The sequence below is a fragment of the Capsicum annuum genome, chromosome 11 (genome assembly GCF_002878395.1).
Source record: "Capsicum annuum cultivar UCD-10X-F1 chromosome 11, UCD10Xv1.1, whole genome shotgun sequence".
NCBI lineage: Eukaryota > Viridiplantae > Streptophyta > Magnoliopsida > Solanales > Solanaceae > Capsicum > Capsicum annuum.
The window spans coordinates 5,443,659-5,504,410 of record NC_061121.1 but is presented as its reverse complement, the minus strand read 5'-3'; the positions used below and the strand labels follow the sequence as shown (position 1 = coordinate 5,504,410).

The 60,752-nt window shown below is 35.1% G+C and overlaps 1 protein-coding gene across 1 annotated transcript; it reads right to left on the bottom strand.

The window, feature by feature from the left end:
* Window positions 1-5,199: 5,199 nt before the first annotated feature.
* On the bottom strand, window positions 5,200-13,050 carry LOC107848237 (prolycopene isomerase, chloroplastic). The gene is made up of 10 exons (XM_016692946.2): window positions 12,780-13,050; window positions 10,431-10,654; window positions 9,713-9,823; window positions 8,789-8,842; window positions 8,347-8,634; window positions 7,834-8,025; window positions 7,565-7,723; window positions 6,606-6,842; window positions 5,860-6,001; window positions 5,200-5,539 (listed from the first exon to the last, which is right to left on the bottom strand). The coding sequence occupies exons 1-10, from the start codon at window positions 12,913-12,915 to the stop codon at window positions 5,367-5,369; spliced, it is 1,716 nt and encodes a 571-aa protein (XP_016548432.1). The 5' UTR covers window positions 12,916-13,050; the 3' UTR covers window positions 5,200-5,366.
* Window positions 13,051-60,752: the final 47,702 nt, after the last annotated feature.

Genomic DNA, 60,752 nt, shown 5'->3' with positions numbered 1-60,752 from the left:
ATCCGCACTTGTAATAAATAATTCTCGAAGCCCACACTATGAGGAACTTGATTCTTGAAGAAATCTTGAAGAATTTATGGATGATTTTTGGAAGATTAGGGTTCTTGATGAAACCCTAGCTATTTTCCCTTGAGAGAATTTGGAAGAGAAAAATGATGAAATTAGAGTTTTGGAAGAGGTTTTCCATATTTATAGAGGCTTCCAAAAGGTGGGAAAAGACCAAAATACCCTTGCAAAAACGTTCTAAAATTGCTGGAAAAATATTGATGACGACATCCGTGACAAGCCGTTAGGCCCGTGACGGGCCATCACGAATTATCATCACAAAAAGGGTGGATTTTGTGAGTTTCTGTAAGGCTGACGACGTCATCAGAAATGTCGTCAGAAATGTGACAGACCATCAGAAATGTCATCAGAAATGTGAAGGGTCGTCAGAAATGTCATCACACATTTCCAATCTTGACATGCTGGATTAAAATAAGCATGACGCTTTGCTCTGATATCGGTTTTGGACAAAATTAATATCGTTGCAAAGATAATTCAAAGAGATTTCATTGATATATAGTAGGTCCTCTAATTAGATATATACAAGGAGTTATAGTCGATTGAAATTGACCCAAATTTTGACGGTCACTAAAACTTGAACGATAGGAAAACTTTCAACTCGACCATGAGTTAGGAGACCTCTATGATTTTAATTCATGCTCAAATTGATTCCCACACGATTCAAAGTATTTCATACTTGGGGGGATATTTTTGAAACATTTAGACTCAGATTTTCGCTTTACCAAAATACGCTCTAAGGCTCAGACTGGAAGAGGATTTTGCGGGGCATTACACACACATCTGACTGTAACCATCTTATCCACTAGTGAGAAGGTTTCATGATAATCTAACCCCTCCTATTGGCTATATCCTTTGGACACTAATCTTACTTTGAACCTCTCCACTTCACCATTTGCAAGATATTTGATTTTGTATATCCATTTGGAACCAACAGTATTCTTCCCTTTAGGTAGATCAACAATGATCCATGTGTTATTAGCTTCCAAGGCCTGAATCTCTGAATTCATAGCTTCCACCCACCTTGCATTTTTTTATAGCTTGTTTATAGTGCTGAGGCTCAGTCAAAGTTGAGAATTTGGTTAAATAGCATTGATAAGTAGGACTCAGATTTTTGTAAGACAGGCTGTTGGCTAATGGATGTTTGCATCTCTGGTTTCTGGAAGTGTCAACATAATTATGCATTTGCTTATTCTTGTTGGTCTACTGGAAGAGGGTTAGGGCAGGTGGCAGTCATCTTGACATGTTTTTTCATGAGTGGTGCCAGGTGAAGCTGCACCAGGTACTGCAGCATTAGAAATGTTTTCCTCCTCAATTAGAGCTTCTTCAGTAATACTATCAGTAGCTATCTCAGGAAATATTTCATCATCTGTGGGGATCAAGAAGTCAGTGATATCTTCTTCAGATGAGGAAGCTTGTGTATTTTGTACTGGTGATGAAGCAAAGGGAAATGCATCTTCATGAAACACAATATCTCTACTGACTAATAGTCTCTTTGAGGTGAAATCCAGCAGTAAATATCCCTTTTGAGACTCTGAATATCCCACCAATACTGCAGGTTTAGCTCTTTTTGTGAATTTATCACCTCTTGGTACGATAGTGACATAGCATAAGCAACCATATACCCTGAGATGAGATAGCTTGGGATCCTTGGAAAACATCAACTGAAATGGGCTCTTACTACTCAGAACATAAGATGGTAACCTGTTCATTAGATATACTGCAGCCTTTACACATAGTCCCCAATACTTAATAGGCAAGTGAGACTGAAACTTGAGTGCTCTGGCTATGTTTAATATATGTCTGTGCTTCCTCTCCACAACTCCATTCTATTCAGGAGTGTGAGGACAACTGCTCTGATATAAAATGCCCAAGGACTGAAACAATATCTTATATTGATAGTTAATAAATTCAGTTCCATTGTCAAATCTAATGGTTTTCACTACTATTCCAAACTGAGTTCTAAACATGGAAATTAATATTTTAATGGCCACCATGGCCTCAGACTTTAACTGCAACAGGTGCATCTAAGTGTACCTACTATGGTCATCTACCATAGTCCAGAAATAACATTTGTTGTCAAAAGTAGAAGTTTGATATGGACCCCATAAATCTATATGGACAAGTTCAAAACAAATAGAGCATCTAGTAGCACTTGTAGGAAATGACAATCTTGTTTGTTTAGCCAGTGGACACATAGTACATTTATTCAACATATTTACATCACTAGGATTCTTCAGAATATCCAAACACTTGAGAACCTGAGCAGCAGGGTGTCCAAGTCTTTCTGCAACTAGAAGTTGAGACTTCTGCAATAAATCTGTAGGTTTTTGATCTGGACTGATTAGTATTTCCTGTCCAACCACCTTTAAGAACATACAGTCCACCCTCTTGTTTACCAATCCCCTTTACCTTGCCATTGAAGAGGTCCTGAAAGATACAAAAATCAAGATAAAAGGATACAAAGCATGAAAACTCCTTGGTTATCTTAGCAACAGAAAACAAATTGAGTTTGAAGTATGGAACAAGTAGAACATCTTTGATGACATCATCTGCAAAAATGTAAGTTTCTCCAGTGTGTGAGATTGTCACTTCATCACCTATTGGGAGGTGCAACTTGTCCAACTATTTAGAGTTTAATCTGGTACTTCATTTGAATAGGTGTCTATGTGCAGACACATGATGTGTAGCACCTGACTCTACAATCCATCTGTCAGGACATACTTTGGACAAGAAACAAGTAGTGATACCTGTCATATTTACTTGCTTCATATCTTTTGTATCTTTGCTCAACATGGTCATAATCTGAGTGTACTCCTCCTCAGTGAACGTGTGAGGCTTGGCCAGTGGTGCCCGAGTCACTTCAGGACTAGAACTAGTAGCATTAACCTGGCCAGCTACCATGGTTGGAGCCTGAGAAGCCTTGTTACCAGTATTGACAAAGTTGTTACCACTATTGTGTGTGGAGAAGTTGTTACTTCCAGTATTCTATGATCTAAAGTTAGAGTTGTAGCCTTGTTTCTTATTATTTTTCCAGTCATTTGGATACCCTACCAACTTATAACAAGTTTCCTTGGTATGACCCAAGAGATGACAGTAATCACACTTTCTGCCTTTATAGTTAGTGTTGCTTTGTCCAAAATCATAATTTCGATTCATTTGCATAGCAAGTGGTTCTGGTCTATCATTTACAGTCATCATACAAGTTGAATGTTGGATTTCATCCTCTATAAGCATAGCATAAACTTGGTTAAGAGTAGGAGTCACTCCCTTGAGCAATATCTGTCTTCTAGCATGATCATAGGACTCATTTAGGCCACTTAAAAACTGTAAAAGTCTAAGTTGACACATATGATCTAAGTACTCTCTAGACTTAGGGCAATCACAACTAGGATTTGGCACTAGTACATCATACTCACTCCATAAACTCTTCAATTTGGTAAAATAAGCTGAGATTGAGTCTGTACCTTGAGAGTGCATATTAATTTCACTATGCAATTGATATATACGCATATGATTCACCTTGTCATATCTCTCCTTCAAGTCTTCCCAAACTGCACAAGCATTCGTGGAATAAACAATTCTAGATAGCAGACTTTTATTCATAGTGTTCATGATCCAGGAAAGCATAATTGCATTACATGTTTCCTACTGTACATGAAGCTCTTTTTTATACGATTCCTTGTTGCAGGTTCCAGTGACAAATCCAAACTTTCTCTTCCCTAAGAGAGTAATACGCATCGATCGACTCCATAAACTATAATTTTCTGAACCAGTTAACTTGATTGGAACAAGTACAGCACTGGAACTATCAGATGCACCAATGAAAAGTGCATCACTTTGATCAATTTTAGATGCCATGATTGATAGGATGTAACTGCAATGTAGATCGAAATTGCGAAGAAGAAAAAACTGGAAAATAGAGATCGAAGATGTACTGAAAAAGCGATCTCAAATTGCGCAGAGAATTTAGTGAAATGCAATCGAAAACACCTTTAGTGTTGAGCTCGTGGCTCTGATACCATATGAAATAGAAGGATTGCAGCTTGATAGCTTGCAATCAAGGAGAAGAAGAAGATAAACGGAAGCTGAATTTTCATTATTCTCCCCTGAAGCTTTACAATTATGAGTCTATTTATAGACTTGAGTTAAGATGAGCTAAGAAGTGAATCATGTATCCAGTTCATTGACAACTCATTGTACCTAACTAATCATTATCTAACAACCTCTAACAACCTATACAGTTGACTCATCTATCGGCTAACTAACTAACTGACTAACTGACTAACTGACTAACTACCGTATCAGTTTTACACATCAATGAAACAGGTAGTCATATATGTGTCAGTGTATGTAGTAGTCAAAACAAGAACAACAACATAATGAAATTCCATTAGTAAAATATGAAGAGGATAAATTATACGCAGACCTTACTGCTACCTCAGAGAGGTAGAGGGGTTGTTTCTGAAAGTTCATCGACTCAAGTGTAGTAAATTCAGGTAGTTAAAAAAAATATAACAATTAAGAAGGATACAACGCAAGAAAGAAATAATAACCATCAATAAAATAGCACGATAATCGAAACACATTAAACAACAGATTATGATAAATATCACCTGCATGGATCAACACCACCTCAACATCTACAACAAAGCTCTAAACTATCACACTATGGCTAGTACGTGATTGAGAACAAACATTTGATCAACTCAACGTCAAAATACATTTTGATTCAAAAAAGTAATTACTTAGGTAAATAAAAAGATAATAAATAATTGAGGTTATGAAATTAAAAAGGACAATTTATATCTTTTTTTGTACTACTAATTCTTGATTGATCGATCCTTGCTACCTTATGGTTTATGTAACCACTTTTTATTAACATTGTTCTAAAAAAAAATTACTTTTAACAGAAAGGTTAAAAATACATCTAAGAAAAAAGGGCAGCCAGGTAATTGCTCCGAAAAAAGTTGTTTCCAAAGCTAGGATGCGCGATTTATTTTATATGTCTTCATTAATTTATCAGCTCATAGATGCTTCAAATATTATCTTTTCTCTCAAATTTACCTCCTAACAATTAAAAAAAGTACAAATACAACTTGTTAATCAATAATTTAAGAAAAAAATAGTAAGCAATTCAAAAACACATTTAACATTTCATTAATGTAAACAAAGGCAGTATTGTTCAGAGTATAACCAATGTTAAGCTTTATAGAGAATAAGAAAAGCACTAAGCTTTATACAGAATGAATCAAAATTTTCCACGACTTCAAACCAACTTGACAGCCGCGCTGTTTTCTCGATCATATCCCTACAGCATCAAGAAGCTGTGAATGTTCCGTAACAGAAACCAGTGAATTCGCGACAATGGCGCCACTAGCAGCAACTGCAGGCACTCCAATGCCAGGAAAAGTAGAGTCTCCACAGCACAAGAGTTGTGGAATTGGCGTTGAATGTCCAGGAAATGTGCTTTTACCTGCAGACAAGAATCAGTTTTATCATATAAATGCAACATTTTAGGCATAATACATAAACTAACACTCAATTTTGGTCTTAGCTGACAAGTGCAACTGACACAAAACATTCCAACTCGTACCATGTCTCATGGGCACTGGACGCTAATGTGACACATCAATTTTGAGGTGTCTGTATTCAACTGACACAGTGGAGACGAGTTGAGGTGTCCAAATGTGTATACTCAAAGTTGGAGTGCTTACTTGCTATGCGAGACCAAGTACTTGAAGTGTTTGATTATGTATTACACCTACATTTTAGTTCTTTTATATGTATATTTACCTGCTAATATAGCTGGTCCATAGGTCCCCCTATTTCTTCTAAGAAATCTTTGATGTGTTAATGGAGTTCCAACTAATTTCACCTCACACTTCTCGCGATAAAATCCTGGCCCGAGTGCTTTTTCTACAGCCTTCCACATTACCTGTCATGTAAGCCGAATCAGCTGAAAAGGGACCTCAGTATGAATACAAATTTACAGTTCTCGAAGGAAAGTCACAAATTGCAAAGATACATATAGAGAAGGAAAATTAAATTTAATGAGAGGAACGGGAAAAAGAGGAAAAACAAACATGCGATTAAAGATATCTAGAGCAGTGCCGGATGCAGTATTCAGTCACCAGGTTTTTCTGAACCCAGTACTTTCAATGAGGAACATTAGTTCATGTGTTAAAGTTCACTAAAATTGCAACAGAGAATAGATTTGAACCCATAATATTGGAAAGTGTAGCAGGTTCAATTCTAAGAATCTTAAAAATTGAACCCATAGTGTTTATATCCTGGATTCGCATTTGATCTAGAGCATAAATCAGCTACGCACAATGGCCTAACTTCTCATTTCAATGTGTTAGCTACGATCATACTAATGTGATGTGGTAAAGTTGATCAGGCATATTATCATCTCAAAAATTATGTAAATAACAAAAGCCGGACCACTATTTGTCATCCCACTCGTAGGACTATACTAGATATGTCGCCGTTGTTGGACCAATGTTTTGTCATTAATAAATAAGAAAAGAAAAGAGTACCTCGGATCTTTCAGCCTTGAGGTTTTTGTACTCATTGCTCCGGCGATCAAGACCTTCCCACATTTCAAATGGCTCAGTTCCAGGGGTATAAGCATGTAAAACATGCTTTCCAGGTGGAGCAAGATCTGGACTAAGCACGCTCGGCACAGATATCAGTACAACATTCTGATCAGCATCAACCCCTCGGTCCCAGTCATTAACTACTATATGATGGATTCCCAGATCATCAGGTATACCCTATAGATCCATTACAATGACAATTAAAGAATGGAACAAAAAGAATGGTACTAGCATAATTACCTCGAATATGACCTTTCTAATTGTTATTTCACGGTGGCCTAGTTTAGTTTATGTGGTCTTTTATTTTCAGTCCATGGAAGCGATATCCCCATTGTCACAGTCTACTAATCGAATTGCAGATAGAATTCTATGCACTATAAAGGTTTTCCTTGGTATGTGTTTATTAACAATCATGTTTCTGGACCATCGGGGGATGTTGTGTGACGGATGGAATCTTTCCATCCTAAACTAGAGATATCGGATTCAAATCCTAGGAATGAAATGCAGTGTGAGACTGGATTAATCGGACTAGTAGGTTCCGTATACCAAATGTTTTATCAACAATGCCTTGTTTTTGGACCACCCAGGGATGTTGTGTGACGTATGGAATCTTTCCTTCCAAAACTAGAGATATCAGATTCAAATCATAGGAATGAAATGCAGTGTGAAACTGGATTAATCGGACTAGTAGGTTCTGGACACCAGATATTTTATCAACAATGCATTGTTTCTGGACTACCTGGGGATGTTGTGTGACGGATGGAATCTTTCCATCCTAAACTAGAGATATCGGGTTCAAATCCTAGGAATGAAATGCAGCGTGAAATTGGATTAACCGGACTAGTAGGTTCCGGATACCAGATGTTTTATCAACAAGGCATTGTTGTGGTGTACCTTACCTCTGCATCAAAACCCAAATGCAGATGCATGAATGATTCACACTGTTTGGTTGTTTCAATCCGGTCCTGGTATGACTTCGGGACAACTTCTGGAGGCAATAAACTCAGCGTATCCCACATAGATGCATTGCTGACTACAGCCTTCTTGGCACTGACAAACTGCAACATCAAGGAATTTGGTTTTATGAATTTGACAAGGAAAAAGCACAATCGCAATAAAAGATGTCGTGTATCATTTCACTATGCATCAATAGTTTTTATTTACTCACTTGGCCACCTCTTAGTTTGACTCCAACAGCTCGACCATTTTCAACAACTATGTTTTCTACGTGACTCCTGAGAGAAATCCGCCCACCAAACTTTTGTAATCCTCGAATAAGGGCATCAACAATTGCTCCACTTCCATGAAGCGGATATTCTAGAGTACAACCTGGCTTATACCATTCTGAAAACATGTACACCTACGAAGCATCAACGATGATATTAATGAAGTTGTATGAATTAACGGTGAGAATAATTATACTTATTCCAATAAAGTAAGTTAAATGTGAGAAGGTTAAACATAAAATCAAGTACAACACTCATGAGACGTGACTAATTAATACCAGGTCTGCTTAATCCAACATATGCCAACCAAGTGAAAACCATTCAATTTATTCAGCAAAATTAGCTTGTTGTAGCCATTGCATTTGTTCAATAATGATGAAATATCTCTGATAGATGCCAACTACATAACTTACAAGATATATCTCTTTAAGGAAATATGCATGTTCCATAATTACCATTTCTGCTGAGAGTATGCCGTTAGTTTTGACTCCGGCAAGCAAGAAGGCTAGGAGATCAAGCCAATTTCGAATAAAAGGGTCTTTTATCCCCAAAGAATCAATGATATCTGAAAAGGGTCTGAGAAGTTTGGTAGCACCAAGGGCTCCTTGAGGTCCCATTTGAGCAAAAGATTTTAAAAGAGAAGGTGCATATCTAGCAGCAGCAGTGGAAAGAACACCCAAGTCCCCTCGGATAGATAGTGGAGGCAGAGCCATTGCAGCTGCTGACATTGGAAGTATTGCGTCCTGTAAAAACAAGGGACAGTAAAGAGCTCTTACAAAAGTTCGAGAGCCAGGGACTGTCAAGAAATCTCATTTTAAATTGTAAAGGAAGCATCTCCGGATATTAGAACGATCAATAACGTTAGAAACACATATAAGGGAAGTATGCAGCACTCACAAGAAGTTTCCTCCACTCTCTTGCTGAATCTGGTCCTGCATACTTCTCTAGATCCTGAATTGTGAGAAAGATTACCATGAAGCATGTTAAAAGGAAATATAACCATTCAGTTAAATGGTTTCATTAGGATAGAATCACATAAATAATACCGCCCCAAATCTCAAACGCAATGAAAATACTCTAGCAATCTATTTTTAGGTCCTCAATATTGTCTGTGAAGGACCACATGACTTAACGATTTTCAGCTCCAAAGGTTCAGCCTGGCTTTAAATAATAAACAATAGCACAAAGTTTAGCAGGGATGCAAGTAAGGATTCGTCTCAGAAAATTTCATACGTCAATACCTGCAGAAAGGTGGGAAGTACTTTTCTTATCCTTCAGGTACAACGTTTTCCTTAATTAAACTACGAACACCAGAAATTTAGTTTTGCTGTTCTTTATTGAACAATACAAGATGGAAAGAGAGAGATAACAAAGGCGCAGAAGAAGATGATGAAATTCGGAGAAGGCCCAACAGATGCCCTATTTTGACAAGCTTCATTCCAAGGTCAACAAACAACTACTGTGCTACGAGATCCGATGTTCCATATACCTTTATCCAAAAGTGAAATAGGGTAAGCCAGGTGAAGTTGTACCGATTTGTTAGTCATTAGTGTCTCACATACTTCCATAGTATATGATAGCAAAATATATTGGTGGTTGTCTCAACACTAAGAATATAACATGAAATTTGTTGGTGCACTGATGTGCCATCTGAAAAAAGGAAGTCTTACAGTCCTCGACTGTAAGCATTGTACACTAGCTCAACATCTTAAGAATCTCGACTGTAAGCATCGTACACTAGCTCAACATCTTAAGAATTTAAAATTTACAACATGAACGGTGTCTATGAAACTTGTTCCCAAAAGCAAAAGCAGGTCAGACCTTAAAAAACTCAGTTGGGCCAATGCGTGACAGGAATTCACCTTCAGGTACGTATACCATCCACGAGTCATAATTGATGCAGGGAATTGATTCACCTAATGCATCAAGAACCTGAGGAACATATCAATAAGTTGAGTTGCATTTTCAAACAAGAAGCCATACTTAATGTACAATAAATTACAGTAAAAATTTACTATAGTGAATTAGGCCAACCACGGAGTTTTTCTAAAGCAATTGAGCTGCAAATTCACTTGCGTTCTAACTGGACCTTGCATTAGGATCCAGGACATATTTGTTGTTAGACCATCTGTTCTACCAGATTTACAGAACATTGCTGCAATATTCGCATCATGTGTGTGTTACTATCATTATTGGCGACTCTTAGGTGTTCAACAAAACTCTAGAATGGACTTCTAGCGGGAGAGAAGACCAGCATATTGTCCTCGGTTTCTCCATGGATGTCGAATTTGTTAACATCTCATACATTTGTTTCATGAATAGTAGCTTAAGAATATTGATACGACAAAGAAAATACACATATACAAAGCCCTTAATTTGAGTTATATCCGCATTAGATGGATACTACATTTGGAAGGAAGGTCTAGGATGGACAAGGGAACAAGAAGTCTTATATACACTCGTATCTTTGTCCCAAAATACGCCAACTGCTTTCCATTCTAAATAAACAAAGTTAAATTAGAAAGATGTCGAGTATAACCTGTGCTAATGGATTTGCCTGAGGACCTCGTGATTGAAAACCGGAGAACAATGATGGACCAGAGTCAAATTTGTACCCTTTAATATCAAAAGAGTGAGCGGCACCCCCAGCTACATCATGACTTTCCAGTACTAAAACATCTTGGCCGTACCTAGCAAGAAGTCCAGCACAACATAGCCCACCTATACCGCTCCCAATGACAACGATATCTGCTTCTGACTTGCCTGCACATTATTCTGCAGTCACATAAACATTTTTCCTGTAGTGAGAGAACTTAACCACATTAAAATCCTACACAGGCAGATCCTCAGAAATACGGTGTTTTCTTCCAATGGAACATCAATCTACACTGACGTCCATATTTCATAGATTAGAAAGTGCATACATGACTAGTTATCATGTCCTCCCAATACCAATCTGTTGTACTCTAGCATGAAGAGAACAATTTCAGTAGACGTTAGAAACTAGGAACTTACAACATCGAGAACTATCGTGGTTACATTTTTCATTTTTTCAGAAAACAGTACTCCGTTTGCCCCATATAATTCGATGGAACATAGAATTCAACAATGCAACTATATTTTTCCCATCCAAATGCACTTGGCACTTTCAGCTTGTTGAGTGTTACTTCCACCAATTTTCAGAACTATCATTTTCCTTAATTTGAAGTTCACGTATTTTCTAAATCTATGCTAAATTTACTATAAGTTGAAATTTACTACATGCAAAGATGATAGTCAATATTTACTAGTGTTGCACCGGTTAACAAAGGAACAACAATTAAGAAATTGTTCAGTCAGTCATTGCTTAATCTCATAATTGGAAGGGCACATAAGTGTGTTGAAGGAGTTCATTTGAATCCCCTTATACACTACAAATACGGTAGAAACATTTTTTTGTACATGTCAATTATTGTAATCTATAGATATTCAAGTTTATTCAGTGAGATAAGCATCTAGTACCTCCTCGAACTATGGACAAAGTTGCTACGACATACTCCAGCTTTACAGGGTACTCCTATTATCCCTGAACTCAATTTTAGCTCATTTTTGTCACCCTTTTGTGCTGACATGACAATTGTATTACATAAAATGAGGGTCATGCCAAAGGTGCCACGTCAGCTAAAAAGGTTGAAAAAAGGTGCCTCGTTAGCTAAAAAGGTTGACAAAAATACGCTAAAATTTAGTTCAGGGATAATAGAACTCCCGTGAAGTTAGAATATATCGTAGAAAATTTGGTCATAGTTCAAAGGGGTACTAATGCTTTACTCTTATTCAATCACTATGGAAGTTTACTTTTTTTCTGAATCCCCTTAAAGTTTTTAGTTCCTCTACCGGAACTAGGTGTTGTGGTGTCAAATTAGCCCATGAAAATATGATCGATCTAAATCGCGCATTCATTGACGCAACCCATTATGACTAAGTCCAATTCAACTCATCCAAAAGACAGACTGATATGTAGGCCAAATTGATAACCTTACTGACATATTTTAATTTTTTTTTGTTTGATATAACATTTTCTTTTACCAACTCCTTCCTGGAGCTCCTAATGCATGGGTGACTCGAACCTACATCCTTAGTATTAGTATTGGAGGTGGAGGATGCTTAGCATCCGAGCAACCCTTCTTTTTCTTTTGGCTTATTTATGCCATCGCCATTAAATGTTTGATTCACCTATTCCACTGTCTTTACAAAAAAGTTCATTTTGCCATTATTTAGCAATGATAATTTTGCAAAATCATTTTTGACGCATGACCTCTTATTAGAAGTTCATGTCACGAAATCTAAATCAACCAATATTACTTAAATCAAAATAAAAAATCATACCCATAAAAACAAAATCCGACACAATAGTTTAATTTTTATTTTTAATTACTCCGATTTTTATTTTTAATAAGTCCAATTTTTATTTTAACGGTGCGAATCAAATTTTATTTTCATGTTTTCAATTTTTAATTTTTATTTTAAGTAATATTAGTTGATTTGAAATTGGTAATGTGGAATCTAATAAGAGACCAAGTGGCAAAAATGGCTTTACAAAAATCACCGTCACAAAATAATGACACAAATAAACCTTTCTGTAGCGATATGACATAAATGAGTCAAACATTCAACGAAAATAGCATTAATTAGCCAACTTATAACAAACGACATAAATAAGTCACTTCTAATTATTCGATGACACATTTGAGTATATTTATTTTAAAAAACACAATATTCAAAAGTACTAATACTACTTTCTTAAACTTATACCGAGTCAAAATACGTCAAACAAATTAAAAGAACACGGAGTATTAGTTAAGTGAACATTTGAGAAATCAACGCGACAAGAAAAAAAATATAGCCATACCTGAGATGGATTGCTTGGAAGGAATGGTAGAAGAAATAGAGACTTCATTACGTATCAAGAATTTTTGTTTTCTATTATGGGAGTTGATATTGAAAATTGGAGAAAATGGTTGATATTGAAGAAACCTCAAAGCCATTTGAATATTTCATGTAATTGGAAGCATAATATAAAATGTATAATGCTAATATAGTAGTAGTAATATTATTCTTCTTGTGTAGAGATTTGTTGATATTTGAATTGGCTAACTGTCCACGTTCTAAGTTTCTACACCACAGCTTAATTCCCTCCATTATCTTTCTCTTTTTAAAAGGAAATATTTTTATATTGTATCTTACATAACTTAACTAGTTGTGTGAGGTTTCTTAGAGTTTGACAAGTGGAAGGTGGGTCCCATACTTTATTTTGAGGTTAAATTAAAAATAAAATAAGTCTCTTAAACAACTTTAGTTAAGTTTTTTTTCGAGACAAGCATTCAGTATCTCTGAAGTTTTCATCTATGACCAAAGTTACTACAATGCATTCCAAATTCACAGGGGTTTTTACCTTACCCCTGAACTTAATTTTAACGTATTATTGCTATCCTTTTATGCTGACATAGTATCTTTATTACATAAAATTGGTGTCACGTTGGCTAAAAAGATTGATAAAAAGTGTCACGTCAGCTAAAAAGGATGACAAAAATACGCTAAAATTAGGTTTGGGAGGGAGGTGGAGAGGAGGAGGTAATAGGATTCACGTGAAGTTGTAGTGTGTTATAGCAAATTTGGTCGTAGTTCAGAGGTACTAAATTCTTTACTCCTTTTTTTTTTTTTATACATGGGAGTTTATTTTATGATAGATTAAAAGGGGTATAAAAAAGTGAATATATCCTTAACCTCAATAATTACAGAGTTTGAGCATAGACAGCTCATACAATTCGATCTAAGCACAAAATAAATCAAAAAGGTCTCTTAATTCTTTAACAATTAAGTTCATAAAAAGAGAAGCACGTTTAGTAGTAAACAAAATGTTCAGTCAAGATAAAAAGTAAAAGAGCCTTTCTCGATTCGAAATCTAAATTTAAGTAGAGAGTCTTTAATGTCATTCTTTTTAAGTATATATAATTTGAGTGGTCAAGTAACAAGTTAGTAGCCTCATTGAAGAAAGTGTTTCTTCTAGTACTCTCCGATAAATTTGCGAGAAGATCAGTCATGATATTGCCTTCACAATTTTTGTCACCTTTTTTGCTGACGTGATATTTTTTTAGCTGACGTGACAACTTTGTCATGAGCTCCATTTTTATGTAATAAAGGTGTCACGTCACCACAAAAAGGTGATAAAAATACGTTAAAATTGAGCTCAACCTGTAAAATTAGAGTTTATCATAGCAACTTTGGCCAGAGTTCGAGGAGGGTACTGAATGCTTATCTCCGTCTAATATAACCAATAAATCCATTTTGCTCGTCTAATGTTCTATCCCTTCATTTAAATAGAAAAGAAAAAAGGTTATCATCATTAAGCAGGGGTGGACCTAGATTATTTTTTGGGTGCTCCGACATTCAGTAAACTCGACGCGGAATAGGTATAATTACGTAGAAAATATATAAAAATAGAAATAAAAGATATAAAAGCACACACTATAATAAAAAAATTGGCTTGGTGCACTCGCATTTAGATTGATTTTAAGATTCTCCACTAGAAGGAACATCCCGATTTGAACCTCATTGAGGCAAATTTTTACTTTCTTTTAGCTTTTTAATTTTTTAAGCACCTACACTTTTTAAATCCTGCTCCGCCGCCACTGTCATTAAGGCAGTAGCAACGATTAGAAGAGCACATCTAAACATCAACATCAAGAAAGTTTTATCAACTATTAATATATGCAACACAAAAAAGTGCACTAGACATTAAAATGGCATATATATAAAAAAGATTGCAATAAACTCTAAAAAATAAAATAAAAATAGCAAAAATTACAGAGATCGTAACTCTAGATGTGAGTTCCTGCTAATTTCTTTCTCCTTTTTTTATAGTTTCCGTCGAATCTAACATGTAAAGTTTGATAATATTTGACAAAGAATAAATATATTGATTTTTACAAACTTCTAAAGGATCAAAATTGTCCAATGTATATTTAAGGAATTGTTTTGAATTTATTATCGCAACAATGTTTACGCAAAATCTACACTAAGAAAGGTTACGTTAGAGTGACAATCAATATAAACTAGTCAATTTATAATAAATTCTTGGTGAATGTGCTATTATTGCAAGATTAGCATAGATTTCATCGAGATTTAATTTGATTCTCTGTGTAAAATTCATGTGGATTTCATGCGAAAATTTAAAAATTCTTAAACTCTAAAATATTTACATATGGATATAGTATGATATTTTTTTCATGTAAAATTGGTGCCAATTAGCATGATACTTATTTCTAGGAATTATTAGGACAAGGTAATATGCTAGTACCATTTTAGCAAGTAAATCTACAAGTAAGCAAACTAAAAATGAACATTTTTCTTTTGTAAATTTACTGAAAACATAATTAAATAAATAAAAGTATGAAATTCATTTATAACAACTTAATTATTTGAATGAAATGATCATACAATTTAACATTATACTAAAAACAGAAAGAACCCCTGGGTGCTAATTTCATCGCCACCCATTTATTGGATCTGAAAGAATTCAAAGGACGAAAATTAAATAACCTAACTTAGTTCTTAATTTTGCGTACCATCTTGATGCCACCATTTGGAACTATAGGTTGTGGGATAATTGGTGGTGGTGGACCTTGAATGGGGCAAAAGTTTCCAAGTACTAAAGGGATAAATGAACTAAAAGGTAAAATTTTAGGCAAACAAGTATCTGAAATGTCTGATATAGCTCTGCAACATTGAGGACCAATTAATCGAGGTTGAATACTTAGAAAAGATGATATAACCTCTTCAACACATCCAGGAACATTGAACACTGATGCTAAGCATTTGGAGATATCCGGAAAAAGACCATTACCGATTTGACCCCCTAAACCAGGCGAAAGGCCGCCTCCTCCAAATAATTGTGAGACGCTCGGAGAAACCTCAATAGATATGCATAAGAAAATAAGTACATATGCATATACAGAAGTCATTTTTTTCTCACCAAATATGTAAGTTTATTATAAGTGGATTTGGAGGTGAGAGGATTTAGAATTTGATGAGAATTTAGAAGTAGGATATACGATATTTATATTGTAGGATATATCGTTACTTTTTTCCCCTCTGAATGTCTTTAATTAATATTAGGACTTTATTGTACATTTAAATCGTGGAAATCAATTTCTTTTTGAGTTTTAATGCATTTTAAGAGAGTACCATTACTCTTTGGGACAATAAGTAGCAACGTTTTGTTGTATTTATTCGTTCATAAATGATACTTCATTCATCTATCTTTACTTGTTTTATATACTAAAAAATAGTTTGCAATTTCTATCATACAAAAAATAGTTATTCAATTTTACGTGTTCAATTTGAAAATCAATAGATAATTTATCATTTTATATTTATTTTATCCTTGATACTAAAAGCTACTCTCATTTCTCCGTTCCTTTTTAATTGTCGGGATAAGATTTTGCACAACCTTTAATTGCCAAGATAAGGTTCTACTCCCTTCTGTCCATTTTTACTTGTCCATTATTAACTTGACATACATCTTAAGAAATAATAAATAACAAGAGTTCTTTTACCATATCAACTTTTAAATATAATAAATTCATTCGTTGGAAAATACATTGGGTAAAAGAATACTATTTAATAGTAATGGTAAAATGGACATAAAATTTTAAAATATCTATTGATTTTTCAAACTCGACAAGTGTTGTTGGACATCTATTTTTAGTACTCCCTCCGTTCGAATTGCTTTCCACATTTTGACTTGACACACTTATTACAAAAATAATGCTTAGTATAGTGACTTTACCATTACCCTTATTAATTGATGTTTAGTACTCCCTCGTATTCAAAATAAGTGAATTTGTGAGCTATTTTTCAACGTCCAAAATAAGTGAATTGTTCATTCTTCAAGAGACATGTTGAAAATTTCTTTCGATTTTATCCTTCATTTATACTTTCTGGGTTATGAGTTACAAGAGACTTAATTAACTTTATTTTAATGTTGTTGGAATTTCAAGAGTAGTTTGATAGGTCTCCTAACCTCTGTCCTAATTTCTTTTCCTTAATAAGTGTGTATTTACTATTTAGGCAAAAAATCACTTATTTTGGACTAGAGGGAGTATAGCTATTGAAAAATGATATGGAGAATAAGTAATTAATGCTACAGATAGAACATGAATCTTTTTCGTCTTTTCTTGACTCGTTAAAAATGAAAATTAAAAATAAAAATCAAATTAGAAAAATAGTAGCATATAAATTCGAACGAAGGGAGTATAGTGGACAATAAAGATGAACGCGGGGAGTAAAATAGTTAATGCTAAGGTAAAAGTTGGAAAGAATAATTAATTCTCTCTTGATTTTTTATATTGACAAGTATTCCCTCCATTCTTATTTTCTTGTCACCTTTTGTCACGACCCGAGGCCCTAACCGCAATGAAATTCCAAATTTTGAAGGCTCGGGAAGGCCCCTTAGAATTCTATCAAAAACATATTCATATATATATATATTGCGGAAAATATATAAGGAAACTCAAAGAAGTCTAAATAACAAAACTTTAACCCCACATCATAACAAAATATCCGTCTAATCAATCTATGAAGCCTTTACTAGTGAATAATTGTCTAGGCAGGTACAAGGCCCCAGATCGGACCATAAAACTAAAAGAAACCGAATAGCTAAATAAAACGCCCTCCGAAGGATGGATGGCTCACCAACTTTGATCCTTCAAGAACTTCTACTAATGTGTTGAACCACGAAACTGAGCCTCTTAACCTACATTATGAGATAATGTAGCCGTCCGAGGACGGCCAATACTTAGAATGTATAGGCGTGTAAAACGGTCAAAATAGTGATAGTGATAATGATAATAGAGATAATCATAAAACAAATGCAAGCTTTAAATATAATTCATCATAAATATACACTTAGTCATCAAAATATATTGTGCGGATTTCAACAAAAGTTTGATGGCTAAAAGTCTATTCTGATTTCTTTAGTTCTGAGCTAGATGGTATTCTCGATATGTCTACTATCCAATGAGCTATATGATTATGAGTTCACCATCAATTCATCGGTCCAACCCCCAATCTGAGTTTCCCATAAGGATTGGAGTATCTACGTCTAATATACCAAAGTGTTAAAGTTGTGACCCGAATTTCATTGATCCGACCCTAAAAGTTTTGTGGTGTGATTCATAGTTGTGATTTTCAATATGGTCTGTGGTGGTATCGTAGGGATTGGGTCGATAGGCCCGATCTCGAAGCCCACCACTGATCTCGATGAGGGTACAGGGGTTTTGCGCCCGAGGTGTTGTAACACCCCGTATTTAAGTACATATATTGGCGTATTCAAGTACGTGTATTGGTCTTATTTATATGGAATTAATTTTATTTTATTTTATTTATACCGGAATTTGCCCGTCGATGGTTCCATACGAAGGTTATTGAATAAGCTTTCCAACGATATAAAGATTTCCAAAAACGGATAGGTTTCGGATATAATCGAGCACGTTCGAAACTATAAAACGGTGGCCGGGATATTGGGAATAGTAAATGTGCAGGAAAATTTCCTGCACACAAACTACTGAGGTCAGCCATTTTTTTGGGTCAACTTTGAACGATCATAACTCCCTTAATATAATGAACTGGGAGATCTGCCACCTATGAAAAGAAATATCTTTGAGTCTTCTTTCCAATGCAATTGGTTTCATCCAAATCCGACATCTGAGTAATGAGTTATACTCGTTTCACTTCAGTCTCTCAAAACAGATTTTTAGGATCAACTTCAAACAATCATAACTCTCGTACTTTATATTAAATGAAAGCCCTTTGAATTATCTTTCCAACGATACCAATTTCACCCAAATCCGATATCGAAGCAAAGAGTTATGGTCGATTTACTTTAGCCTATCAAAATAGTCCACTATGGACAGATTCGGATTTACTTAAATTTTAAGGGCAATATGGTCATTTTCCATCACCTCATGGACGAAAATTGGTCATTATATACATATACTTAGCCTCATATCCATCATTTATCATCCAAATTATTGAAGAATAAGAAACCCTAGCCTAAGTTCAACTCCAATTATCTTGTGATTCAACCGTAGAAAATCCAAATTGATTCCGTAGTTGTGTTCACCGTCTCGAGGGCTTCGAGAAGCACCCCTTATTTGTGCCAACAAGACTTCGAAATCAAAAGGGCCATTTTATGGTAAGGATGTAAATTATGTTGGTGTTATTTATATGGATATGTATATATATATGCATATGAGCATAAGAAGTATGTTATTTGATTGTTGTTGAAAGATGATTGGAAATGATGTTGGATTATTCTTGTGCATAGTTGGATTATGTTGAATTGTGAAGGGATTTGGTGTGATGATGTGGTATTGAAATGATGATTATATATATATATACACATAAACCGATTGTTCAAGTTGGTTTTTGGAATGCTTTGCAAATATTGGTTGTATGGAATTATGGAAGAGAATTGTGGTGTTGGGTTGCTAATACTAGATGTCAAACATTTCATTGTAGATAAGTGATTTGTAAAGGCGGGAAGTTGTGTTGAATTGGTATCCGAATCTACAACGAGGTATGTAAAGCATACTCTAACGATGTTCTTTGGCATGAAAACACCAATGTTCCATCAAGTAAGATTCCGAGGTTGTCCAAAAACATGTATTGTTCTACATTACCAACGAAGTTGTTTTCATTCTATAAAGTGTCAAAATGTTTCATTGATATACCGAAAGGCTCCTATTTCATTGTTGTGATATTGATGATTCCGAAACACACTGTTGATGTACCAATGAGTCTTTATTACATCGTTATTGTATAGAAAGTCTATTACTTGGTTCCTATTGATGTATCTTTATTCCAAAGATACTATATTGGCATGAACACTAATGTAATAATCTCAAAAGCTTTTGAACTAAGTTATTGGAAAGATCTCTTATGTGTGTTACTTGATATACGTGTGGGTGGTAGCTCAGGGGCTTAAACCTAGCATGGGCCGATCCCGATATTTGATATGATTACAGTTGACATGTACTGGGGGCAGCCTAATGGTAACAGTACGGTACAGTATTGATTATTGTTAGGTGGTTGGAGGTTCGGGAGGAGGAGGTAATGGCGAATGATAATTGTAAAGAATGAAATGAACAAATGTATACAGTTCCATAAATGTGTTTGAATTCAAGAACCCAATTCAGATTAATGATAAGATAATGTACATGATCCTAAAAGTGTTTATGAAGTGTGGTTCACTTCTATTATGATTTATTCACTTGCGTCTGATTTTCTTGATCCCCCATACCACATATGATTATTTACAGCTTTACATACTCAGTACATATTTCGTACTGACGTCCCTCACGGGGGACCTGCATTTCATGCTGCAGGCACAGGTGCTTCAGCTCATTCACAGCATAGATAGGAGTCAGGTCATACAGCTATTGTTGGTGAGCTCCAGTTTGCTTCGGAGCTTTCCGAGTCGGTCCCTTATGTTTTATTATTGTACAGGAGTCATGTGTGGGTGGGGGTTTGTCCCGACCCTAGTTATGTCATGTATATCCTAGAGGCTTTGTAGACATAAGGAAGGGTAAAGTCATGGAAGTTTATATAGTGATGTTATATTTGTATATGTGGTGGCCCCGACGGCCAAGTATTATATATATATATATATATATATATTTGTGCGTGTTGTACTGATACAGGTAATTAGACCCTTCTATATGCAATGAAGTGCTGTCCAAATTTTTGGTGACATGTAAGTGAAAGTACAGGTATTTGAACGGGTTCTCCCGGTCCTTCTCGGCTTCGGGTGCCAGTCCGGCCCGATGGGATTTTGGGGCGTGACAGGTGTGGACCTTTATGTAATTAGGCCTAGGACCTATTTGTATGCATGTGTTATATAGGTGCAATTTAGTGGGCTGTTTTGAATTATTCCTGTACATACAAAATTGAGACTATCGTCTCCAATATTGTACTCTCTCTCTATTATAGTGAATTTCTCTGCCTCTGCCCGTGGTTTTTTTTAAAAGGATTTTCACGTAAATCTGTGTGTTCTTATTTTTCTTTTGCTTGTGGTTTGCTTATTTTCTGCCCGATCATAACAAACCGGTATCAAAGCTTGATCAATTATTTTCTTGGGGATGACAACCATGAAGTATGATATTCCGTTGTTGGATTACAACACCAGATTTTTATTATGGCAGATAAAGATGCGGGTTGTGCTTGCACAGATGGATTTGGACGATGCTCTATTAGGTTTTGATAAGATGCCCTCATCATGGATGGATGAGGACAAACGGCATAAGGATCGAAAGGCTCTATCTTAGATCCGCCTTCATTTATCCAATCAAATTCTACAAGATATTTTGAAGAGACCACTGTTGTTGTGTTGTGGTTGAAACTGAAATCATTATGTATGACGAAGAGCCTAACAAGCAAGTTGTATCTCAAACAATGACTTTATTCCCATTACATGTTTGAGGGTGTGTCCTTGGAGGATCACCTATCTGTCTTTAAGGAAATTATCTCTGATTTAGAGACTCTAGAGGTTACATACGATAAGGAAGATCAAGGGTTGATTTTGTTATGTTCGCTACCTACATCATACATGACCTTTAGGGATATGATTTTATATAGTCGTGATACCCTAACCATAGATAAAGTCTATGATGCGTTGTTCTCTAAGAAGAAGATGAAGCATCTTGTGAATGGGTTGGAGACTCAAGTAGATGGTCTCATTGTTCGAGGAAGGACTTGTGAGAGAAATTTTGAGGGTGATAATAGGAATAGGTTGAAATCCAGAAACAGAAACAAAACCTGTAATTACTGCAAGAAAAAGGGCCATATCAAATTCGAATATTATAAGTTACAAAATAGAGAGAAAAGAGAATCTCTAAAACAAAAGAAAAACCAACTAGAGAAGTCCGGTGAAGCTAGTTTTGTTGAAGATGGTGGTAGTGATAGAGAACTCTTGGTAGTTTCTGATGGTAACTCTAGACCCTATGAGAATTAGATTCTTGATTCAGCTTTCACGTTTTATATGTGTTCGCAATCGGGATAGGTTTACAACATATGAAACAATCTCTAAAGGTGCTGTGTTGATGGGAAATAACACACCTTGTAAGATAGTTGGTACTGGAACAATCAGGATCAAGATGTTTGATGAGGTTTTGAGGACACTTGGTGATATGCGGTATGTCTCAAACCTAAAGAGAAATCTTATTTCCTTGAGTACCCTTGATTCGAACAGATATAAGTATACTGGTGAAGGTGGAGTCCTAAAGGTTTCCAAAGGTGCCCTTGTTGTGATGAAATGATAGAGAAAAACTGCTAATTCGTACGTCTTGTAAGGCTCTACGTTATAGGTAATGTTGTTGTTTCTACCTCCTCTCTATTAGAAAGTGATGTTGTTAAACTTTGGCATACGCACCTAGGGAATATGAGTGAAAACGGGATGGCTAAACTAAGCAGGAGAGGACTTATTGATGGCCAGAGTATTACTAAACTGAAGTTCTGTGAGCACTGTATTTTTGGAAAGCAGAAGAGAGTGATATCCACTAAAGGCATCCACTCAACTAAAGGCACACTTGATTATATTCATTCTAATCTCTGGTGTCCTTCTAGAGTACCTTCTAGAGGAGGTGCTAATTACACGATGACTATAATTGATGACTATTCCAGAAAAGTTTGGGCTCTCTTCCTGAAGTAAAAGAATGATGTGTTGCCTACTTTTAAGGAGTGGAGGACTATGATAGAAAAGCAAAAAAGAAAGCAGGTAAAACGTCTTCAGACTGATAATGGTTTAGAGTTCTGTTCTAATGAATTTAATGTTCTGTGCAAGTGAGAAAAAATTGTGAGGCACTTAACAGTTCGTCATACTCCGCAGCAAAATGGTGTGGTTGAATGAATGAATAGCACTATAATGGAGACAGTGTGTTGTATGCTCTCTAATGCTGGTTTACCCAAGTCTTTTGGGGATGAAGCTGCTTCCACAACTTGTTTTTATTAACTGCTCTCCCTCATTTGCGATTGATAAAAAGACTCCACAAAAGGTATGGTCTGGTTCTCCTGCTAGTTACTATGATTTTAGGATATTTAGATGTCCTGCTTATGCTCATGTTGATAATGGAAAGTTGGAATCTAGATCTGTCAAGTGCTTATTTATAGGTTATAAGCCTGGTGTTAAAGGTAATAAGCTTTGGTGTACAGAATATAGAAATGTTATAATTAGCAGGGATGTTTTGTTTGATGAAACTGTCATGCTTCGGTCTCCCTCTGAATCTAGTGCTTCGCCCTCAAATGAGCTTCGTGACATGAATCAGCAAAAGTCAAGCACCCTCGTTGAATAGAGGATTAGAGCAGAGTCTACACCAGTTCCTACTTCTCAGTCTAGCTTGGAGATACAGAGTGATACTATTTCTTCTTCACCACCAGTGGTACCACAATATTTTATTGCTAAAGTCAGGCCTAGGAGAGATACTAGACCTCCTCAGAAGTATGCTGAAGTTGACTTGGTTGCTTATGCATTGAATGTAGCAGAAAGTATTAATTCTGGTGAAGAACCTTCTTCTTACTCAGAGTCAGTTAGTTGTGATGATTCCAACCGATGGATGATTGCAATGCAGGAGGAGATGGAACCCCTTCATAATAATGACACATGGGATCTAGTAAGATTGCCTAAATATAGGAAAGCTATCCGTTGCAAGTGGGTATTTAAAAAGGAAAAAGAAATATCAGGAGTTGAAGATGCTAACTACAAAGAAAGACTAGTTCTAAAGGTTACAGTCAGGTTCCAGGTGTTGACTTCATAGATGTGTTTTCTCTAGTTGTAAAGCATAGTTCAATTCGAGCCTTGCTTGGTATTATGGCCATGCATAATCTTGAGCTTAAGCAGTTGGATGTCAAAACTTCATTCTTACATAGAGAACTAGAGGAGGACATCTATATGCAATAACCAGATGGCTTTGTAGTTTCAGAAAATGAGGATTATGTATGCTTGATGAAAAAGTCTCTTTATGGCTTAAAACAATTTCGATAATAGTGGTATAAGAGGTTTGACTCTTTTATGACCTCTCATATGTTTTGGAGGAGTAGTTATGATAGTTGTGTCTACTTCAAGGAGGTAAATGATGGTTCATTCGTGTATATTCTCTTGTATATTGATGATATGTTGATTGTAGCAAGGAATATGCGAGAGATAATAAAAGTCAAAGTCCAGCTTAGCAAGGAGTTTGAGATGAAGGATCTAGCAGCAACAAAGAAAATTCTTGGCATGAAAATTTTGAGGGATAGAGAGAAGTATAAGTTATAAGAAAATGCTTCACAGTTTCAATATGCAAAATGCCAAACCTGTCAGTACTCCATTGGCAGCTCACTTCAAACTCTCGGCCATGTTATCTTCAAAGACAGATGATGAGCGTGACTATATATCTCGAGTCCCATACTCTAGTATCGCCGGGTCTCTTATGTATGCGATGGTGTGTTCCCAACCAGATTTATCTTTGTAGACACCTAATTTTGTCTCTCCTAAGTCCAATTTTATTCATTTTTGCCTCACTTTATTGTACACCATCATCTATGTAATTATACCCCCACAAAAATACAAAAAAAATAACAACCCTTAATATAATCCCTAACCTTATCCTAATCACCTACCCCTCCCTATTAAAATTTAACACCTCACTTACCTCACTCTATACCTCTACCCTCACCTACCCTACCCCTCACCCCACTCATGTGTCCCACACACCAATAAGAGGAAGCTGGCTATTTTTCCATTAAAAAGGAAAGGGACCCACAGGGAAAAGAGGAGCAAATCATCATCTCCAATTTTGTTCTTCTTTTATCATCACCATTAGATAGAATATCTTAGACACATCATCATCTCCATTCTCTTCTACAGATATTCACCAGTACCATACATAAAAAAATTGACCTCAATTTCACCCAAAGACACGTACAACAACGAATTCTCTATTTTGGATCATCCACAATAGGCAGAATTGTGCACATACACCAAAATCACACATACACACACTCACCTCTTTCAGATCCTCAAGAATCTCATGCGCACATACTCAGGTCATCGAAAAACACACTCTCCCATCAGGAAACACGTACACACGGATATCAGTGAGGAAGGGGTCGAGAAAAATGGAAGGAGCTTGAGATTTTCAGCCATAAACAGTGAAACTGGGAGAAGTTCGATCTTATCGAGGTTTTTTTGGAGAAACTTTCACCGGAATCGGCCTCAAGTTCACCGATTGGTTTTTCTTCTCTTTGTTTGATCGATCCCACCTCAAAATCGCCAAAAACTTCTTATTTTCCTTTGATATTTGGATGAAATCTGGTCGACGTCCACTGTTTTGGTCTTCTTTATCGTTGTCCATTCATCAAAGCTCGGTTTTAATCAGTTTCAGTTCTCTGTTGGATTTCGGGGGATTTCAGGACTCGTTGGTTTTTGTACTGTTTCTGGAAATTTGGGTACTGTTTGGGTCTTAATATTGTTGTGACCAATTTTGGATCGTTGTTCCGATATTCGGGTTGGATTCGTCGCTGTCCAGCTTCTATTCGAAGTTCCAAGTTTGGGTTTTCTTTATTATCGACGAAAGTAAAATCTATTGAGGTTCATTTCTTCAACCCATTCTCTTTTCTTCATTTTGATTGGTTGTATTACATGTTGGTTGATTATGATGACTTGATTTCGTTGATATTGTTTTGTTGTTTAAATTCGTTACTAAAAATGAGTATGGATTGTTGAAATGGTGATTGCTAATTGTGGTGATTAATAAAAAGGATTTGTGGGTGAGAATTGAAAATTGACAAAAAGGATAGATTCGGTTTAATTTTGATTTATTGTTGATATGAATCGTGATAGATTTCTGATGTGTTGAAATGGATAGGCAATATAGGTTCAGGTAGGCAAATTTTAGAACTTGTTGTTTTGGTTGAATGTTGGAATGTGAGTATGGATGTTTCTTTCTATTTTATCATATTTAATTCAAATGTAGTCATTTAGCCGGGGAATGCCCTGAGACACATTGTATTTATTTACCGGGAAATGTCCCGACGTATTATGCTGGCGGAAGATGTTCATGATGAAGGCCCGAGATATCGGGTAAAACGCGAGAGCGTAGTTAGGATTAGTGTAGGTTAGAATAGGATTTATTTTTCACATTTTTTGGACTGTATAATTGAACTAAACACTATATTTTAGATTTGCTTTATTTCGCATGTTTGATTGATTATTTTACGTGCTTTGTGTGGTTTATATATTCATAGTGTTCAAATTAGCCGATACGCTCCACCAAGCGATCATGATCGAACCACGGGATCGAGGGGTGACTAACACCTTCCCTTCGGTCAATAAAATTCCTTAACCAGAATCTCTGTTCGTGGATCAGTTTTAGAGTTAAAACCGTTTTGAAAAAGGATTTCCAAAGGTGACTTGGCACACCCGATTTATGCTAAGTGGCGACTCTGAGTTTTAAATATAAATAATTCATTTTGAAATAAATTTTCATCTCTTGTCACTTTGATAATAAAAACCCTTTCGAACTTAAAATAAAATCTTTTCTTTTGGTAAAAAAGGGGGGTGACAGCTCTGGCGACTCTGCTGGGGATCCTTTTCAGAATTTGAGCTTATTTTTTGGAGTTATATCGGCTTAGTTTTGACATTATGATTGTATAGACATTGTTTGTGTTATTACTTGTATTTATTTATCGTTGTTAAGTGTCTACGTGCTACGTGTTTATAGTTTTTCTCTTATGTGTTACCGCTTTATATCTGGCATAATTTACATAACCCGAGTCAATTCTTTCTGAAATAAGTTCTATAGTACATGCTGTGTATACAACCTATAACTGAGTCACCCTTATTTTAAGGAGGTAGAGCCGTCGGATGGTAAGGAGTGGGTAGAAAGCTAGCACAGCCACTATCGACCATACGCTCCCCCAAACAGCCTTGTTAGTGAAACCTAGCATAGGTTAGCTTTTAGGCCATGCTTGTTTGCATCATATTGAGATCTAGCGGGACCCACGTGGCCCTATGTAGGAGACTTACCTCTAAAGCATCCCTACGTGCTAAATGTTGCATCTTTGAGGGTAACGAGGTCATTTGACAGATTGATTTGGGCAAAACATGAGTTAGAAGCAAAGTGTGTAGGCAAGAAATTGTTGAAAAAAAGGAAGAAAAAAAGAGTGAAAAAAAGAGATTTGGTAGTTTTTAGGGTCCTTTATGGCTTTTGTTTTTCACAATTCAAAAACGTTAAAAAAAATTTCCTTTTATTTCTTTAGTAAGTGTTCACAATTCGAAAACTCCAAAAAAAAAAATTCCTTTCAATAGGAGCTTTGTACATTTTTATATAACGAAAATATCAAAAAGTTTTTTTCTTTCATAGTCATTGGTGTTAGTTTCTAATTAAAAACCCTAAAAAGATTTGATTCGTCAATCTTTAGTCGTGTCTCTCAATTCAGGGTTTAGTCTGTCATTTAATCCTTAATTGTCCAATCTGGACAAACTACACACCCCTGATTCTCCTCTTTCGGGAGTGAGATACATAGGCGCGCTTCTTAGGTTCGGCGATCTTTTCTAAAAGGAAAAAAAAAGGGTTTTGAAAAAAAGGTGTTGAACTCTAACGCATTTGATGTTTCTTTTGTTCAGTTAGTTTAAGGTGGTTGGTTTGTGGCATTTTGGCTGGTCCTCCATATTGCACCAAGTCACAGAGAAAGTTATGGCCAACAAAGATACCGAGTTTGTTGTCGCTAATCCGATAGGAAGTTTGAGAAATGAGAATTTAAGAGCCAATACAGAGATTCGAAAATTAAGGCAGCAAATGGTAGAAATGCATCGAGCTTGGGCTAACGGGTTGACACCTCCCCCAGTTCCCACTGATAATCTGGAATATCTTTCTAGCTTGCCTTCCGTGTCACATGCACAATTTCCCATTTTTGTTGATATGCCACAACATGCATCAGGATCGACTCTGGGGAAACAATATCGAACCACTTCTAATGTTCATTTCCTCACTCTCTAATCCAAGACTACCACATACTCGGATCCACCTGTTGTTCATTCTTTTGCACCCACACCCACACCCAAAGCTCCTACTTTTGAGGTTTATCCACAAGTTGTGCCTTTCCACTCTGCGAGAAAGCCTGTATTAAATATTTTTGCTGATCAATATCTTGCTATTGAGCCCACATTTAAGTCGACTAATCCTTATGGCTATACTCACCCGCCTGAATTTCCTCTTAACACTGAGAAGCCTGTTATAATAGAAGAACAAGAGGAAATGACCAAAAAATTGAGAAGTTTGGAACTGGCTATGAAAGACCTCCAGGGACTTGGGGAGGGGGAGGGGGGGTACAAAAGTGTCTCATATAAAGTTCTGTGCATGTTTCCTGGGGTTCATCTTTCTTTTGGTTTTAAAATGCCAAAGTTTGAGAAGTATGATGGGCATGGCTATCTTGTAGCACATTTGAGATGTTATTACAACCAACTAAGGGGTGCTGGGGGGAAGAAAGAATTACTCATGGCATATTTCGGTGAGAGTCTTTCAGTCTTAGCTTTAGAATGGCGACAAGTGGATTAGTTGATCTAGCTAATGAATTTGTGCAACAATTCCAATACAATGTGGAGTTGATTCCTGATGAGAAATCCCTAACTAACATGAAGAAAAAGAGTACTGAGACTTTCAGAGAGTATGTGATTAGATGGCATGAACAAGTTGCTAGGGTGAAACCGTCAATGAAAGAAAGTAAGATAGTGGAGGTATTTATTCAAGTGTAGGATGAAATATATTATCAACACTTGTTACCTGAATTAGGCAAGCCATTTATTGAGGTCCTCAAAATGAGGGAGATGATAGAGGATGAAATTAAGACCGGTCTCATTGTGAATTTTGCAACATTGAAAGCGACTACTCAAGCAATTCAAAAAGGTTCGGGAATTATCAGAGGGAAAAAGTATGAGGAAGAAGCATCTTCCATTGTAGTTGGATAACAGGTACAGGCAAGAGGACCACACCATCGTTACCCACAGGCTTAAACTCAAGGTTATACCCAAGCTCCACAGAATCTTTCCCAAAATCCATTATACTGTAATCCTCCATCTACATATCCAATATACAATGCAAAACCCTATGGTTAATTCCCTTCATACCTACAATGTTGTGCACCAACTCTTCAGAGTCATCCTCAAACTCCACAAACATACCAAAGCCCTTCTAGGTCTGATTTTCAATCTAAGCCGAACAATGAAATGGGGCAGAAGTCAAGAGATATCTTCACACCAATTGGAGAGTCGTACGCCAGTTTGTTCCAGAGATTGGTACAGTAGGGCATGATCACTCCTCTCCTTGGGTATACTCCTGACCCGCATTCAAGAAGTTTTGATGCTAATGTATGATGTGCATATAATTCTAATGTTCAGGATTACAGTATTGAAGATTGTCGTTCTTTGAAAAGAGAAATAGAAAAGATGATTCAAGATATATCAATTATGGTTCAGACCATTGACAATGAGGAAAGCTCTAGTCATGCTAATAAGCAAACCAGTGACTAAGATGTCAGGCAGAGCAATTAAGAAGTCACTCCTCTCCCTACTAGGAAAAGGTCTGGTAGTTTGTTTTATTTTCTTTTTTGTTTTCCAAAGTATTTCAGGGTTGTAGTTCGGGGTCTATCTTTTTTTTTCCTTTGGTCGTTTGTGTTCAAACTCTTCTATCTTTATTTTCAACTAAATGAAGTGTCCCTTTTCCATTAAGTTTTAAATATGTGTTGTTTGTTTGTTTTCTTTATACAGTACATTTTATGTTGACTCTAGTGATATGACATGCTTGTGAAATTTTTAGTCAGATCTTAAAATCTAATTTAACCATGAAACATGGAATCAGATGGCTAAGGTTGGAAGTGCTGAGACATTTGGTGACAAGTTGAAGCCTTTTCTGAAAATTAAGGCAACTATTTTAGAAATCACAAGAATAACTCAGCCATCAATTGAAATACATGTCTCAATCAGGTCAAACAGTGGCTGCGTGATCCTATATCAAGAGGAACAAAAAGAAATCAGCTCCACAAAAGCATGAATCATTCGATATCAGGGATGCATAATAAAGGTGGAGTTGTATGCTGGAGAAGTATAGAAGAGGAAGTGATACACATGTTCAGTTTAAGTTAGTATTGTTAAAGTGTCACACATGATCTTTATCTCCCATTCTTCAATTGCATGTTATGTACTTGCTTTCTCAAGGATTGATATAATGAAGGCATTTCACTTTGCTATCCAAACATTGTGTCATCCTTTGTTTACCCTATTTGAGCCTTACTGTTATTTTCTTTCATACCCCTCTTTTGGAATCAATATAGAGTCAACAAAGTTCAAGAAAAAGTGTCGAGTGAAAAATAGAGTCAGAAAAATTTCAGAAAAAAGAGGAGAAGAAAAAAAAGAAGAAAATATGATTAAAAAAAAGTAAAGAGAAGAGTGTTAAGAAAAATAGTCATAAAAAAATTCCAAAAATAGAAGAAGAAAAAGAGTCAACAAAAGAAAAAAAGAAATCAGAATCAAGCAAAACAAGTTACCAGAACTACGCATGACCTGATTCTCCTCTCTCGGGGGTGAGATACGTAGACTGCCCTACTCTGGGCTCAATCCAACCAATAAATAATTTAGAATTGCCCAGTCAAAAGAAACTGGGGCGTGAGTCAATCCTCATTGTTTGATTCGATTTCAAAAGTTGTAAGTCCTACCCCACTTCAAGTGTCGTTTAGTCCCCATGCCATCCTTTCTTTCTAGCCCTATCCAAAAGCCAAGTTACAACCAAACAAAGACCTTCGGATCAATCTTTGAGAATGTTAAGACTAAGCATGTAATGAATGAATGACACATTTTGGGAACTACTTGTCTACCTCAGCAATAAGAATCGGGAGAGAAATAAAAATAAGAGATTTTTATTGGTGAAAACCCTCAGGGCACCATAAGGTGATGGTAAGTTGAGAGAGATAAAAATAAAAGAGTCTTATCGGTGAAAAACCTCACGAGCACTGTAAGACGACTGTGAGTTGAGAAAAATAAAAATAAGAGTCTCATTGGTGAAAAACCCTCACAGGCACTATAAGACAATGGTGAACTGAGAAAAAGAGAATGAGAGAGGCTTATTGGTAAAAACCCTTCAAGGTGTCACTAGCTGAATGAGATCTTAAATGCAATTGACCTAACGAAATAACTCAGTTTCATGGCCATTAACTCAACAACAATTGGTAGAAAGTTTGGATGGAAAGATCAAACAGCTTGATCCAAAATGCATGGCATAATCAGTAGAGTTGACAGTCATTTCTAGATAAATTTTTCATTTCTTTGTTTCAAATGGGGACATTCATTGTCTTTTCTTTGTTCTTTCATTTTTATTTTGTTTTCTTGAGTCAGTTGTCCAAATAAAAGTCATCATCATTTTTCTCTTGTCTTTGAGTCAAGTCCATATCAAAACAAGTGAGAAAAGATTTCAAAACGGCTACCAGCTTCTTCAATTGCGCAAGTAAGACAAAAGGCCAATACGTGAAAGAGACATGATTGTGAGCCGAAATAAGACATGCAGAAATTTTTGTCAACTGACAAGTCTGGAAACTCATGGAAATACCAAGGTTTAAAGGGTTTATCTGAGAAGCATGGCCAAGCAGAGATACTGTGTTTGTTTCAGAGCCACTCTTAATAATCTGAGTTTGGTCAATGATGCAGCAAGTCAGTGACATATGCTAATGGTCGGAAGCAAGGTTAAATGTGACGAGGGCAAGAACAATTGCCGCAAAAGCTAAAGCCACAAACCAGCCACCATGTTTTAAACTCACAAGTTTTCTTTGTATGAAAAAGGAACATATGTTACATTCAGATCAAGGATTTCGGAGCCTAAACATTAAAGACCGTAATTTCTCACTTCTGCAAATACAAGAGGCAATGTTGTTGCACAAGTTTGGTAATCAAAACCATGGTAAAACTCATAATTCAAGATCTCTAGGAGACACACTTCCTTGTCAAGGATACACATTTCCTTGAAAAATTCAAGTGACATTTGTAAGGAGACACACTTCCTTATTTGGGTAATTCAAGCAGCATTTGTAGAGATACGCACTTCCATATTTAGGTAATTCAAGTGGTATTTGTAAGGAGACTCGCTTCCTTATTTGGGCAATTCAAGCAACATTGGTAAGGAGACACACTTTCTTATTTTGGTAATTTAAGCGGCATTGGTAAGGATGCGCACTTCCTTATTTTGGTAATTTAAAAGGTATTGTTAAGGAGACGCACTTTCCTGTTTAGGTATTTCTAGCAACATTTGTAAGGAGACGCACTTTCTTATTTGGGTAATTCAAGCAACATTTGTAAGGAGACGCACCTCCTTGTTTGGGTAATTCAAGCAGTATTGGTAAGGAGACACACTTCCTTGTTTTGGTAATTTAAGCAGCATTGGTAAGGAGACGCACTTCCTTATTTTGGTAAGTCAAGAGGCATTGGTAAGGAGACACACTTTTCTATTTGGGTATTTCTAGCAACATTTGTAAGGAAACACATTTCTTTATTTGGGTAATTCAAGCGGCATTTGTAAGGAGATGCACTTCTTTGTTTGGGTAATTCAACCAGCATTTGTAAGGAGATGCACTTTCTTGTTTTGGTAATTCAAGAAACATCTGTAAGGAGACATACTTCCTTGTTTGGGTAATTTAAGCAACATCTTTAAGGAGACACACTTCCTTGTTTGGGTAATTCAAGTGGCATTTGTAAGGAGACACACTTCCATGTTTTGATAACTCAAGCAACATTGGAGCCTGCCCGAAGCACAGGGCGAATAAATGGAAAGTCAAACAACAAGGTGAAGAAATTAAAAGTCAACAAATTAAAAAATAGCAATTCAGGAGCCCACTTGGAGAACAGGGTGAATAAATTGAAAGTCAGGCAACAAGTTGAAGAAATTGCAAGTCCGGAGACCGCCTGAAGAATAGGGTGATGAAACTCAAGTCAAGAGTCCAAAACAAGCCGCATAGATAGGACTTTAGTAATTTCATTTATGAGTTAACTTGTAATTTTTGTTTTTGATGTAATGACAGAGCCTCATACCGGAACCTCGATAGAACCTCGCTCGACTCTCCAACTCGGTATAGTCCCTCTTCTTTCAGTCCTTAGGATACCTGTGACTTGATTCCCTCATAACTAGGGATGAGTATGATGTCCAAATTCAAGACTTAGTTTCCCTCCTTTCTTCTATTTTATTCTTTTTGAATAATGGTCGGGACAAAATTTTGTCTCGTTGTCTACTTCTTTATCTAAAAATACTTCATGTTTACATTCAAAGGGGGCATGCTGTAGACACCTAATTTTGTCCCTCCCAAGTTCAATTTTATTCATTTTTACCTCACTTTATTGTACACCCTCATCCATGTAATTATACCCCCACAAAAATACAAAAAAATAACAACCCTTAACTTAATCCCTAACCTTATCCTAACAAACTTTATCCTAATCACCTACCTCTCCCTATTAAAATTTAACATCTCACTCACCTCACCATATATCTCTACCCTCACCTACCCTACCCCTACCACCTCACCCCACTCACATGTCCCACACACCAACACAAAGGAGCTAGCCATTTTTTCATTAAAAAAGAAAAGGGCCCACAGGGAAAAGGGGAGCAAATCATCATCACTAATTTTGGTCTTCTTTTATCATCACCATCAGATAGACTATCTTCAGACACATCATCATCTCTATTCTCTTCTACAGATATTCACCATTACCATATATAAAAAAATTGACCTCAATTCCACCCAAAGACACGTACAACAGCGAATTCTCCATTTTGGATCATCCACAATAGGCAGAATCGCGCACACACACCAAAATCACACATGCATATACTCACCTCTTTCATATCCTCACGAATCTCACATTCACACACTCAGGTCATCGGAAAACACACTCTCCCACCGGGAAACACGTATACACAAATATCAGTGAGAAAGGGGTCGAGATAAATAGAACGATCTTGAGATTTTCGGCCATAAATAGTGAAACTGGGAGAATTTCGATCTTATCAAGCTTTTTCTAGCGAAACGTTTGCCGGAATCGGCCTTAAGCTTGCCGAAATCGGCCTCAAGTTTACCGATTGGTTTTCCTTCTCATTGCTTGATTGATCCCATCTCAAAATTGCCAAAACCTTCTTATTTTCCTTTGATATTTGGACGAAATCTGGTTGGTGTCCACTATTTTGGTTGTCTTTGTCGTTTTCCGTTCATCAGAGCTCGATTTTAATCAGTTTCAGTTCTCTATTGGATTTCGAGGATTTCGGTACTTATTGGTTTTCATACCATTTTTGGACATTTGGGTACTATTTGGGTCTTAAACGGATTGTTGTGATCAGTTTTAGATCGTTGTTCCACTATTCGGGTTGGATTCATCGCTGTCGAGGTTCTATTCGGAGTTCCAAATCTGGGTTTTCTTTGTTATCGATGAAAGTAAAATCTATTGAGGTTCGTTTCTTCAACCCGTTCTCTTTTCTTTATTTTGATTGGTTGTATTACGTGTTGGTTGATTATGATGACTTGATTTTGTTGATATTGTTTTGCTGTTTAAATTCATTACTAAAAATGAGTATGGATTGTTGAAATGGTGATTACTAATTGTGGTGATTGATAAAAGGGATTTGGGGGTGAGAATTAAAAATTGACAAAAAGGATTGGTTCGGTTTAATTTTGATTTATTGTTGATATGAATTGTGATAGATTTATGATGTGTTGAAATGGATAGGCAATATAGGTTCAGGTAAGCAAATTTTAGAACTTATTGTTTTGGTTGAATGTTGGAATGTGAGTATGAATGTTTCTTTCTAGTTTATCATATTTAATTCAAATATAGTCATTTAGCCGGGGAATGCCCCGAGACACATTGTATTTATTCACCGGGGAATGCCCCAACGTATTATGCTGGCGGAAGACGTTCGTGATGAAGGCCGGAGACATCGGGCAAAGCGTGGGATCGTAGTTAGGATTAGTGTAGGTTAGAATAGAATTTATTTTTTGCATTTTTTGGACTGTATAATTGAACTGAACACTATATTTTAGATTTGTTTTGTTTCGCATGTTTGATTGATTGTTTTACGTGCTTTGTGTGGTTTATACATCATAGCGTTCAAATTAGCCGATACGCTCCACCAAGCGACCGTGGTCGAACCACGGGATCGAGGGGTGCCTAACACCTTCCCTTCGGTCAATAGAATTCCTTAATCAGAATCTCTGTTCGTGGATCAGTTTTAGAGTCAAAACCATTTTGAAAAAGAATTTTCAAAGGTGACTTGGCACACCCGATTTATGCTAGGTGGCGACTCTGAGTTTTAAATATAAATAATCCTTTTCGAAATGAATTTTCATCTCTTGTTACTTTGATAATAAAAACCCTTCCGAACTTTAAAATGAATATTTTTTGTAAAAAAAGGGATGTGATAATCTTATGCCGGCAGTGCAGTTAGCAAATATATGAAAAATCCTGACAAAGAACATTGAAAAATAGTTCAATGGATTTTCAAATACTTGCATGGATCGGCTGATGTTTGTTTGTAGTTTGGGCAAAATAGAGATGGAGTAATTGAGTATGTTGATTTTGATTTGGCAGGAGACCTTGATAAAAGAAGGTCCCTTACAGGCTATGTTTTCAGAGAAAATTAGGTGGGAGGTGACAAAAAATTCCTTAAATTAAAAATGGTGACAACTTTGACCAACTAAGGTCAAAGCTTCATTTAAATTCTGAATAAGTTAATTGGGGTGTAAAGTGTAATTTTTAAAAAGTCCTCCAAATTCAAATTTTAAATTTTAGAATTTCCCCCTTTTTCTTATCTTTCAATCTTTTTTTTTCTTTCTCTCTCAAAATTTCTTTCTCCCCATCTTCTTCTTCTTCTTATTTTTTTTTCTCTAGATTTTCCTCTTCTTCTTTTTCTTTCTCTTTTCATTTCGTTCCTCTTCCTCTTTTAATCTTCATAAACTATTTAAAAAAAAAAAATTAAGAAGTTTGAAAAGAAAGTTTTTAATTTCTTTTAAAAATGAATGAAGAATTAATTCAGCAACTACGAGAGTTGCTTCAGAAACTGTCAGAGTTGCTATAATAGTTACAATAATTCCTGCAACAACTACTATTAGTTGTTGTGTTACAACAATTATCAAAGTTACTGCAACAACTTCAACTGTTGTTGTAGCAACTTCGATACTTAATTTCTGAAAAAAGATGTGGTTGGAGTAGGAGCCTACAAAAAAGTGATATTTATGATAAAAATGGAGGTGGTGGTGCTGGTGGTGACGTCGAATGAGAAGATGATATTTGTTGCGGTGTTAATTACGACGGTGGCAGAGGAGAAAGAAGAAAAATAGGCGATAATTATGTAGAGGAAGAAAATAATGGTGAATTTGGAAGAGGTGACAATGGTAGTGATAGTGATAGTGATAGTGAAGGAAGAGAAAGTGGCAGCGGCGACGACAACAAAAAGGGTGTGGGGGAGGAGTGGTGGTGATGGTGTAGGGATCTTTGTGTAAATATGATGTAGAGATCTTTGTGTAAATAATAAAACTTGAGAGATTTAAAATTAGTGTCATTAACACTAATCTTAAAATTGTCACCTCTACTCAATATTTAAGACTTGTGTCACTCTTTTTTAGTTTTGAAACTTTTTTGTCACCCTTAATTAATTTTCCCTTGTATTCACCATTGGTGGTTGTTATAATACCCCGAAAATCATGATCAATATTAGAACCATGCTTCAAGATCATGCAAAATAAATTAGAGTGCTTTGATAGTTTTATGAGTGAGTTTGATGTACATTAAGGCCTCAAATGACTCCTAACTTTTACATAAATTAAAATATCCCTTACCGATTGAGTTCTTGAAATGAATATTGCTATAGTCAACTTAAAACAAGCATAACTTTTGTATTACTAAGAGTTTTTGAGCTCAAGACCTACTAATAGATACATAATTGAATTAGATTTTCAACGATATGAATTTTGCCTTAATCCGATATCTGGGTAAAAAGTTATACCTGTTTTATCAGAGAGGTGTCTATTTGCCGAGGTGAGATGGCTAAGGTGATAAACCGTCAAGCCAGTGACGTCTTGTCAACCCAGATCGTCAATCTTAGGCAGAAAGGTCAAATTCTGGTCATATATGGATGTTGGAGTGACGGTTCGTCACCCAGACCGTCAACTGGCGCCGTTCAGTGATTAAATAACATTTTAAATGGGATTTTTTTTGGTGTTTTTCCACCCTTTAACCCGTATTTCCATTAATATAAACTCCTCATTCACTCTCAACAACAAATTAGGATTTTCTTTCAAGATCATTACCCAAGAACAAGCTTCAAACCCTTCTTCAAGAAAACCAAGAAATTGTCCTTCCCAATCTAAGAACATTCAAGAAAAGTTAATTCTCTTTCAAGATTAAAGCTTTAAGGTATGTTAGATGTTCATCCATGGGTCCTTTACACCCATGAATTTCAAGAACCCGTTTTTAAGTTTAAGGTTATGATTTTTATGTGTTAATATGAATTATATTCATGAAATTTCATGAATTTTGATTATGTACCATGTTTACAAATTATTTTGATTAAAATTGCCCTTGTTACGTTCAAATGGTGATATTCACATGTTAAATCTATAACCTATGTTTTTTTAATATTAAAATTATATGATTATTAAATGATTTAACTATTTCCATACTTTAACTCATGACCCCTATGTATTTGATGAAATCCCTAGAAGAATAAGTTTTGAACAATGACTACTTATGATGTCCTCAAAGTTGTATTATGGTTCTATTGTTATTGCTATCGAGTCCTAGAGGTTATGAATACCCAAAAACTTAGCTGTTTACTTAGTCTCAGTATGTTCAGAATGGTTTCAAATATGTTGTGAGCATTATCAGTTCAGTTAGTTATCATAATCAGTTAAACTTAGATCAGTTCAGTATTCCGAGTCAGTTCAGTTGGGAGTATGATTTAGCACCGAGCGAATACAGGGATGGCATTTTCTTCGTCAGTCAGGCAGATTCATTAGTAGTAGTTCCTGTATTCCAGAACTGCATAACCAATGTAGGATATGAGGAGTCACCCATCAGTTTAGACTTGACACCCTGGTCCTTCGATACATCAGTTTAGTGGATCCACACAACTATTGTTAGTACCCATGGTACGGTACTGACACTCTTCTAACTGGGGTCACAGGTTGGACCCCAATTAGCTCATATTGGGGCATATCAGTTAGATGATAGCTCCCACAGTCTCAGACCAGTATTCAGTATAGAGTTCAGTTTCAAGTTTGCTTGACCATAGCATATAGTTACCAGTTATCAGTATGTCAATATTTCAGTTTATAGGGTAATTCAAAATCATATTATATGCTTGGTCATGCATTCTCAAATTTCATAGTTTTTATGCATTTATGTTCAGTTACCTCATGCTATTCACTGATCAGTCAGTTATTATTCATGTACATGAACCCCTGCATATTAGCCTAACCTCATCTAGCATACCAGTACATTAAAAGTATTGATTGTATACTCGTTTCTTGCGCTATTATATTTAATATCATAGGTTCGGACGCTTAGGTTCTCGACCATAGTTAGACATTTTAGCACATCAGCAACAACAACAGTAGTGAGTCCATATCTATCGAGGACATGGTTGTCCATTTCAGTATTTTATTTCAGTTAGACAGTTGGAGTTAGTTGAGGCCTGTCCATCAACTCTCTTTCAGATAGTTTTAGAGGCTTTCAGTTGTTGGTATTTTCAGTCAAATTTTCAATATTTTCGTATATGTTTTAGACTTTTGGGCTTTTAGTTGTATTATTTTCATATTTAAAACCTTAAGGCGTATTTAGTTATCCTGCACATGTGTATTTCATTATTATTATTCAGTACTCACAACAGTTATCAGTTCATGGGTTAGCTTGTGGTCTTTCGGGACCGTAAGCACCGTGTGGCATCCAAGGTGTATTTATGGAGCGTTAAAGTTGTGCTATCAGTTGAAAGTTACTGTACAGACTACAGTTGCTTTGTCAACTACTGAGTTAGAGTACATGGCTATTACAGAGGCTTTCAAAGAAGTTATTTGGTTGAAGAGTCTATTTGGTGAACTTAGCAAAGACTTACAGATTACTACGATCTTTTGCGACAGTCACAGTGCTATCTTCCTTACGAAAGATCAGATGTTTCACGAAAGGACAAAGCACATCGATGTTCGATATCATTTTGTGTGAAATTATTAATTGTGGTGATATTGTGGTAAGCAAGATTAGTAACTATGATAACCCTGTTGATTTGATGACCAAGACACTACCACGCGTCAAGTTTGGGCATTGCTTGGATTTGGTTGGTGTTAGTTGTTAAAATGTGCCTTTAGGGGCTTTTGTGGAAGAGGTGGAGAGTTTGTCTTGAAATGGATTTGAGTTCTGAATTAGAATTTATGTCAACGTGGAGATTGTTAGAGTTATGACCTGAATTTTGTTGATCCGACCCTGAAAATTTCATGGTGCGATCAACGTTTGTGCTTTTTAATATGACCTGTTGTGGTAGCATAGGGATCGGGCTGACAGGACTGATCTCGGAGCCCACCACTGATCTCGATGGGGTTGCGGGGGCGAATCCCTCTTGGTATGGACCTTTATATTTCTGGGCCTAGGACCTATTTGTACGCACGTATTATATAAGTGCAATTTAGTGGGCTGTTTCGGATTATTCCTATACACACGAAATTGAGACTATCGTCTCTAACATTGTACTCTCTCTCCATAATAGTAAATTTCTCTGCCTCTGCCCGTGGCTTTTCCCACAAGGGTTTTCACATAAATCTGTGTGTTCTTTTTTTTTTCTTGTGGTTTGCTTATTTTCTGACCGATCATAACACAAACCGTAAAACTTGTATACAATGATTATCCATATTTCAGGAAATCCTCCGTCGGCAAAGCGCGATTTCCGTCTATAAGCTTTCAACTCATGCCTTCTCGGGTAACCATCTAACTCTCTTAGAGCGTAGTTTCTTTAAAACATACTTCTTTCATAAACTTATTTGAGTCTAAACGACAATGTCTACATTGGTATTGTCATACCAAAATTTGCAAGTCCCATAAGTCATATCATACATTATTGACCACCATAGAATAATTTAAACATCAAATAATCATGTTCCTTCAAAACATTATAAAAGTCTAAGCAAAACACCTTTCTAACAATATTTTCATGAAAACTCTTAAAGGTGGACGCTTCTTTCATAATTCATATGATCCTCATTTGTGAAAAACAAGAATGTTTAAAATACAAAGCATACTCGTCAAATTCATGTTAGTGAACCATACTCAATACGATAAAGAAAACGTTCAAAATGTACTCTCCTTATCATTTACTCCCACCGTCACATTTTACTCGTCTCAAATTTCTTAATTTAATTTCTTATTTTACTTGTCATTTTTCATTAATCATGAAAAGAATTTTTTTTTCTTTCTACCCTTAGTATTAATTGTTTTCTCTTCAAATTAAAATGTAAACATCATTTATAGAGGTTACTATGATAAAATAGTCACGTTATTAGTTATTTTTCTTAATCAATATGCAATGTCAAATTGGGAGTAGTAAAATGGGACAGTGGGAGTACCAAATAACCCACACTGTAGTTCGAAACATAAACCACATAACTTTTGGTTGGCCTAATTGGTGGTGGAGGCCGGAGGGTCATCTCGACAGTCCGGTTAGGGCCACTAGAAATCAAACGCTATAAAAACCGTAGCCATCTTGAAATCTCGTGAAAGCTAAAATAAGTTGAAATACCTTTCCACTTTTTGCAAATAAATTCACACGTGGTCGAATAGCTCGAATCATTTTTCCACTACTAGAAAGGAAGAGAGCAACAAGAATGAAGAAGAAGAGTTTCATTGTGAATTCTCTTAAAATTCTCTAGGTAACATGTCGTGCAAGATTTGTATCACTAGAAACATAATTAAATAAATAAAAATATGAAATTCTTTTTCTTGCTTCAACACATGAAGGCTTGCCTTGCAATGCCTTCGGTTCATCTTATTTATAGACTGAAACTTCACAAGAGTATTTCTATTTTTTACACGTTTCTAAAATTATCTACCTAATCTACTTTACTTTACAAAAAGTCTTCTAATAAGACAAAAGTTATTAATTCCTAGACTAATAATAGTCAAAAGCCTATACAAAAGGTTTCAATAATTTACGTAAAGCAAATTGTGAAAGTTTACATGTCGCTTTCACAATTTAATAGCTTGTCTTCTATTATTACTCCACTGATATCTTCTCATTGTCGTATCTACTTCTTTTCCATATCTCCATTATTGTTTCTTATCTTGTATCTTCCAGCTGGCGTTCTTATCTTCTTAGTTGATTTTTCTTCTATTCTAGCTGAACTTCTGGGATATCATTATCTCCTCCATTACATTTTGAACATTTATGATCTGGATATTTATGTCCAATTGTCTTGCAATATCTGGTTAATAATTCTTCTGAAATAAATTTTTCTCTGATAGCTCTGGCGATAGGTTCCGTCTCTGGTTTGAGCAACGTCAGAATCCATTGCGTAATAGTTTCCATATCTGTTTCTCGTAATTCCTTTGAATTTGAATATATTAGTACATGATTTCTTGAATAATAACTCCATATGGGATTTTGGTTGCGGTATGTGTTTGCTAGCTCTTGCAAAATTGTAGATAGTCTGATAATCCTTTTATTCGCATAAAATTTTGGTATCTCAATTCTAGGTATTTCTGGTTGTGGAATAATATCTTGTGGTATAATCATATCTCATATCATTCCTATCTTTACAACTTGTATGGATTTTTTAACTTCATCATATAATATCTCTACTGGTGCCGTGTAAATTTTTATAAAAAATAGGGTACCTTTGGTTATTCTTTTGAAAATGCTAAATGCTTCATATATTTCCGGTATAGTGAATATCTCATTTCCGTCAGAGGTATATACAGTACTGAGTAGTCCATATTCATAGCAAATTTTAACTAGACTTGGTTTGGTTTTAGGTAAAGCAATTAGCTTAGTATATCCGGTCAATCTTTGGGTTATATAGTTTGTATCTGGTTCTTGGATGTTTGTAGCTCTGGGGTTAGTATTTAAAAAGGTTTGTACATTGTAGATATTTTCTATATATGTCCAGGCTGTGTAGTTGTAAGTCTTTTTGTCTTGGTTTAAACTATTTCGGTATGTGGTAATTTGTGGGGGTATAAACATGGGATCTTTTGATGTATTTGGTATATATGGTTTATGAAATAGCTTGTTTAGGTTCATATTTGTGTTTTTGAAAAATAGATATAAAATATATACAATTTCTCAGTAAAAATATAAAAGAGTTAATAAGATTAAAACAAACAACTACAAAATATTATGATAAAATATTTAGTCAATTTTAAATGATAGATAATCTTAAAGTCTTAATCTTATATATACTTAGAGATATAGAAATTATAGATATTAAGAGAATAATATTAGAAAAAGTATTAGACTATGAAATTGAAACTATAAATTGGATAGCACAGTTAGAGCTGGATAATTACTCAGATGGATATTATTCAGATTAAGAGATGTTAGAATATATTAGAAAAACTAGAGAAAATCAAGATAATCTAAATGAAGAAATTAATTATAGAAACCGAATTAGAAAAATAATGGAGAATCTAAAAGAAAAATTAATATGGATAGAAGAAACCTTAGAAAATTTAGGAAAAAGTACATGTGATAGTTTATATAATTTAAAAAACTCGCTACGAGAATAACAACACAAGATAATAAATAACATTGAAAATCTAGAATTAGATATACATTACAGTACAATTAGGATAAATTATTATACAGAAATCTGTAACTCTGCAATTACTACAGGATAAAATGATAGACTACGAATATTTAAAATATTGGAGACAAAATATGGATGAAATAATATTATTAGAAAAACTTACGAAAGATAATCTAATTGGATATTTATCACCCCCAAGATATGAATATCGATAAAACTAACATAAATAGACTTAAAATAAAAATATATAGAGAAGTTAAGAAATATCCACGCACAAAAAAAAATAGATCCATTATACATATAATAGATCTATTTCACAATAATAGATCTATTTCATAAGTTATCCGCACCCCTACAAATGGTACTATAATTGGTGGTGGTGGACCTTGAATGGGGCAAAAGTTTCTAAGTACTAAAGGGATAAATGAACTAAAAGGGAAAATTTTAGGCAAACAAGTATCTGAAATGTCTGATATAGCTTTATAACATTGAGGACCAATTAATTAGGTTGAATACTTAGGAAAGATGTTACAACCTCTGTAACACATCCAGGAACATTGAACACCGATGTTAAGCATTTGGAGATATCCGGAAAAAGACCATTATCGAGTTGACCCCCTAAACTTGGCAAAAGACCGCCTCCTCTAAATAATTGTGAAACGCTCGGAGAAACCTCAATAGATATGCACAAGAAAATAAGTACATATGCATAGGTAGAAGTCATTTTTCTTATAGTATATAAGTTGGTTATAATTGTATGCGGAGTTAAAGTGGATTTGGAATTTGATTAAAATTTAGGAGGATGATATGCATATTTATATTGTAGGATATATGGTTACTTTTACCCCATTTATATGTCTTTAATATGGACTTTATTGTACATCTTAATAGTTGTATTCAATTTTCTTTTGAGTTTTAATGCCTTTTAAGAGAGCACCATTAATCTGTGCAATGTTTACTTGCATCTATGACATTAAAGTATTTCATTGGTTCCATATATATTTTTTTTTAATCGAATTTTTGTGGCTGTTGAGCCATTTTATTTATCAAAACCAAAGCCCAAACCTTGGGCCAAAAATAAAAAACAATGAAATATTACAAAAGTGGATGGCCCAGCCACTTAAAAAATGATCCAGGTGAATATATTAAATAAATTTCTCCCTTTAGTAGTTCCATATTAATTTAGTTAGTCTTATTAAAAATAGTGTCTATTTTAGTTGTTCACTTTACTAAATCAAGAAAATAATATGACAAGCCAAGCATGAATAAGTAAAAATAAAGTAGTACACTCTCTAAAAATAACACAAGGATTATATTGAATTCAATGCATTAAAACTTCCTTTTTTATAATTTCTTACTCGATATCTATTATTTTCATATTCTAAATACAAATATAAAATCTCTTATTAAGGGTCGAAAATTTTTATCCATTCTATCTTAATAGCCCTTGGTAATACGTCAAAACTGAATTGTTGCATATTATATTTTGGTGTTTAATTAGATTGGTTCGTTCAAGTTTCTGAATTCTCTTTATTATATTTCATCCATATACCAAAAGAATATTGTATATAGAGTTATAGACAAATATAATGAATCATTTTGAACAAAATAAAATCATCATATATAATAATATTATAGACTTCCAATCTAGATAAGAAACCTATACTACTAAAACTTTAATTTCTCTGACATGATTCACGGACTAAACAAATACAAACTAAAGATTAAAATATTATTTATTCACCAATTCAAACGACATAAACATATTAGTAACCATAGGTACTTCCAATATAGGTGAAAATAAAACCACTAAATTAAAACTTTCATCAATCAAACTATAAGATAAAAAGTCTCTTAAGTTTTTTACGCCGTCAATGTATATAACTTTTAGCTTAGCCTGATCGGTGGTGGACGGTTTTCTGGACTCTCTTGCCGATTAGGGCCACTAGGAACCACACGATATGAAAACCCTAGCCATCTTTGAACGTCATTCAACTTTCTTGAAATCCCATGATCCGCTAAGAAAGGTTGAAATACTTTTTCACTTTTTGCAATTAAATTCACATGTGGTCGAATAGCTTGAACGATTTTTTCACTATTAAAAAGGAAGAGAGCAACAAGAATGAAGAAGAAGAGTTTCATTTTTGCCTTTGGTTTTTGGTATTCCTTTTTTGTTGATGAATTGTTCTTAAATAATCATTATATATACTAAAAAGATGGTAAATGTTTTAATTTGAATCTAATAAAATATATATGGAAATCATTGAACATCAACTTACTATATATATTCATTGATTTTGTTCACAAATTTGTCATGGTGATCGATTTGAAAAGATTTTGTGTTGATAACATTTGATATTCTTGGATATTAAGTTATTAAATTTTTTCCTAATTAATTAATGAAGAATTATGCTCCACATATGTAGAATCTTTTCTAGAATTTGGGTTTGTTCTTTAATTTCTCAATAAAAAATATCAATAAATCTGAATATTTTGCTTCGTCTTAAGAATTACAAGATTCAATGCACCACCAATTCAATTGAATGTAAAATATATTTTATAGACAACTGAGTGTAAAAGCCTAACCGGATTAATCATTAGAAAATAAAAACAAAAAGACGAAAATAAAATTATCCCTCCTAACTTCGCCTAAAATCAAATTCTCCCTCCAACTTTATCCTATTCACTTTTAAGAATATTAAAACTATTATTTATGTAATTTTTCTCAATTATAATTTATAATATTTTAATTTTTTTCAACTTAAGTCCATTATCTATGAAATGAAATATGAGTAGCTAGACTGATTACTTCATTTTCCTATGGTACATACTAAAGTTTGATTAAATTTTTGAATAGGATTATGTTTGATTAAAGAAAGTATAATTTTTTGTTACACCCATTTAGGAACGATATATTATATTCTCGCTAGTATTATAATTTTTCGATAAGTTGGGAAGATAACAAAATAACAAGTTTAAATCAATAGCGCGCACTTTGCAATCTTCTAAGGTATATGTGACTGTAGGGATCTTTATTCCTGTCGATGTTATTTTTAATATGCATCAGTACAAGAGAATGAGGCGGCATGATCTGGTTGGATTACAGTAGGAATCATCCTTAGATGATATAGCAGTACTAGTTGTAGCAGTAATAGTAGCAGCATCATTAAAAAAAGATGCAAATACTGGCCTCTCGGCGTACACAAGTAGTTCTTACTTTGTCTACTACAGACATATAGGTTAAAATCAATGACGGAACTATCCATCCTATGATATTTACTATAATAATAAGCCTGTGCTCGTTTAGCTAGTGCATCTGCCACCTTGTTCGTCTCTTGATGACTATGTAGCGATTTTCTTATTTCTTCCATAGTTTTAACCCACAATACCCCACCACCATCGCCAACAACATATTTAATGTACATAATTCCACAAGTGAGGTTCGAAAAGACCTTATTTTTACTTTTGTGTGATAGATACATTGTGATATGAGTCAAAGAGGCATCTTAGCTCTCGAGGACATGAAGACGTGAGTGAAGACTCGAGCTTGTGGGCTGCCCATCCAAGGAACAAGCTTTGAAGTGTAGAGAACAAGTCCCACACTCCAAAGCTGTTATTGTTCATCCGTCACTGTTCATCCGCCCCTTTGCAATGGTTTTTTGGTTATTTGTAATAAGTTGCCCTAGCTATAAATATAATCTTATTAGGTCATTTTGGGACAGATTTTTGATGATATTTGTAGCCTCTTTTGAGAGCCTCTTAGCAAGATGGAATCCTTGTATTGATGAATCGCTTAGAAACAGAGATTGCCTGGGGATTTCGGTTCCCTTAAGGTCACGTAAGAGATAGGTTTAGGTTGTGTGTGATATTAAAGGTCCAAAAGTGGAATAAGTTTTTGGTTTGTTAACATTACATCTTCATTTGTCTATCTATCTATCTTTATCTTATTGCACTTTGTATGTTTGTAGTGGATTGTTTTTGTGTCTTGTTGAATCCGAAAGTTGTGTTGTTGTGTTCATCTTTTTCATTATGTGTTGTTGCTGTTTTTTAATATGTTTTACTCTTGATATCACTTCCTTTCTTGTTCTTCTTGTGAATTTGAGATAGATCATCAAAAGAGTCCATAGTTCTTGAATTAGTGGACTGATTTTTGTGTTTGTTTCGTGTGTTCTTGGGGAGTTTTGGTATCACATCGTCTCGTCTGATAGACCCTAAGCTTAAAATCAAAGAAGGGTAACCATCATAGGATATTAAGAAAAATAAAATTGCAACAAGTGCAACAATAGATTGTAATAAACATTGTTGAAGAATAAGAAATTACGCAATAACTATATAAAATTACACAATAAAATTTAATTTGTATTCCTCTCGATCTTGAATCAATGGCTGCTAGTTTGGAAATAAAGGTGTTAAGTGGGCTGGCCGGGTCAATCCGGAATCGGCCTGTGAATTTTAACCAGGTTGTGGGCTGGTCTGGATTCGGGCCTGGTTAAACGGGCCGATCCGGTTCCGGGCCCAATAATAATTTTTTTAAAAACAACCCTGAACCAGTCCACTTAACCTAACTTGGTCCAACCCACCTAAACCCGGTCAAAAACAAAAAAAAAATAAAAAATTTCTCCAATATACACTATATACCCACCTATATACATTCAAATACATTAAACAATATATATACACTATATATATATATATAGTATATACCACATTAAAATTTAAAAAATATATACACGTATATACAATTACACATGTAATCGTGTATACGACTATACGTTAGTTAAATATATATACTACTCTAAATAAAACATATACTACAAGATATATACTAATTTATAAAACATATACACATGTATTCGTTAAATATATACCACTTTAGAAAATATATACACATATATGTGTACCATTCAATATATGTACTTCCTCAAGTAAAATATACTACAATACACACACACACACTATATAGTTATATACTAATTTATAAAACATAAACACATGTATACGTTAAATATATACGTCTATAGAAGATATATACAAATATATACGTACCATTCAATATATATGTACTAGTTGAAATAAAACATATGCTACAATATATATAGTACAATACACACACACACACTATATAGTTATATACTAATTTATAAAACATATAAACATGTATACGTTAAATATATACTACTTTAGAAAATATACACATATATACGTACCATTCAATATATACGTACTACTATAAATAAAATATACTACAATATATACACAAACACTATATATAGTTATATACTAATTTATAAAATATATACACATGTATACGTTAAATATATACTACTTTAGAAAATATATACACATATATACGTACCATTCAATAGATACGTACTACATTAAATAAAATATACTACAATATATACACACACTATATATATAGTAATATACTAATTTATAAAACATATACACATGTATACGTTAAATATATACTACTTAGAAAATATATACACATATATACGTATCATTCAATATATGTATTTCTTTAAATAAAACATATACTACAATATATATATATATATATATATATATATATATACATACTACAATAGATACACACACTATATATATAGTTATATACTAATTTATTAAACATATACACATGTATACGTTAAATATATACTACTTTAGAAAAAATATATATATACATATATACGTACCATTCAATAGATGTACTACTTTAAATAAAACATATGCTACTTAATATAATAAATTAATAATACTTGATAGTAAATTAGTAATATATTAAAACTAAATATTTAATTTAAACTAGAAATTCAATTTTAATCATTAAATGAAAAAAATTACCAAGTAACGACTAGGGAGTGAATGAATGTTGAATTTTATTGATTGTAAAATGATCCAAAATTTATAATTTACGTGAATGAAAAATCTATACATTTTTTTGCATCATTTTTTCCAACTCATTCATGTTAATATTAGCGGGAACTTGCATAGGATAGTCAAAGTCAACGGGCGCAAAATCATGCATTGGACTTGATTCTGCTGATTTCTCCCGTGAAGTCATAATTTCTTTAAGTCTCTGCTTGTTGTTTGGCTCCGCTTCCATTTCTTGATTTCTTCGTTCCTCTCTAATCTAATCTCTAAGGCAAACTAGAACATTCATTGCATTGCTTCCTAATGAGTGTCGGTCGTCTCCAAGCTACTGTCGTCCCTGACTAAAAGCGTTGTCCGATGCAACGGTTGACATTGGAATATTCAAGATATCTCTAGCTAATCTTGAAAACACAGGATATTGTGTTTCACTATTCCTCCACCAATCCAACGCGTTGATCCATCGTCTGCGATCCTCTATCGGCGTTTGGAGATAATACTTCAGCTCTTCCCAATAAGTTGTTGTGTAAGCTCCATCCTCAACACTGTTCCAACAAGGTAAATCATAAAAGTAATCAGGAAAACAACTATGTGCCGGCCTTTTAGAAGATGATAACTCCTCGGGAGGATGAGGAGCGACAGTTGGAGTGATATTTATCGGTACAGCTAAATCAACTAAATCAGCATAGTGGTTATATAATTTATCTATGTAAGCGTTCGCCTCAGCCATAACCGTCCATAAATCAGGTTGTTCTTGTTCTTCATTATCAGAATCATTGTTAGTATTTATTACTAAGTTAGCATAAATAAGAGTACTAAAGTGACACATAGTATTATATTTCATACACAGATTTAGCATAGCATCAACCAAGTAAATAGGGGGGATTGAAAAAAAATATTTTTTAAATTTAGCAAACGTGGCAGCAACAACTTCTTTATAACCTTCTTTATTTTTATATTCTTTGAGCAAACCAGAAATATCAGCTATATATGCTAAAATATTACAAATATTAGGATAATAAGCATCGAAAAATTCAACCATAACTATATAAATTTTTTCCAAAAACTTACCAAGATCATCAATTACAGCCCAATCAGAATCATATAGCATGCATTCAGCAGAATCAGCAAATGAGTCACAATGTTGGTTAAAAGATAGTGTAATAGGAACTCTATATTTATGACAAGTTTTTAAAAAATCATACATAGCATTCCATCTAGTATCACATTCTTCAGGCATCAATATCGGTGCAAGTCCATTTTATTCACATTTAAGTTTAAGGTCTCTAATTTTTCTTCTACGATTATTTCCTTGAATAAAATCAACAACAAGCCAATTTTTTTCAATATAAAGCTAAAAAACTCAAGACCATCTCTTACAATTAAGTTATATATATGACAAGCACACTTAACATGAAAAATTTTAGGTAACCACGGAGATAACTTAGATTTTAACTTTGTTAGAGCAGTCTTGTTGTTAGAAGCATTATCAAAAGCAATACGTAAGATTTTATTTTCAATATCATAAAATTCTGCAACTTTAGCAATTGAATCAACAATAAAATCTCCAGTATGTTTACGATCTTCATCATACAAAAAAGCTAGAATACATTTTTGCATAACAACATTACTATTTATCCAGTGACAAGTAATGATTAAATAATCATTTTTATTTACAGCACAACCAAGATCAGAAGTTAGAGACATTCTACATTGAATATTTTTTTAACAATATTGATAAATAAAAACAATATTGTGAATGAAGTCTAAAAATATCGACCCGACAAGTACTTTTAGGAATACCATTAAACATAACATTATAAATTACTTGAATATAATGAATAAAGACATCAGAAGAAGAAAAACTAAAAGGTAAACAATCCACAACTACCATTTTTGCTATTTTTTTCCGGTCCCTCAATTTATTATACTTCTTCATTGTCTGACCGATTGCTGGGTCCATTCTAGTTTGTGTTGGCCCACCAATATCCGCACCACCTTGTATAATTTTTAACTCTCTTTCGTGATAATCACTTATATGTCTCATTAACGTACCTGTACCCCTTGCTTGCCTCCTCTTTTATGCTTATATATTTGTTGACAAATATTGCATTGCACCTCAATAACTGATATACGTTTAAAAAATTGTCATGCAATATTAGTTGTTTTACGAGCTCTTGGGACCCGGGGAGAGAGATTAACCGATTCAGATCTAATGTTAGCATTTCCTACTGCGGGTGTCTCACCAATATTTTCATCATCTTCATCTAAATTAACCACATCTACTTCATTTTCTTCTTCTATACCGTAATTTTTCTGAGCTTCTACATAATCCATATCGTGGGCACCTACACCTACTTCTTCCTCAAAAGATTGACTAAGTGGTACCGGAGGCGGAGACACACGGGTATATCTACTACTTAAAGTATCTCTACTGCTAGCAATTGATTTTTTACTACCACTTCCGGGACAAAGTTTTTTTACACCTTTAGTGGCGAGGTTTCTTAATTTATCCATAATATAAATTAAACTAAAAAAAAATTCAAAATACATAAATATATAAAATTAAATATTCAACAATTAATACACAGTAAGAGATGGAACGACAATACCAAATTTTAAAAGCATCCAAAGGTTGCGACTTTAGAAACTTCCACTTGTACTTTGTAATCGCAAAATTAAAAAATTAAAGTAAGCACTTTAGAAAATATATAGAATATTTGAGAATTGAGAATTGATAATTGAGAATTGAGAATTGAGAATTGAGATTTGAAAGAGAATGAGATTTGAAAGAATGAAAAATTATGTGAAAAATGAATTGAAAGTGTAGGGTATTTATAGGATTTTTTTGGGTTTAAAAAAATAATTTAATTGATATTTTTTTTTTAATAAAAAAGGCCATTATAACCGTTTTGAGCCGTTGGGCCCAACGGCTACAATGGCCCAACGATCATTTTTTTATTAAATTCAATTTTTTTTTGAAAAAAAGCTTAGTCGAGCCGGGCCAGGCCGGTTAACCGGCGGTCCTGGACCGGTTTTGGTCCGGGTCGGGTTAACCGGGCCCCAAAAAATTAATCCAGCTTGGGACCCGGTACCCTACTGCCCGTGGGCTGACCGGGTCGGGTCAAATTCGGTCCGGATTTGCTTAGTGGGCCGGGGCCGGCTTAGTTTGGACCAAACACCTCAAGTTTCCACAAAAATATTTTTATTTTTTTAAAAAGGGATAATACTCACAAAAATATTTAAACTTTGACCAAATTTTAAGTTGAGCATACTGAACTTTGCAGGGGTCCTATTACCCCCCTTGACTTTTTAAAGTGGATTTAATTTTTTCCCGAAACTCTATACCCAGTTCAACGGCTGATGGTGTAATACACACGCCAATCTCGTTTTTACACGTGTATTGGCGCGTGTAATACATGCGCCAACCTCATTACACGCGCCAACCTCATATTTACACGTGTCCAATTCGGCAGATATATGTCATTAAAATACGAAAAAAGAAATTTAGGGGGTAATACGACCCTCGCAAAGTTCAGTATGCTTAATTGGAAATTCGATCAAAGTTCAGGTATTTTTGTGAGTATTATCCCTTTTAAAAAGTATTTTAGTATTCTAAAATTCTCGTTGCTGAGCTATTGCTACTACAAATCAACAAATCATTTTTAATCAGAAATCTCGAGTTTGAGCTCTGGTATGAAAAAAAAATCATATTAAGATGCGCTTCCCTTTGAAATGGACGTATGCAGCATAAAATCAGATTAGTCCGCATCCAATGCAGAGTGGAAAATTATAGACATAAAAATGTTTTAACGTATTTAGTTCAATATAATCCTTGTGTTCTGTTTTGAGGATGTAATACCATACCATTTGAGAACTACAAATAACTACTATAATAAATATTGCTACTTAAAGTCCCATAGATGCAAATAAATATCACACACAGATTAATGCTAAAAGCCATTAAAACTTGAAAAAGAAAAATTGATTACAAATTAAAACTTATTAAAATGTACAATAAAGTCCTCAGATTAAAGACATTTAAAGAAATTAAAAGGCCCACCATACATTAACTCCTACACTATAAATTTGAAATCCTCCTTCCAAATCTTCTCAACTCCAAATACAATTGTAACCAACTTATATACTCCGTAAGAAAATGACTTCTGTCTATGCATATGCACTGATTTTCTTGTGCATATCCATTGAGGTTTCTCCGAGCGTAGGAGGCGGCCTTTTGCCAGGTTTAGGGGGAGGCGGCCTTTTGCCAGGTTTAGGAGGTCAGCCCGATAACGGTCTTCTCCCGGATATCTCCAAGTGCTTAGCATCAGTGTTCAATGTTCCTGGATGTGTTGAAGAGGTTATATCATCATTCCTAAGTATTCAACCTCGATTAATTGGTCCCCAATGTTGCAAAGCTGTATTAGACATTTCAGATACTTGTTTGCCTAAGATTTTACCTTTTAGTTCAGTTATCCCTTTAACACTTAGAAATTTTTGCCCCATTCAAGGTCCACTACCACCAATTATCCCTCAACCTCTAGCTCCAAGTAGTGGCACGAAGATTGCACGCAAAATTATGAACTAGGTTGTTCAGTTATCGTCCTTCGAATTATTTCCAATAAACTGGTCCCAATCAGAATTGAACCTTGTTAGGAGTTTTTCTGCTTTTAGTAAGAAGTTGAACTCTGGGATCGTTTCTTTTAATGATCAGTTTGTTTGATATATAATGCACACTTTTATTTAATTTATTATGGCTAAGCAGGTTGTAACACACTGAATTATAATAAAAGTTTGAAATATAAAATTAATGAAATTTTAATGCAGTCCTTGAGATTTTGGCATGTATGGCATATCTCCCCTTATTTTGTAATATACTACACAAACCTTCCCTCGTTCATATTTAGATACTTAATTAGTTGTAATAAAACTACTTTACAACCTAAATTTGTTTTTTCTTAGAACGAACAACTGCTTTTGTATCGACGATGTCATTTATTCTGTAAAGTTATATGAAATTAGATATGTTGAGTCATATGATCCTAAATTTGTTTTTTTTCCTAGAACGAACAACTGCTTTTGTATCGACGATGTCATTTATTGTGTAAAATTATATGAAATTAGATAAGTTGAGTCATATGATCCCAAATTTGTCTTTTTCCAGAACGAACAACTGCTTTTGTATCGACGATGTCATTTATTGTGTAAAATTATATGAAATTAGATATGTTGAATAATATGATCACATAGCTGTATTCAGTGTTGAAGATAAAAATTTTAGATGATTTTTGTTCACGAGGTATCATTATCTGTCACAACCTGAGCCGGGGCCCTGGCCGCAACGGGCATCCCAAAATTATGATCACATAGCTGTATTCAGTGTTGGATATAAAAATTTTACTAGATGATTTTTGTTCACGAGGTATCATTATCTGTCACGACCCGAGCCGGGGCCCTGGCCGCGATGGGCATCCTGAACCATCAAGGCCTGAGAGACCCCTGAATGACCCAACCCACTAGTGATATTGTCCGCTCTGAGGCCAGACCCTCACGACTTTAAAATGTGTCACTAGGGAGTAAGTTTTTCTTACTTATATACCCAGTACTCAGGACTGAGGTTCGTAAAGCTGTATTCAGTGTTGGAGATAAAATTTTTAGATGATTTTTGTTCACGAGGTATCATTATTCACGACCCGAGCCGGGGCCCTGGCTGCGACGGGCATCCCGAACCATCAAGGCCCGAGAGACCCCTGAACAGCCCAACCCACTAGTGATATTGTCCGCTCTGGGGCCAAGCCTGCACGACTTTAAAATGCGTCACTAGGAAGTAATGTTTTCTTACTTAAGTACTCAGGACTGAGGTTCCTAAAACTGTATTAAGTGTTGGAGATAAAAATTTTGGATGATTTTTGTTCATGAGGTATCATTATCTGTCACGATCCGAGCTGGGGCCTTGGCGACGACGGGCATCCTGAACTATTAAGGCCTGAGAGACCCCTGAACGGCCCAACCCACAAGTAATATTTCCGTTCTGGGGCCAGGCTTGCACGATTTTAAAATGCATCACTAGAGAGTAAGTTTTTCTTACTTATATACCCACTAGGGAGTAAGTTTTTTTTACTTATATACCCAGTACTCAGGACTGAGGTTCCTAAAGCATCTAGGGAGTAAGTTTTCCTTATTTATATACCCAGTACTCAGAACTGAGGTTCCTAAAGCATCTTCGCTGAGGTTTGCCCTACCGAATGAGATTTACCTATACTCAGGACTGAGGTTTGCCCCTGCCTTACCGGAATTTGCCTACACTCAGTTTCAACTCTGGCCCACATCGACAGGGCTGAAACAGAAGAGGCTTGCCTACACTCAAGGAACGGCTTGCCTACACTCAAACTGAGGCCCGAGAGACCCCTGAATGGCCCAACCCACAAGTAATATTGTCTGCTCTGGGGCCAGGCTTGCACGATTTTAAAATGCGTCACTAGAGAGTAAGTTTTTCTTACTTATATACCCAGTACTCAGGACTGAGGTTCCTAAAGCATCTAGGGAGTAAGTTTTTCTTACTTATATACCCATTACTCAGGACTGAGGTTCCTAAAGCATCTTCGCTGAGGTTTGCCCCACCGAATGGGATTTGGCTACACTCAGGACTGAGGTTTGCCCCTGCCTTACCGGGATTTGTCTACACTCAGTTTGAACTCCGTCCCACATCAACAGGGCTGACACAGGAGCGGCTCGCCTACACTCAAGGAGCGGCTTTCCTACACTCAGACTGAGGTTTGCCCATGCCTTACGGGGATTCGCCTACACTCAGTTTGAACTCTGGCCCACATCGACAGGGCTGACACAGGAGTGGCTCTGATACCATTCTTTCACGACTCGAGCCGGGACCCTGGCCACGATGGCATCCCAAACCATCAAGGCCCGGGAGACCCCTGTAACGGCCCAACCCACTAGCGATATTGTTCGCTCTAGGCCTAGACTCTTACGGCTTTAAAACGTATCACTGGAGAGTAAGACTTTCTTACTTATATATCCAGTATCCCTCCTGTATTTTGCCGATGTCGATGTGGGACTCCTTCCTAAGTTGGAGTGTTACATTATCTATACTTGCATTAGCTATCCTTATCCAAAATTAGTAGAAATAAAGGGACAAGTCCCACTTATAGATCACAATACGTTCGTAATGGCAGTGAAACTCGGACATGAGACAATCATATTGTTTAGCAATTTGTTTGTTACTAATATCTAGTGGTCACTCAACTTAGAGTAATTGGTCATCAAAATTATCTGTTGTTTTTTTGCCTCTCAAAATCTATCTTGCTTCATCTAGTTAACCTCTTTAATCATTTTAGCCGAATTTTATATTTTTCGGTAAGAACTATTGGCGTGACCCCTTAATTATGTCTTGACATACAATCTCTTTGAATTTCTATAACATTTGATTCAAGATGGTATACATTACAGTGTGTTAAATTGAGATGAACATATATAACTTGTCTATCCAAAAAAATAAAATAAAAAATATGTACCCATTTTCCCTGGTAATCAGGAATGTATTGACAAAATCAAAAGAAAAGCAGATGGCGACATAGACAAATACTTTTCTCAAAAGTATGGTACAAAATACAAAGAAACCTTTGAAAAGAATCAACATACTTAACTCTAACTAGAATAGACAACTAGAAGTATTTTCTATACCGATACTTCCTGTATAGGCCTCTTTATGTATTCTAGTAATGTTAGGAGACATGGCTCTCCTGGGACCTCTTGGATAAATATTGATTTCTACCTTCAGAGAGAAATGAGAAAAAAGTTTTCTTCAACCTTCAACCTTCTGGCTAAGATGATCTCAATTCGAGTTGTACCAGCCATGGCAACCTCATACGGTTGGAAGTTCTGGAAACTTGAAGTGAAGAATGCCTTCTTGTACAGAAAACCTGACAAAGATATTCAACTTCCTGGGTGTATGTCTATTACAAACCTGACAAAGATATTCAACTTCCTGGGTGTATGTCTATTACGTACATCCTAATTATATCTGCAAGCTTAAAAACACACTTTACAGACTCAAGCAGGCTCCACAAGCATGGTATTGAAAAATTGCTTAGTATTTTAATTTTTGTGGCTATGCTGCATCACATTCTGATCCTAGCTTGTCTATTAATTAAGAAATAAGGAGACTTACATGTGGTTGTTCTCTTGTACATTTATGACATGATAATAATAGGAAACAATGATGATGAAGTTTCAAGGCTTCAAGAAGAGCTTGCCATAAGATTTGAAATCAAGAAATTAGGATAACTACATCATTTTCTTGGCTTAGAGATGTCAAACACCAGTAAAGGAATCTTTGTTACTCAAGATTCTTGGCTTAGAGAATGTCAAACACCAGTAAAGGAATCTTTGTTATTCAAGAAGGGTATGCCATGATGCTTGTTGATAGGTTTGAGATGAAACAAAACAAGAAGTGCTCTACTCCTCTTAGATTAGCACGAGGTTAAGGTGTGACGAAGGTTCACTTCTTGCAGATCCCAAACCTTTTTGAGATTTAGTTGGAAGTCTTTTGTATTTGATTATTACAAGGCCAGACTTTGCATTTTTTATTGGATGTGTCAGCAGGTTTACACAATCACCAAGAAAGCCACGCTTGAAAGCTGCAAAGAGGATTCTGAAATATGTCAACTTAACATCAGATATGAGCCTATTCTTTCAAAAGAAAAATGATTTGATATTAATGGGTTATACTGACGCTGATTTTGGTGACGATATGGATGACAGAAGATCTACGTCGGGCTATATTTTCCACTGTGGTGGAACAGGTATTTCTTGGTGCAGCAAAAAGCAGGACTCTATTTCTTTGTTAACTATAGAGACAGAATATAAAGCATCAACACTTACTGCTCAAGAATATGTATGGCTCCAAAGACTTGCTGAAGAATGGAAACTATCTATATCAAATCCAAATGCAGTTTTTGGAGGCGATCAAATTAAGTGCCATTGAGCTAGCAAACAATCCAGTATTTCATGCAAGAACCAAGCACATTGAGGTGGAACATCACTTCATTCAAGAAAAGTTCTTGATGGAATTATAAATACTTTGAAAGCACAAAGTCAGGAGAATATTATTGATATCTTCACCAAGTCACTTCCTAAAGCTTCATTTGAGAACTTCCATGACAAGCTTGGGGTAGTTTTCAAAAAATCATTTTAAAGAGGAGTGTGGAAAAAACTACAGATGATTTTCTGAAATATCATAGATTTTTCTAGTAAAGCTCTAGAATGATCTATTGTGGTATCTTAGATGTTTATCTTAAAGGTAGAACTAGAAGTTCTAGATTCTTGTTAAGATAACTAGAAGATAAAAATATCTAGACTTTTCTTGTTGATGTATCTAGAATAATCTGTAGAAGCATCCCTAGACAAGTATAAATAGGGGTGACCTTATGCATTTGTAACTAATCAAAAAAACAAAAACAAATCCAATACAAAGCGATTCAAGAAGTCTTCTTCTATATCCAAGTTCTCCTATCCAAAATCCTCCTTCATCTTTATAGCTTCCTCTTATTAGTTGAATCTTTCGATCATAGTTAATGATCTTGGACTAGCAGAAAGTCTTCCAAATTCTACCTTTCTTCTATTCTCTACATCATGATGGACAACCAAATCTGACCAATAAATTGCTGAGGCAGTCTCACCTTATACGCGATATGGGTCAGCACTCCAAGGGGCTAACACCAAGATTGGGATATTTATTGAAGTTTTAGTAGATATATGAGTGTGTGTGAGTGTGTGTGTGTGAGTGTGTGTGTGTCTATTTTCCATCAAAAATTAAGGGTCCAGTGATCCCCTAGTATCACGATCCCATTTGGATTCATGATGACACCTACAACATCCCACTGGTAGGTAAGCCGATACCGTAACCCGGAGCTATGACAATGGGTTACCTCGGTAAGAATGTCCAACATGGACTCAATATATGAACACAATATATAACAACAATATTTCAAAACTAAGGACAACCGATATTCAAACACAAATCCTGCGACCTGATAGTATTAATACAAGAGCTTCTAAACTTGACACGAGGAATTTACAATCTCAGACTCTAAAATGTCTTAACTAATCTCTTCCACATCAAAAGCAAAAGACAAATAAGTATACAGGGGAAATAGGTTGACTCGATCTACAAGATCTCACCCTATCTCCGAATAGTCAACTCACACGAACTAACTCAATACTAGCAATTAAAACCTGGGTCTGCACCAAAAAGATGCAGAAGTGTAGTATGAGTACCAAAACACGGGTACTCAGTAGGCATCATCGGCCGACTGAGGTCAAATATAATGTAAAAACGATATAAAGTAAGAGAATAATCTTAAAGTCAAGGGATAGGATCGAACCTGAATCTGCTTTGATACCACTGTAACAACATCTATACTACTAAAGTAATAACATGACATACTATCTGAATATACTCCATAATCTCCATAACAACTGAGTATCATTTCAAAAATGTAAAGCCATATACACAATCGCAAAGCATCTAATTTCCATAATCATCATCAACTATCTTTAGAACATAAACATAAGAAATTACCACGACATCCCATACCACCGGGAAGTACACGAAAGAGAGCACAACAAAGAACTCATCACGGCGTTCCATACCACCGGAGAGTACACAAAAGAAGCTAAAAAAAACTCATCACGGCATCCCATACCACCGGAGAGTACACAAAAGAATACAACCAATAATACAATAAAACACAACTACTTCATCAATTTATCGAAAACCGCCGGTAGCACAACCCCACCATGGCTCATTACTGAAATCCACTTCCAAATACCTATACCGTAATTCAACATAAAGAAAGAAACATTGTCGTAGCATAGGTATGTAGTCTTTAGTTCCTTAGTTCATTGATAAACACTGCGAAGTCCATACTATTTACCCCTGTTATCCAAACGTCAATAGATTACAAGCCTTATGATTACTAGTCATCAAATTGGGGAAAACTACCATCCATGCATGATACAAGTCAAATGGATGCCTTAGAATTCGATGACATCAATCAAAGTCACTACATGAAGAGTAAGACTTTGGTCGCATGGAGGGCACGAGATCATACTTGAAGGGGTTATCTTGAGCATGCCATTAAACAAATCCGAGTGTGAAAAATTGCTTGGAGCCTTGAAGACTTGAGGTCTCTCGGGTTTCCTTAAGACCTCAAGTATTCAAGGCTCCAAGCAAGGAAAATATACTCTATATATTCTCTCATTAGTTTTTGAATGATGAATATATGAAATATTTCAAATCATCTCTCTTGAGAGTAGAACACCTTAGTATAGTTTTTAGATAGGGCTTGGAAAATCCATCTTAGTATAGGTCTTGGAAAAGCTAATACTGACCTTTGCTTGGAAACGGTGGATCTTGAGGTGAGTCGATTCCTTTGGCGGTCACCGTAAGAGTGTAGTTTTGATTATTACATTTATTAGGGGTTATTGATGAATTACACCTAGTTCTTAATCTTGTAATAATCTTGGTCTCATTGTCTATCCTTTATTTTTTTGTAATCTTGTTGTGTGGTTCTTATTGCCTACTCTTGGTCTTGTGGTGTTCTTGTAGCCAAAGTTATTGTTATTCCTGTTCTTCATTTTATGTGTTGTTAATCTAGTTTGGTTGTATGGAAAATAGGTGTTAAACACCTTTTTATCATCTCTTTCTTGTTCTTATTGTGAATCCGAGAGTTGGTCACCAAAGAGGTCCTCGGGTTTTTGAACTTGTGGACTAATTTTGGTGTGTGTTTTGTGCCTTCCTTGTTAGTCTTGTATCATTTGGTATCAGAGAATGACTTGATTTTGTTCCCATCAGACCAATCTTGGGCTAGTTTTCTTGAAAATACAAAAAAAAATAGATTTTGTGTTCTTGGCCGAGAAAGTTGTTATTCTTTTTATTGTCTTAGCCGAGACTTGTTTGTAAGTCTAGATATAAGTGTATTTTGTTTGTATTGTTATTTAAAGTGTTATTTTTGTTCTTCACTAACACTTTGAGTCTAGATCTATATTTGAGCTTGAAAATTTGAAGTTGTTGTGAAAAAAAAAA

What these genes read in the sequence shown, in the direction of transcription:
- LOC107848237 (XM_016692946.2), bottom strand. Translation starts at nt 12,915, where the DNA reads ATGGCTTTGAGGTTTCTTCAATATCAACCATTTTCTCCAATTTTCAAT. An exon ending in AGGCAAATCCATTAGCACAG is followed by an intron (nt 9,824 to 10,430) that starts GTTATACTCGAC and finishes TATGTTCCTCAG; the next exon opens with GTTCTTGATGCATTAGGTGA. An exon ending in TGGACCAGCTATATTAGCAG is followed by an intron (nt 5,540 to 5,859) that starts GTAAATATACAT and finishes TCTTGTCTGCAG; the next exon opens with GTAAAAGCACATTTCCTGGA.